This window comes from Humulus lupulus, unplaced genomic scaffold (genome assembly GCF_963169125.1).
Source record: "Humulus lupulus unplaced genomic scaffold, drHumLupu1.1 SCAFFOLD_29, whole genome shotgun sequence".
NCBI classification, from domain to species: Eukaryota; Viridiplantae; Streptophyta; class Magnoliopsida; order Rosales; family Cannabaceae; genus Humulus; species Humulus lupulus.
The window spans coordinates 87,528-159,616 of record NW_026908861.1 but is presented as its reverse complement, the minus strand read 5'-3'; the positions used below and the strand labels follow the sequence as shown (position 1 = coordinate 159,616).

The following is a 72,089-nucleotide window of genomic DNA, read 5'->3' as shown; positions in this document are numbered from 1 at the left end:
GACAACTCTAGCACATGCCCTATTTACTCGAATTTACAATAGGTTCGAAGGTCATTGCTTTCTTGAAAATACTAGGGAAGAATGGCAAAAACATAATAGGCTCAATTTAAGGGAAAAGCTTTATGCTGAGTTATTGGAGGAACGCCATCAAGATATAGTCAACATGTTTGTGAAGGAAACACTTTCTCGTAAAAAGGTACTCATTGTTCTTGACGATCTATCTGATGTAGAGCAATTTGAGTATTTAGTTGGAGATCCTAATTGGTTAAGGCATGGAAGTAGAGTAATTATAACAACTAGAAATAAGCAAATGCTTAATAATATTGGGGTTGATTGGATCTACATGGCAGAGCAACTAGATGATGATGAAGCTCTTCAACTCTTTAGTTTGAAAGCATTCCAAAGAGATTCTCCACCAAAGAAATACATGGAGTGGTCGAAATAAGTAGTGAATTATGTCGCAAGCATGCCCTTGGCTCTAAAAGTTTTAGGTTCTCACTTGAATTCAAAGAGCAAAGAAGAGTGGAGAAATGCATTAAACAAGTTGAAACTGTTTCTCGATCGAAAGATTCAGGGTATATTGAGAATAAGTTTTGATGATGGACTTGATGATCATGAACGAGATGTGTTTCTTGACATTGCCTGTTTTTTTAAAGGAAATAGAATAGCGTTTGTGGAAGACATTTTGGGTGGTTGTGGATTTAAGGATACCAAAAGAAATCTCATTAATAACTCTCTCATTAGTATCACACATGAGAATAAGGTAGGGATGCATAGTTTGGTGCAACAAATGGGGTGGGAAATTGCTCGTCAACAAAATCCTAAAGAGCCTGAAAAGCGCAATAGGTTGTGGATTACTAGTGAAGTATGTCGTGTTTTGCTACATTATTTAGTAAGTACTAATTAATGATTTATTCTATTATTATATATTGTTAGTGTTGTTGATGTAAGAGTAAATATATATATATATATGAGAATTCTCCTATAGTGTTTCACTTTAAGCTCTACCGGTGGGGCTCTCAGTGTTCTCGACTCGTGAACAGTTTTCGGCGCAATTTTGTTTTATGATCGTGTATATTGTAGCTATTTAGAGCGTCCTGCAAATTTTCAGAAAATTCCGAATAGTTTACAGTACCGAAAACTAAGTTCAAATATGTTGTTGCATGCGTGATTAATTTTTTTTATGCGCTTGGAAAACAACATGTTTTGAACCTAGTTTTTGGTACTGTAAACTATTCAGAATTGTCTGAAAATTTACAGGATGCTCTAAACAACTACAATATATACAGTCATTAAAAAAATCTCGTTGAAAACTGTTTACGGGTCGAGAAACACTAAGAGCTCCACCGGTAGGGCTTAAAGTGAAGCCCTATAGGAGAATTGTCATACATATATATATATATATTACAAATTTTTAAGTTGTGTAATCTGCTGTCATATTGCTTGTCAATTTTCAGGGTACTTCATCAATTGAAGGATTATCACTTAACACATCTCACATGAAGTATGATATAGACATAAAACCTACCGCTTTCAATGAGATGTACAATCTAAGATTGCTTAGAATTATTGTATGCATGGGGAACTACAAATTAAGTGTTTCTGGAGGTCTTGATTTTCTTCCAGATGCGCTTAGATATCTCGAGTGGGTTCAGTATCCGTTAAAATCCTTGCCATCAAGTTTCATTCCACATAATCTTGTAAACCTCGATATGCCCCTAGGCCAGGTTGAGCATCTTTGGAATGGACTACAGGTATATGTAGTGTAAATGATATATTTTGTTAATAAATAATGTTTAGGTATAATAATTACAAGAACATATATTTTTTTTCATTAATTTCTTTTTTTTCCCTACAGCATGTGGAGAGCTTACAGTATGTGTGTCTTTGTTTCTCAAAGAAGCTATCTAATATACCAAATTTGAGTGGGGCTAATCTTAAGTGTGCAGATTTTGAAGGTTATACAAGTTTGGTTGAGGTTCCTTCATTGAGGTTTCAACAAATTAATGAAAAAAATTCTAGTAAGATAATTAGGAACCAAATTACATCAAATATCTGGAGCAAAAGAGAAGACTTGTTAAGATATGGGCCATTTCAGGGTCTCAAAGTCCGTGACTACTCTTTGAATCTTAATGGATGTTCTAATTTCAAAACTCTTTCCCATTTGTCTGGAGATATTGAATATATATATTTACGCTCGACTGCAATAGAAGAACTTCACCATTCAATTTGGAGTCTTGGACATCTAGCTTTATTGGATCTCAACAATTGTAAAAGCCTCAAGAACCTACCAGAAGACATTTGTAAGTTGGAGTGCATGAAGGATCTAAACCTAGGTGGGTGCGTGTGTATCAACATGTTTCCAAAGCTTCCGAAGAATATAGTGAGAGTAGATTTGAGTGGAACAGCAATAAAACAAGTCCCATCATCATCATTCGATTATTGTACAAGTCTTGAGGTTTTGTGTCTGAAAGATTGCACAAGGCTTGAATATGTTTCAACAGCTATTAGCAAGTTAAAATTGCTCAATTATCTTGACCTTTCTTATTGTTCCAAATTAAAGTGCTTCCCAAACATCACGGAGCCTATGGAACATTTGGTGCATCTTTATTTGAATGGTTCGGGGATTGAGGAGATACAATACAGGTCGATTAAAACTTTAATTGGGCTTCGAATGCTAAATTTGAGGCAATGCATAAATCTTAAATCTCTTCCAATAGGTATTTTTTGTACAAGCCACCTTGAGGTTCTCTACCTACCAGAGCGTTTAGAATTGGAGAGTTCAAGATTTCGGAAAATTGAGTATGAATGCTACCGTGATGCTTATAACACAGCTAAAAATTCAATCTTAAATCAAGTATGTTCGCACCAACTTTCATTTTAAATTATTTGACTAGATTTCTTAATTGAAATTCTCTTGTTTATGTTGTATGCAGCAGGAAACAGCTTACTCTGAAAAGGGTTCTATCGTTTTGGCGATAAAATACCATCTTGGTTCATACAACAGTCTGAAGGATCATCTATAGGCTTTAAGTTTTCATCAAATTGGCTGGAAATCGACTCAATAACGCTAGCTTTATGTATGGTGGTTAACTTTGAGGAGTTGTATATTCATGAGACGAGCCACATCATTCGTTGTGAATGCCATTTCATCAAATGTGATAACACAATTCGGAAATGGGTGGTTGTGTTTCCTAAACAGGAGAAATTCGCACGTCGCAAAATTTCAAACATCTTGTTGATATGGTTTTTGAATGAGACATTCAGCTTTATTCATGACACAGTTGAGGTATCATTTCACTTCTCCATTTTAGATGAAGAAGGGAAACAACATCGTGTTGGCCTAGTAAAAAAGTGTGGAATCCATGTGTTGAATAGCCAATGTGCAAATACTGAGAAAATTCCTCGCAACTACTTCCCATTACTGCGTTTCATAAAAAAGGTAATTCATAAACTTCCTTCCTTAACATTGCTGCACCTTTAATTAATCGTGTTTATTTTAGACCGTTTATAATTAACATACATTATTGATTGATGCTCATATAACACTATCATGATTGATAGATTATTCTTGTGATCTCCTTAATAGTGATGCATACGGGACAGGAAATTAATGGGGAGTGCTCCCGTCCCCGTCCCCATTTATATTTTTAATCCACGTCTCCGCCCTCCCCATTTATTCCCCATCGGGGGCAAGGTGGGAAATCCCCACGGCTAATAGGGGTGAGTCCCCGCGGGACCCGTCCTAATGGGGAAAATGTGCATATTGACTTATATGTAAATGAAAGAAAATAATAAAAAAAAAAATTTGGGAAAACTATGAAACTACTGACTTTGATTAAGAATTTTTGCTCTAGGGAATAAATGTGCCCATGGGGAAACCTTCTGAACTCATTTTAATTGCACGGGGGAGTACGATAGAATATTTTGGACAAGGGCTCGAGGGAAGGATATCATGGACACAAAACGAATGCATTTAAGTTAATGATTTTATATATTGAATTAAATCTGTTTACGAATAAGGAACTGCTGTGCTGTGTTGATTATGTTCTAATAAAAGAACTAGAACTACCAACTTTGATTGATCTTCTTCTCTCAAGCTGAAATAGAAACTCTGCAGTCTCGGCTTTAGTCTTCTTGGAAGAGACATGACCATCTTTTAGATCTTCTGGCCCAACTGTAAATGCCCAATGTTAACAGAAAAGTCAACAACTGCAACCAGTTTATATAAAGATAAACCAGTTTATATAAAGGGTTCCAGAGTAATTCTTACCCTTATCTGGCAATGTGGACATCTGTAACTATGTCAAAAAATTAAAATTAAGGAATGCATCAGCCTATAGATGTCAAAAAACAACTATGCGGAAGTCTTGAGTTTTCATGGTAGAATTATCTCAACATTGTGTAACTCATTTTCATGAACAAATGCTTAACCAAAAAAATATGTCTCTCTAATCATAACATCTGAACAACAATAACACACCCTCCTTTCTGATGAGATGGAAAACTTTTAAGCTTTTTGTTCATTATCAGCCGCATTAAATGAGTGGACAGCAGATGCAAGTCAAATTGCAATCAAGAAGTAGCCAACGCTGGGGAAGTAGTTCATGGTCGTTCTTTTTGTTGCCATCAAAATCCATAAATTTTCAGTACCTAGCTGATAAAGTGAGAGTGTCAACACAAAGAAGCATCACTATTTCAAGATTGTCAGATAAAGCTTGAGGTGATGACTTCTGTAGCTGGCAAACCAACAAAAGCCCAAGAATACGGAGTCGAGAGATTTCCAAGGCTAAGGACCACTCCTCCTATCTTGCAAAAAACACAGAGGCAGATATACATTTAAGTGAAAGGCTACACATATATTATAATATAATATGAAGCAGATAAATGGCCAAAAGAAAAGAAAACTTCCTCTTTTTATTAGCAAATCTGGGATTCACGCAAGCTGTATTATTTAACTAATGCTTGAATCACTCCTTTTATCATGGCTTGTATAGGGAAATTAGGATAATAATCTGAAACACAATAACAGACAAGACATGAGGAAAGTAAAAAATATCTCCAAAAAGTATCTTTTGTTGTGATGAACGAATGAAAGGAAAAATGCTCTGTATTATTTCATTGATTGAGGAAGAATTACGCATGCTTTATATACAAGATGGTTGAGTAAAATCAACCGAACAAACTAACAGAAAGTTAGTTAATAAGAAACTAACTAACTAATGCTTAACTACTAACAGACTTGCTATACAGAGCTTAGAGAAAGCTTAGCACTAGGTACCCTTAACATCTTTCACTTTCCCCAAAGAAAAATCCTTTTTGCTGTAAAAAGGTCATAGTATTTTAACACAACCTTTCTGTTCTTAAACCAAACAACAGCACATACAGAGATAGTTGTAGACAAAGCAATATGAACAACAGAAAGGATGCTTGTCTCAAAGATATTAAAAACCATAAACCCATAATAATATTTCACAAAATGTACACTAACAGTAAAAATAACAATTATATATACAGAGCAAGAAAAACATCTGATGGTTGGATTGGATATGATCATTAGGAATGAACAACCCCAATTGAAGCTAATCATTTTTCTTTTGTATAGATCAAGACAAAAAAGAAAATCTCTTGCTGGAACACAATTAAAATTTTATAAACTAGTCATTATTATATTCCATTTGACATTTCAATGCCTAGATACATGAACACATTCAATCAAATGCCTAGATGCATGAACACATTCAAGCACAAATCAATAAAGACCACGTACCTGAAAAATGAGCCATTTTGAATAACTTCAGAGGAAACACAAAGTTAGCTGTGAAAACTCAAGCTCCCATTTCCCCAAGTAAGCCATTCTCACAAGTCATTCCAGTTAAAGCCCGTTCTTTCTGACATATAACCAGATACTGGATGCTGCTATTGTTAAGATGAAAAGCTATGAAAGGAGTTATCTTCCAGGTCCAATGTTTGGTCCATATTCTTTTATAAATATAATACTACAAAAATTGTACCAAGGTATATAAATTTCAAGGTGATAAGAAAAATATGTAATGAATTTGATATTCACTTGCTGTTTGGAGCATGAAATTTATTACAATGAATAACTCATTTTTCTTTGCTTTGTATGTTTTTTTTAAAAAAAATTGAAATAATAAGCATTAAGTTACCAATTTTTTTTAATAAAAAAAGAAGTGATAATAACACAACCAAGATATTTAACTTAATTATTAATGTATACATTGATGTATAAAGGTATCAATATATAATGGACATGCATTAATTAAGTTACATTAATAGCAATTAGAAGTGTGATGGAATATATGGAGGTAGTTATATATATATATATATATGAACGACTTATTAATCGTTTTATTCATAGATGTGTATTAATAATTATGATGATATGATAACATATTGACTTGATATAACAAGTCACCAACACGTAGAAATTTTTTTTCTACATTAATTTTGAATTTTCATATATAATGCTTAAATAAGAATTTTTTTTAATTATTTAATTTAATAAATATGTGACCGCCATAACCATTAAGAGTGCCCCTTATATATATATATAAATTCCAATTTATGTGAATTTCTCACGATGATGTAGTGTTCTTTTAGGAAGCCTTAAATGTTATTTTCATGGGTGGAGTCACACACACATCAATCAATGGGGGCTCACTATCCCTAATTATGTCTTCACTTAAATTTCCCCTGTAATATATACTTTGAGTGATTCTTATATAGAATAGATATTTATATAATGTATCTTAATGGCCCAAATTGAGAAAAGTAGATGGCTAACTAAGAGGTCTAGATAATTCTTACATATTATATTCCTCAAAAAAAAAAAAAAAAGCCTTACATATTATAAAGGAAGGTTGGACAAAATATACATTTTTTTTCTTAATATATATCATTTTATAAAATGATAATGTTTTTATAAAATCTCATTTCATAAAATAATTTTGATACACATGTGGAATTCACTCGATACTTTATCTAAAAAGTTAATTTATGAATAATTATAAAAAGAAAATTATTTTAAAAATAACATTAAAAGAAAAACGAATATTTTCATTAATTTATTATAAGATATACTAGTATGTTGTTGGATATAACTTTTGCCCCAACACAAAAAGTAAGAGATCTATCTTGAAGAGTAGATCATAAATTAATATATAAAAAGGGTTTTTTTTTGTTATATTATTATATTGAATAAGTTGATATCATAAATATATTTTTTGGTCATCAATCAAGTAACTCGATGATCATAACTCTTCTATATAAAAAATGTGTAGATAATCAAAACTCTTAGTATTAACGGTTTATTTCGTTAAGTTTAACATAATATTTTAAATATTTAATAAAAGATACCATTAAAACTAATTAAAAATAGATATTTATTAATTATATTGATATAAATTCAAATATTATAATAAAAATTTAAATTTAAATTTAAATGTTAGAAAATATCATTATGGTTTAGGATGTTTTACTAAAATGTCATCATATTATAAATTCAGATTTGTATTGAACTTCTTTAAGGAAGCAGATGAAGCACTACTGTGAGGAGTTTGAATCTGTGGAGACACATTAGGGGTAGTGCTGGAGGCATCTGAAGTAGATAATGACTGAGATGGTGCTAAGGGGAGGCCATTAGAGCGTGAATTTGAGGAAGCAGAAACATGATGTTGATGCAGCTCAGGTACAACAGCAGGATGTAAAATATCATGAGTATTATTCTTATCAAAATGAGTAAAAAATTGAGCTGTTGGAACAGAAGTGTAGTCATGAGAAGGTACCTGTGAAGAATTGTTGTTGGAGAATGCAAGGAAATAAGACTCATTGAACACCACATTTCGAGCAACAAAGATTCTGCCAGTATTGTTTTCACAGAGATAACCCTTGTGTTTGGGAGAGTAACCAAGAAAGATGCATTCCTCAGATATGTATTCCAGCTTGTGATGGGAGTAAGGCCTCAAATGAGGGAAGCAAGCACAGCCAAAAGGTTTCTGAATTGTGTAATCAGGTTGTTGCTGAAACAGGCATTCATATGGACTTATGTTGCCAATAACTGGAGTTGGCATCCTGTTTATAGAGTAAATAGCACATTGAAAGGCATGCCACCAATAGCTCATGTCAAGACCTGAATGAGCAAGCAATGTTAAGCCAGTTTCTGTTACATGTCTGTGTTTCCTTTCCACTCTCCCATTTTGCTCATGAGTATGTGGACAAGATAGTTGAAATTTGATTCCTTGATCAATGAGAAACTTCTCAAAGGGTCTATATTCACCTCCTTCATCAGCTTGCACTCTCTTAATTGGCAAGTTAAATTGCTTCTTGTTATCCAATAAATTAGCATTTGTGACGAGGCGAATAATCTCTTGACACGTGGCTGACACCTGGAGCGTCTGCTAGAATATCGACCAGAAGGCACACCAGAAGCAGGACAGGCCTGTTTTTACCACGACCAGACTGGTCGGTGGTTCCGCTGGCAAAGCAACATTTATGGAAAGATCTTATGTATCCCGAATTTATTTCATGCAATCTTCTGAATATCCCATGATTCAGGGGATAATATCTGTAACAATATTGGGCAACCCTCCATGAGCCTATAAAAAGCAGGAGATGGCTCATGGGAAGGGACTTTTGGAACCCGGGAAATCATAGAAATATAGAAATTATCTGTGAAAACTAGTATTGTTTATGAGGAGTGTTGAAACTCATTGAGCCCAAGTTCTCTGATCACACTTTTGTTCCCATATCAATATCATTCTAAGTGGACGTAGGTCATTACCAGATTCTGGGGCCGAACCACTATAAATTACTGTGTTTTCTTTACTTTTGTCATTACGTTATTATCTATACATATTCGTCTATATCATTCATATTTTGACTCCGTGTCAGTTGGCTAAATCGAGGGTCAACATTCTGGTGCTTTCATTGAGAGGACGACTCATCATTGTTGATAAAACTAATGGCGAAAGCAGGGAAGAAAGCTGCTCAGACCGCCGCCGCTGCACCGTCGAATCCGCCACCTCCTCCTCCCCCTGCAAGCATGGCGGAAGATGAGCCGCAACTAGATTTTGAAGAGGAGGAAATGGACGATGCGACTTTGAGGAGCACCTTGGGCACGTTGCAGGAAGAGCTGGCTAGTCTGAGAGCCAATCAAGAGACTGCCGCAGAAGCTATGGCAAGGCAGCAGCAGGAACTTGATCGTCAGAGGGCGGAGTTAAGCGAGAGACAAGCGGAGGTGGATCGCCGCCAGACTGAGGCTATGGCAGCCCTTGAAGCGGCCTTGCTGTTGGCCAGAAATCAGGCCGCGCCTGCCTCGCAGCCTAATCAGCCTGAAACTGGGCCACCCCAGGGAGGTCCCAATCCTAGCCCACCGGTCCATCCTTCAAGTCCGCAAAGGCCTGAACAGCCCCAGATGCCCCATGACGACGTCCCACTGGACCCCGAGGCAGATCCACCATCCCACGCTGCTCGAGGTAATCCCCCGCAGCAAAGGCAGAATAGGGCCGAGCGACAGCCTCGTAGTCCTAGACGCCGCGAGAATGATGGGCCACACCAAGCGAACAGGGGTCACTACCCTCCTGATAACAGGAGAGACTCGGAGTTAGGCTCTGCAGTCCGTGGATCCCAACAGCATGATAATGCACGGGGACATCGCGACCAGCGCAGGCCACCCTCTAACGCTCGGGGTGTTTCTGCCAGAGACGGGAATAGAGGGAACAACCAGTCTTACCATAGCCAGTCAAAGTTCAAAGATGGCCACGGCTACAACGAGGCTGACTCAGGTAAGAACAATGCTGATGGGAGGAATGGAAATAAAGGGAAGAGCAGGAGCCAAATACCTCAAGATGATCAGCCAAATAGACAAGATGCTGGGGGGCAACCCCGACAAAATAATGTCTTCAACCGGCTCGGAGGTAGCGAGCAACGTAGAAGAGAGGAAGATCTAAGAGACATACTCAATGATCGTCGAGAGAAGCATGGTGAGAGCATCCCCCCAGCAGCAGAAACCGTAGCTATTCCTACTGCCTTGCAAGCCCAGATAGACGCACTAAATCAGGCTGTGCAACAATTGGTCGGAGGAAGGACCTCTTATATTGACCACGATAGAAGAAAAGGCACTCCATTTATCCAAAGAATAGCCAACGCAGAGACTCCCAGCAAGTTCAAGATGCCCACGCTCCCGAACTTTGATGGATACGGAGATCCCGTCTCGCATGTGAATAAGTTTGAAATCCAGATGGACATTCAGAAGGTGTCCGAAGACGCTCGGTGCAGGATCTTTCCTGCAACACTTTCTGAAGCCGCGCAGGAATGGTTCTTTAAGTTCCCACCTGCAAGCATAGTTTCCTGGGAAATGTTCGTAAGGGAGTTCTACGGACAGTTCTACGCAGGTCGTGTCCACCCGACCGAAGCAAACCAACTGGTTGAGATCCGCCAGCAAGATGGAGAATCACTAAAAGATTACATCCAGCGCTTTATGCGAGCGGCAGCCGGAGCAAAGACAGTCGGGGACGAAGGAAAAATGATGGCTATAACCGCGGGAGTGAGGCGCCGTTCGCCCTTATGGAAAAGTCTTCATAAGGATGGGGTCAGAACCACCCAGGAATTCTTAGACCGAGCTGATCGGTATATCAAACTCGAAGAAGCCATTGCCGATGATGGAAAATCCTCGAACAAGGGCAAGAAGGCTGCCGAACCCGCCAAAGCCGCCAATGGCACCAAACCAAATGGCAACGGCAAGGGCAACGGAAACGGCAACGGTAATGGCAAGAATGGTGGGAAACGGCAACACAATGAGCCTTCCACCTCCGACAATAAACGAGCCAAGGGTAATCGTTATGAACCTAGGTTCACTAACTACACTGCCCTCGTTGAGTCTCGAGGAGAGGTTTACCAGGCCACAAGCTCTAGTGTGCCCTACAAGAAGCCTGGGCCCATTCGAAAAGACATTTCGAAAAGAGACACTACCAAATTCTGTCGTTACCATAACGACTATGGACATGACACTAATGAATGCAACCAGCTAAAAGATGAAATCGAGTTCCTCATTAGACAAGGACACTTGAGAAGGTACGTACGGGCCTCGGGAACTTCCCAACGAGAAGCTCCAGGTGGCAACGAGCAGACGTCCACACGCCAACGCTCGCCACCATTACAGCCTGCCCCCGTAGCCGGAACACTTTTAACCATCTGTGGAGGCCCACACCTCGCTGGAAATAGTGGAAAGGCTAGAGAACGATATGCTCGAACTCTGCGCCACGACCAGGACATCGAGATGATGACTGTGGAGGACCGAGCGCCGAAAAAGGCCCGCTCAGATGAGTGCGGGATAACCTTCTCTGAGGACGATGTCCAACACGTCCGGTTCCCACATTCCGATCCGCTGGTCGTGGATATCCAAATGGGCAATATGATGGTAAAAAGAGTACTGGTCGATACAGGGAGTTCAGTGAATATCCTGTATAAATCAACGCTGGAACGCATGAAGCTGTCCGTGAAGGACTTGGAGCCCTGCAATCAAACCATATACGGCTTCTCTGGAGAAGGACTCGCACCAGCCGGAATGATCAAACTCCTAGTAACAACGGGTACAGCGCCTGCCTCAAGGACATTACTCACCACTTTTGTAGTGGTCGATTGTCCTTCAGCGTATAACGCCGTTATTGGAAGACCCATACTGGTTGAACTAAGGGCAATCATCTCCATGTGGCATCTAGCCATGAAATTCCCAACGGACGCAGGAGTAGGATGCGTTTTGGGAAACCAAAGGGAGGCCAGGGAGTGCTATAACGCCTCGATCACAAAGGCAAAAATTGGAGCATCGAGGAGCGCTACTCCAGAACGATTACAGATGACGGAAGACAGACAAACCCAATCAGGTGGAAAAGTCACCAAATAGGGTGTTGCCCAAAGTGAGGATATAGATTTGGATCCTCGCTTTGGGGATTTTGAAGAAAATGTTGGACCCGTCAAGGACCTGGAGGAGGTCCATCTCGATGAAAAAGACCCGACTCGAATCGTAAGGATTGGGAAGAATTTAGAACCTACCGCGAAACAGGCGCTGGTGGAATTCTTGCAAGAGAACCAGGGAGTTTTCGCCTGGTCACATAAAGACATGGTCGGAATAGACCCTGCGGTGATCAGCCATGTCTAGAACATAAACAAAGTCTTTCCACCGGTGCAACAAAAAAGAAGGCTGCTCGATAAAGACAGATCAAGAGCCTTGAAAGAAGAAGTCGAAAGACTTAAAGAAAATGGGTTCATCAGGGTGGCGTTTTATCCATCATGGGTCTCCAATCCGGTGTTGGTCCCCAAGCCTAACGGCAAATGGCGGACCTGTGTGGATTTTACAGACCTCAATAAGGCCTGCCCAAAAGACTGCTTCCCACTCCCGAGGATCGACCAGCTAGTCGATGCAACCGCTGGGCATGAGACCCTTTCGTTCATGGATGCGTATTCAGGCTACAATCAGATCAGCATGCATCCCCCTGATGAGGATCATACCAGCTTTCGGACCGATACGGGCTTATATTGTTACAAAGTAATGCCCTTTGGACTGAAAAACGCAGGTGCAACTTACCAATGATTGGTCAACCACATGTTCAAGGAGCTGATCGGAGTAAGCATGGAAGTATATGTGGATGACATGCTGGTAAAGTCCAAGAAGGCTGAAGGACATGTGAAGGATTTGCAAAGGTGCTTTGATGTGTTAAACAAGTACCATATGAAGTTGAACCCCCTCAAATGTTCCTTTGGAGTCGGGTCAGGAAAGTTTTTGGGATTTATAGTGAATTCAAGGGGAATCGAGGCCAACCCCGACAAGATAAAAGCCCTGATCGATATGAAGTCGCCAGAAAAGATCAAGGATGTCCAAAGCCTGACCGGAAGGATAGCTGCCCTTAGTAGATTCATCTCAAATTCAACTGACAAGTGTGTTCCATTCTTCAATCTACTTAGGGGAAATAAAAAGTTTGAATGGACGGAAGACTGCGAGCAAGCATTCCAGACAATAAAGGCTCATATGTCGCAACCTCCTATCCTATCAAAACCAATGGAAGGAGAGACTTTGTATATTTATCTGGCGATTACCGAAGTTGCTGCTAGTGCGGTACTGATACGGGAAGAAGAAGGCGTGCAGAAAGCTGTTTACTACGTCAGCAAAAGGCTGGTCGGTGCAGAATTAAAATACCCACCGATCGAAAGATTAGCATATTGCCTAATTCTAGCCTCTCGAAAGTTGCGACCGTACTTCCAAGCCCATCCTATCACGGTTTTGACCGACCAGCCCCTTCGGCAGGTCCTCCAAAAACCTGAGGCGGCTGGACGACTGTTAAAATGGGCGGTCGAATTGGGACAGTTCGACGTGACTTATTCACCGCGAGCAGCAATAAAAGGGCAAGCCTTAGCCGATTTTATTGCGGAGTTCACCGAACTCCCCAGCAACGAGTTGTGCGAAAAACCTGAGGCGCCCATGCCTCAAGACAAGACTCCTTCGTGGAAACTATTCACAGATGGATCATCTAATGAATCTCACGCTGGAGCGGGAGTGATACTGATAACGCCCGATGGGCATCGATTTCACTGCGCAATCAGGTTTGATTTCGCAGCGTCAAACAATGAAGCGGAATACGAAGCACTCCTCGCTGGACTGAAAATGGCCAGGGAGATGAACATAAAAGCACTCGATATTTTCAGCGACTCTCAGCTGGTCGTGAATCAAGTCCTGGGAGAATATCAAGCGCGAGGGTTAAAAATGATGGCCTACCTCAATAAAACAAAAGATTTGCTAGCACAGTTTACAAAATACACCCTCCAGCAAATTCCGCGAGACCAAAATTCGAATGCAGACGCCTTGGCCAAACTTGCAAGTGCCAAAGATGCTGACACTGTGAACATAGTCCCAGTAGAGAGATTAAGTGAACCAAGCATTGATGCGGCCGAAGCCAGCATGGAAATTCGAGTAGAAGATACATGGATGGCACCTTACCTGGAGTATCTGACAAATGGGACATTGCCAGTAGATAGAAACAAAGCCAGAACTCTACAAAGACAAGCTGCTAGGTACATACTGCTCGACGGTGTTATGTACCGAAGAGGATATTCAATGCCACTGCTCAGGTGCATTACATCAGAAAAAGCTAAGGAACTCATGAAAGAGGTGCATGAAGGCTTCTGCGGAGATCACGCTGGGGGGCAGAGTTTGGCGAAAAAAATTCTTCGACAGGGCTATTTTTGGCCAACGATGAACGAGGATTCAATGGAGTACGTACGAAGGTGTGATAAATGTCAGAGGTTCTCCAAAATCCCACGAGCAGCTCCAAACGAGCTAAAGCAGATGCAAAGCCCGTGGCCTTTCGCAATATGGGGAATAGATTTAATTGGATCACTACCGACAGGAAAAGGAGGAGTGAAGTACGCAGTTGTGGCAGTCGATTACTTTACAAAATGGGTCGAAGCTGAACCACTCGCAACCATAACGACCAAGAAAGTTCTCGACTTTGTCATCAAGAACATTGTGTGCCGGTATGGTTTGCCCAGAAAGATAGTTTCAGACAACGGAACCCAATTTGACAGCGACCTGTTCACCGATTTCTGCGAAAGACATGGGGTAATCAAGAGCTTTTCTTCCGTCGCACACCCCCAAGCGAATGGGCAAGTCGAAGCTGTAAAAAAAACCCTCAAGGACACCCTGAAGAAAAGACTTGAAGAAGCGAAAGGAGCATGGCCAGAACAACTACCGGAAGTCCTCTGGTCATATAGAACATCTCATCGAACAGCCACAGGGCGTACCCCATTTTCCTTAGCCTATGGGTATGAGGCCATGATACCCGTCGAGATAGATCCCCCCTCACATCGGCGTTTAACGTATGATCAAGAGAAAAACAGCCAGCTAATACTGGAGTCCTTAGACTCAATTGATGAGATACGAGAAAAGTCTCAACTCCGAGTTGCTGCTTATCAACAAAAAGTCGCCCGGTACTTTAACTCCAAAGTTAAAGAAAGAAGATTCAACGTTGGAGACTTGGTGTTACGACGAGTCTTCTTGAATACCCGCGACCCCACTGCTGGCGTGCTCGGACCTAACTGGGAAGGACCTTACCAGATTGAAGAAGTCCTTCACCCAGGCACCTACAAACTTGCACGCTTAAACGGAGATCTCGTTCCACGTTACTGGAATGGAGAACACCTGCGCAAGTATTATCAATAAACATCCCTTCTTAAAGGACTGGCTTGTTCAAATTTTCCCATTAATTTTTACAAGTTTTGTAAAGAGGGTTAGCCACGGTGTATGGCTAACTGCTCGTATATGTAAGATTCTGTTTCAGAATCATTCGTAAAGACATGATTAGTCCATTTTTAATACGAAATTATAAGGGACTGCGCTCAGCCAGTCGTTCTTGCCAACCTTTGTGAATTTACATTTACAAGTATTTGTTCATTACGTGTGTTGTTTTGCTGTATTACAAGTATCATTTTTCCGCACGAACAGGAATGTTCGGACAGGCCATGGTCAAGGCAAGTGATCAAGGACCTAATAGCTCCTCGATCACTTGGGGGGCATATAAGGCACATCGATAGCAAAGCATACTCTCAAGGTATGTAAACACATGAACAAAATGAGTGAAAGCATGCTTCAAGTACTTAGAGTATTTTTTCAAAATATATGATGCCAAAAGTACTATGCTAAGTTCGGTCATACGGACAAACGTTATAATAAGTAAAAATATTATAACACCAAGAGTCAAGCTTTTACACCGCAAGCATTGCTGCTTGGATGTAATTGTTCAAACAAAAAGATTTACTGCCCGTGCAGCAAAGTTTAAAAAGAAATTATTGTCTTTACATTGCCACCCGTGGGTCGCGTGTTTAAAAAAGAAAGAAGAACAGCTAAATAAATTAAGAGGCATGGGGGACAGGAGGATCCTGGGCAACAACCTGGTCAGTCTCTTCCTCGATGGTTTCTTCATCCAAACCAACGACGCTTGGGGTTGCAGGAGTCGCAGCTCTCGCCTCCTCTTCAGCCAGTTGAGCAGCGCACCGAGCCAACTCCGCAACTCTGACCTCCTCTGAAAGGTAGCTAAAGTCAGCACCCTGATTGTGTTTCCAAAAGTTATAGAAACATCGGAGTGTCGCCCTCTTATACTTTTCCAGATTCTTGGAGTTGTCAAGCTCCGACTGCTGCACCTTGCCCTCGAGAGTGGCAATAGTCTCGTCCTTAGACTTGACTACCCCCTCCAGATGCTTGATCTCGCGGAGATGAGTTTTATTGTACGACCGGTACTCTTCCCTCAGCTTAACTGCTGCATCTTTAGCAGCTTCAGCTGCCGACAGTTTGGTCACCGCTGCATCCCGCTCTCGGACCACCGTCCCCAACTCCTTAGCATGTTTGGCTTCAGCAGCTGAAAGCTCCTCAGCCGCCTTCACCTGATGTTTCTCGAGAACTTTAGCCTCAATCTGCTCAAAGTAGGCCTGGGCTCGGGTACGAGCAGTAATGGCAGAAAGTAAGGCCTGTAAACGAAAGAAAAAGAAGTCAAGACTTATCACGAGAACTAAAAAAACAAAGAAACAAAGAAATACTTACGCTGGAGATCTCGTTCAGAGTCCTGTTCAGGATCTGATCGACTGGTAGCTCTACAGCTTGGATCATGGCAGCCCCAACACGCTCACCTCTGCCAATCCGTTCAATTCGATCCTTAGCGGATCGAATGGTATGGCTCACGAGCCTGGCCTCATGAGCCTCTTCGCGAGAAAGATGCTCCCTAGCAGGCGCAGGTGGAGGATTGGACCGAGCAGGGGTGTTTTGTTGTTCAGAAGGAGCTGGAGGAGGGGTAGGAGTTCGCCCAGTTGGCGCAGGACTTTGCCCGGTTGGAGTGCCCTGAGGAAGGTCTTCTGGTCGACTCTTCTTGGCTGAAGGGCCTCGACTGGTTTCACCAGTTCGTTTCTTTGACCTCCGTTGAAGTTGAGGGACTTCCTCTTCCTCTTCGGCCTGGTACATGTCAAAGATATTGGGAGTCGACATATCTGCATGAAAATAAACACAAGAGGTTAATAAGGGAAGAAAAAGGTGAAAAAAAGTAATACAACAGAAAGAAGATAATAAAGTGAATACCCGAGCTACAACTACTGGTCGCTATACTATTGACTCTATTAATCATATACTCATTTTCTGGCATGAAGAAGTTTGGCCCTAGATTTGGAGCATATGTAAAGTTACCATCCCCGTCAAACATGTGACAGGGGATTGGCAGACCATTTAAAAGCGAAATAACGTTACCATTGTCATCAGAAGACTCTTCCAAGTCAACAACTGGTTCTTTGGCCTTTTCTTTCCCCTTGCCTTGGGGAGCAGAAGGCCTTTCTGCAGAAGGGCTGCCCGTGGGTTCCCTGATCGTAACTCCTATTGGCCTCCTCCTTGGAGAGGGCACAGGAAGTTGCTGCTCGGGAACCCCCCCGGCAGTGGGTTCGTCCGTTTCGGACCCTCTATTGTCATGGCGAGGAGCCAGAAGGCCAGACGACCTCAAATTCTTTTCTTGTGTCAAGGTCTTGACACATTTGGTAGCGGCAGACATCTTGGCCAGAGTGTCAGACCTCGACACCATATCTGGTGTTGGGGTCGGGCGCAACCAGGGGCCTGAAAAGCAAGTCGAGCTTGAGAAATGACGAAAGGAAATACTCTATGATAAAGTATCGACCAAGGCAAAGACAAAATTGTACCTCCTCTCGCGAAAGCCAAGTTGTTGCTGGATATATCCGGAGTAAAGAAGTACTCCTTGTTGTAATGTCCCACGTTTGATATGTGGGTGGTGCCACTCAAAAACGTCCGGCCAGTTTCCTGATGACAGAAGTGAAAAAAGCCTGTCCCATTGTGTTGAGGATTGGACTTAAGGTCAAAGAGGTAATTAACCTCATGAGGTGAAGGTTCTGGCCATTTGTTAAGTTTGTACAGGACATAGAGTGCAGCCAACATCCTATATCCATTAGGGGTTATTTGAAAGGGAGCGACGCCGAAATAATTGGCCACCCCCACAAAGAAAGGGTGAAGAGGGAGATAAGCCCCCGCTTCAATGTGATACCGGGACCAGGCGCTGTTTGCCCCTCCTGGACGGTTAGCCCTCTGCTCCGCAGTAGGACGTGTAATGGTTACCCCCGTTAGGGGGTATTTTCTGAAGCAGTTCGCGACCATCCGAAGGGTCATCGAACTGGCTGGAGGAGTGTACCACTCGACATCAGGCGGATTGCGATGACGAGGACGAGCCCTAGTTTGGATATTGGGGTCAGGAGTAAGATTCTCTCGACCACTGGTCGAGGGAGCCCCCGCCTGCGAATCAGGCTGGGCAGAAGGAGAAGGGTTACTTTCAGATTCGGGCCTTTTCTTGCCAGAGGATTTTGAACGGGCCATTGAAGGAGAAGGGTGCGGTCTGGAAGAGGCTCGTGAGAAGGGTATCTGGTGGATGCGATCGGCTAGTTGTTCTTCTCCCTCGAGCAGTTGGGCAAGGAGGTCGTCGTCGATGGGTCTCTCACCTCCCCACAAATCTGGCATTAAAATCTGCAAACAGAAGAATGGGGAGGCGAGGTCAGAGGGATCTAGGAGATTCTTAAAGTAATGCTGGTCGAAGTATAAAAGCTAAGCTTTTATATAACAGCATTCTAACTAAGTCTCTCTGCGCAAACAGTTTAAAAAACGGACCAAAAGGGTGAAAGTGAAAAGTTTTCTTGAAAAGCTTTTTCGACTCCCCTCACAACGGGAAGAAATTATTTCCAACTGGTTTAAAAAATCGAAATGCTACTTCGATCCTACGTCCTAAAAAGCGCTAATCCTGGGTTTTAAACCTACTCATAAGCCTACGTTGCCTACAAAGACATCTTATCTACAGGCGTTCAAAAAAAAAAAAAAAAAAAACCAGAAACCAAGAGATTCGAACAGTACACCATTTAAGAGCATGCACCACAAAAGGTTAGAAGCATGGAGTTTCAGAGTAACTTACCAAGGAAAGTGGTCGTGAAGATGGAAGTGAAAGTTTCGGGAGTCAATGAGCCCACCGTCTGATCCTACAGCACAAAGGAAGGTTCGCCGGAGAGAGTAAAGCTCTGGTTTTTTAGGGTTTTCGACAGAGAGGTGGCGTGCGTAAAAAGGAAAGAAGTGGTTCAAGTAACCTTATATAAGTTTGTCTTTGGTATTCAAAAGGCGTGATCATTAGTTTTCCATTTTCGAAGTATGGGGAAGCGTAATGGCCGTCAAAATTATTTCTGGGAAACTGAAAAGCCTTGATTAGACAGGAGTGGTTTGCTTTTTTCAAGAACGCACGAAGGGCTCTGACACGTCAGGAGGGGTTACCGAAGGGTCGTTCGCTCAAAGTTTATTTACTGTTCGTGGTAAATAAACTTTGGGGGGCAAATGTTATCCAATAAATTAGCATTTGTGACGAGGCGAATAATCTCTTGACACGTGGCTGACACCTGGAGCGTCTGCTAGAATATCGACCAGAAGGCACACCAGAAGCAGGACAGGCCTGTTTTTACCACGATCAGACTGGTCGGTGGTTCCGCTGGCAAAGCAACATTTATGGAAAGATCTTATGTATCCCGAATTTATTTCATGCAATCTTCTGAATATCCCATGATTCAGGGGATAATATCTGTAACAATATTGGGCAACCCTCCATGAGCCTATAAAAAGCAGGAGATGGCTCATGGGAAGGGACTTTTGGAACCCGGGAAATCATAGAAATATAGAAATTATCTGTGAAAACTAGTATTGTTTATGAGGAGTGTTGAAACTCATTGAGCCCAAGTTCTCTGATCACACTTTTGTTCCCATATCAATATCATTCTAAGTGGACGTAGGTCATTACCAGATTCTGGGGCCGAACCACTATAAATTACTGTGTTTTCTTTACTTTTGTCATTACGTTATTATCTATACATATTCGTCTATATCATTCATATTTTGACTCCGTGTCAGTTGGCTAAATCGAGGGTCAACACTTCTAAACTAAACTTTTAAATCTGATGAATATTTCAAAAGCCTGAGATTTTAAGGTTAGTGGAAAAATCCAAGAAAATCTGCTATAATCATCAAGAAATAGAATGTAGTACTTATAGTTGTCTTTGGACACAACATGGGAGGGTCCCCAAAGATCAGTGTGAATGAGCTCAAGAGGTTGAGAGGCTCTACTGGATGACAAAGAAAAGGGAAGTTTGTGGCTTTTTCCTAATTGACAGGAATTACAAAACTTCAGATTTTTCAGAGAGTGAGATATATTGGATGTGGACAGTATTTTGCTTAAAGTTGCAGGAGCTGGATGTCCTAATTTGCAGTGCCACAGGTTTATGTCATTATGCAAAGTAGTGTTAAAAACAGTAGGAGATAAAGAATCAATGTGAGAAGAAAAGTCATCTTTATTGATTGACAAATGATTACAAGTAGGAACTACAGTAGCAGTGATTTTACAACAGACATTACAATTGTTATTGCAGGAAGATGTTACTGAGGTGGCAAGATGACATTCTAGTGAGTGGTGGGACGACTTTGAGTTTTCATCTCCTAACAGGTACAGATCATTCTTGAGCTTCCCTTTGAGTAGGACAGCACCAGTTTGTTTGTCCTTAACAAAACAACAAGATTTATGAAATTCAAGGAAGTCATCATTATCTCTAGTTAATTTGGAAACACTAACGAGATTTTTTGTAATTGAGGGAACATGTAAAACAGATTGAAGTTTTAAAGGCTTGGATGTTAAAGAAGGGAGAGTGGCTTTACCAACATGAGAGATAAGCAATTTATTACCATCTCCTACAGCAACAGATTCTTGTCCATTGTAAGGAGTGGGTGAATCAAGATTTTCCATAGCAAAAGCAACATGATTTGTTGCCCCAATGTCCACATACCAGCCTGCATCATCACCAAAATCTGGGAGAGTTTGAGTGACATGAACTTGAGGATCAAAAGCAGAATTCTGTTCTGTCAGGTTCACTTGTGGTTGAGAGGAGGTCTGCTTTGGTGTCACCCAGTTTTTGTCGAATCTGTAATGGCAAATTGGTGCAGTGTGGCCATATTTCATGCATAATTGACACAGAGGTCTGTTGTTGGTAGGAGGGCGACCATAGTTGCGAGGAGGTAATCTTGATTGGTTCTCTGCATTAGTGCCTCTGCCAGAGGCAAAAGGGTGACGATAAGGAACATTTCTTGAACCAAAGGTAAGATTGGCAGCGATCTTTGTGGAAAGATCCATCAGAGACGTGTGTCTTTCAAGTTGAGACTCATGAGACATGAGAAGGGCTTGAACTTCTTCAAGCGTGAGAGCATCGCTTCGAGAGGTAATACCAGAAACCACAGGGTCAAACTCCGGTCCCAAGCCATTAAGCAAGTGAAGAATCAAGTCAAGATTAGTAACGGAGTGACCATCAATAGCTAAAGAATCACAAATTGACTTGATCTTGTCAACATAGTCAGAGATGCTAAGGTTACCTTTATGAATGTTGGATAATTGACCTTTGAGCTGGAGTAACCTTGCTTTGGACTGACTGGAAAATTTTTGCTCGAGGGCTTGCCAAACAGCATAGGACGAATTGTAGTTAGAAACTGTTCCAAGAAACGCTTCAGTCATGGAGGATCGAAGCCACGATAGTAACAACTGATCTTGCTTTCGCCATTGAAGATACGCAGGATTGTTGTCACCATTGACGAGCTTTTGTGGAGGACTAATATTGCTGAACAATATTTCATCAAGGTCATGACCAATGACCGTGGGAACAACTTAGGATTTCCAAGCAAGAAAATTAGCTCGATCGAGCTTGATGGTGAGAAAATATGTCAGGGAATTCAAGAAAGGATTCCATTGGGAAAGTGCAGCAGCATGTGGTGGAGCCTGAGGCCGAGGATCAGTGACACCAACTGGAGACGAGTTGTCGCCGGAGGAAGCCATGGACGTGAGTCAGAATGGCTGTGATACCATGAATGAGTAAACAGAAAACAGAGTAGAAGAAAAGAAAACAGAGCAAAGAGAAAGAAAGCCTCAGAATCAAGAATGCTTCTTAATCATTCTGAGGAGAGAAACGTTTTATTTATAGTGATTAGTAATACAATTACACAAACAATAATTCTGTTATAACAGAATTAGTTAGAAAGAAATTAAACTGAAATGTAAGCCTAACCAACAAAGTCTAACTAACTTTTTATTGGCTATCAAAGATGTTTTACTAAAATGTCATCATATTATAAATTCAGATTTGTATTGAACTTCTTTTTCCATTTTTTTTATTATTTATTGAAAGGGACAAATTTGTGCTTTGGTATGTATATATATTCCATTGTATAAGTTACAAAGGTGTTCAAATGTGATATTTGACTGAGGTACTGCTGTTGAGAAACTCCATAGGTAGAACTACCCAAAGCACGACAATAGTATCATATTAAGATTTCAAAGTGTTGATTATGATGAGTAATGAATGAATTTACGTCCATCTATATATAGCTATATATATTTATAGAAAAAAATATAATAAACTATTTATAATTATATTAATTAATAAAAAGAGAGTAAATTTGTCATTTTTTTTTTGTATAGTTAGCCCTCCTTAGAATTTTCGTACAAGGTATTAAAAAAAATGTGATATTTGACTAAGGAAACACGTGAATTCATTACCTGTCACTTTTGACTAGTTCTGTCACTTTTGAATGTTGAATTTATTTTCTGAAATATTTGATCACTAGTTCAATCTTTATTCTCTCCTATTTAATGACCTCATAAAATAAAATAAACAAAATATAGAAAGCTCCCAATTTCACCACATACAAATAAATGAAGGTTATTGAAATTTAATCTTTTGCACAATATTATAAAGGCTTGAGAGAGGTGCTAAGTCAATTAGATTTTGAGTTTTTCGTTATCTCAGTTTGGTTCATTTGGAGTGAATGAAATCATCTTACTCATAGTTGTGATTTTTAAAGTCCTCAAATAGCAATCACACGATTTTAAACATTATTTGTGGAATATACATATGTTTGAAAGTTAAAAGCTTTCAATGTTTCCAAATATTTGGTTATTAGAAAGATCAAGAATCACTGTTGTGCTATCAAGTGAAGTGATCGCACCTGATTCCACTTCATGTGGCTTGTGGCTTGTATGATGAAAGGTTCCATCGATCAACAAGACCTTGTTTGAAGGTGAGAAGAACTTGTCTTTCACTTTACTGCCCTTGATGAGAAACTGTAGATGCATGCGTAGTACAACCCAAAACAGCATGAGTAGAACTGGCTAGCAAGATCATTAGCGCTACAAGTGTCATATTGAGAATCTGAAGTGATTATTATTATAAGCAATGAATCACTAAATTTAATTACATTCATCCAACTCTATATTTATAGTAGAAAAATCATTGTCTATTTTTGGTTCTCCTTGATTCACTGCCCACCACACGCTCTACAGTGTGTTATTTGGTCCACTTATTAGCAGGAAAATTCAACGTATATTTGATCCCAAAAGTGAGATAAATCGTGCATTGTGTAGTGGGTAAATTGGTTTCAAATATGAGATAAGTGTGCCATGAGTCAATATATGATTCGAGGACACATTCTAATCTGGGCCACGTGTTGAATGACTTATTAATCGTTCTATTCATAGATGTATATTAATAATTATGATGATGTGATAACATAGTGACTTGATATAACAAGTCACCAACAAGTAGAAATTTTTTTTTATATTAATTTTGAATTTTCATATATAATGCTTAAATAAGAATTTTTTAATTCTTTAATTTAATAAATATGTGACCGTCATATAATCAAGTAACATTTCAAAAAATTTAAAAGTTAATTTATGAATAATTATAAAAGAAATTTATTTTAAAAATAACATTAAAAGAAAAAAATATATTTTCATTACTTTATTATAAGATATACTAGTATGTTGTTGGATATAACTTTTGCCCCAACACAAAAAGTAAGAGAACTATCTTGAAGAGTACATCATAAATTAATATATAAAAAGGGTATTTTTTGTTATATTATTATATTAAATAAGTTGATATCATAAATATATTTTTTGTCATCAAGTAACTTGATGACCATAACTCTTCTATATAAAAAATGCGTATATAAAAATTCTATGTTTTAACAGTTTGTTTCGTTAAGTTTAACAGAATATTCTAAATATTTAATAGAATATAGTACTAAAATTAATTAAAAATAAATATTTATTAATTATATTAATATAAATTCAAATATTATAATAAAAATTAAACTTTAAATTCAAATGTTAAAAACTATCATTATTATAGTAATATATAATATAAATCTAGATATTTAATAATTATATTAATATAAATTTAAATGTTATATAATATTATTATAATAATAATATATAATCTTATTTTTTTACTAATTATATTAATGTGAATTTAAATATTATAAAATATTATTATGATAATAATATTGAATACATAATCTTAATTTTTATTAAAAAAATTATCATTTAAGTTTAAAAAGATTATCATATTATATATATATTTTAAAAATTATAAATAATATTTAGTTTAATTTTTCATTTATGTCATTCTTATATATATTGTTTATTTATTTGAAATTTATATGATAATTATGAAAATTCAATAATAATAATTAATAAATTATAAAAATAAAACTAAGCAAACGTACATTGTTTGTTTATTGTATTTAGTATATATATATATATATATACTTTTAAGTCATTGATATAAAAAAAATGAAGAAAATCAATCGATCATATAAGTTTATAAAATGAAAGAACAAATTAAGTATCAAATAAACTAATTAAATATGATTTTGGATATTTTATTAGTCATTATAAAACTATATATTAGTTATTATTGGACCAATCAATAAAATATGAAAAGATATAATCAAAAGTGATTATTGCATGTAGATGCATGTAGAAGCCAGCCATTTATTTTATATTAGAAGCAACAAAATAAAGGAAAATATGAAATAAAAAAATTAAAAAATATAAAATTTTAAATTAAAAATAATTAAGTGAGAATCACTGCCCACTAGCTTGCTCTAGCTGATCACTCATTTCTCTCCACACAGATCTAGCTAATTAGATCCCTTTGTTAACATAAGAAAAATGCTTTATAAATTGAACCTAATTGTTATTATTCCAAACTAATATTTTAGTTGCTGTTTACAGTTTAATTCCATTTATCGATCTAAATGTTACTAACAATTAATGTAAACAATATGTTTATGGAATTTTTATGATCAGATAGGTATATGCTTTTCAATTAGATAAATAGTAATTTATATAAATATAGTGATTCATGTATACATATAAATATTTGATCCATGCTAATAATCCAAATCCAATTAATTATATTTATACAAGTGGGGTTATATATACTAATACTAGTGGTGTTGTATATCTATGCCGGGTGTTAGACCAACAAATGTTAAACATTCACAATATAGTTGTCAATTCACATGCACTCCTCTCTCTATAAATATATCTTTATATTTATATCCATGATTATAGTTTGCTTCAATTTTTATTTTATTTATAAAAAAAGATATTTGTACTATAGTTGATACAATAGCTAGCTTATATTAATTAGGATTGGAAGACGAGTAAGATTCACGTTAGGTAAGGTGGATTAAAGGTTTTCGAATGAGGCAATCTATACTTAGTTTGTTAAAAAGGAAATGGAACAAATGATGGAAATTATTATGGATTGATGACAAAAATTAAGAATTCTATTTTTACAATAATTAAAATAATAATTTTTTTATTTCGTTCCTATTATACCAAACAAATCTAAAAAAAGATCAAATCTATCGTACTTAATCCATCCTTACTTTTTTCAATCATTCTTACCAAACAAAGCGTTAGGGCTCTAAATTAAAAAATCCACCTTTTAAAAAAAATACTATCATTATTTTTTTTTAAATAAAAGCTCCAAAATAATAAAAAAAAAACCATTTCAGATGTAATATTTTATAACAATATCAAATTTTTTTGTTGATCCCCTACAAAATCAGGCTTTGTAAAGAATAACCATATGACCAAAGTATTTGAATTCAGTCTAGACATGATCAAATAAATAATAGTATATAATAATAGAAAAATATGTATATATTCTTATGAATAAATTATGAGAGTAAATATATTAAACAAAATAAATTTGAGATATATAATTATAACACAATTCATCTTGATGTGAAAACATGGGATAATTTTTCGTACATATTTTTTTAAATTGCTCTAATTTTAATATTTTGATAGTTTAGCTTTAAGATAAGTTTACATAAATATTGGAAAAATAAACATAGTTTCTATGTTTATGGGAAAAAATAATTATACATAAATATGCTAAGTTTTGAATTTTTTTAAAAATATGGTAATTCCATATAATATAAAAAATAAATTACCATAGTCATAAATACACAAAACTCTCTCTCACTTTCGTTTCTCTTCCTCACGGTATATCTCTCTTTTTTCTCCTTTCTTACTCTCTCCTCCCCCATTTGATTCTCTCATCTCAACTCTCTACCAGCGATGGTACTTTCGCCCCTGCCCCCGACGACGACGACGCACCTCCGCCCCTGCTCCTAACGGCAACGTACCTCCCCCTCTGGTTCTTCTTCTTCAGATCTAGTTTTATTTTTATTTTCTTTGTTGTTCTTCTTCTTTTTCACATCTGGTGTTGCCATTTCAAATATGATTTTGCACTTCATATTTATTTATTTTTTCTTCTAAACGTAACTGTAACCGGTTACAGCCACGATCTGTTATGATTTATGAGTTTTTTTTTTCTTTTCAGATCTGTTTAAGTAACCGGGTACAATGGTGTCTGATTCTTTTTATTCATATATGGTTTTTTTTTTAGATCTAGTTGTAACCTGTTACAATAACGATTAATTTATATTTGTTTGTTAGATCTGATTTTGTTTTCACACCTAACTAAGTAACCAGGTATCATGACGATTGTTTTTTTTTAGATATGAATCTGTAACCGGTTATGGTTATGACCAGTTTAACTTTTATGTTTGTGATCCTATTTGTTTCCAAGTCTGGCAAAGTAACCGGTTACCATCGCAACTGAGTTTTTTTTTCATATCTATTTTATTTTTCAGACCTAGCTGTAACCAGTTACCTTCACGATCAATTTAATTTATTTTTTTCAAATCAAATTATTTTTTCCAAATCTCACTAAGTAACCAATTACAATTTAGTCAATATTTTGATAATGGTACATTACTAAAAAACTCAAAATTATTTTTATAGTTGTAACTAGTTACTACAACACCACTTAAAAAATAAAATTGATTTTTATTGTTATAACCAGTTGCCACACATCACTAAAAAAAATTGACAGTGGCACAAGATTACTATCACAAAAAAAAAAAATTAAAATTATTTTGATAGTGGTAATCAGTTACTGCGGATAAAATGTTGATTGAAAAAGATAAAAAAAAAATGGAAGAAAAGAAGAAGAAATATGAATAAAAAATATGGTAATGAATGTCTCAGATTTTTTTCTTTAAAGAATTATGTAAAATACTATTTTCTAAAATATGAATGATAAAAAATAATACAAATAGATTAAAATTATAAAAATAATCTCAAAACATACAAAAACTAACTACTAAAAATGTATAAAAGATCAAATATGGTATACAAATAAAATTTTACAAATATATGGGAAAAGAACTCCCATAAAAATGTAAACAAAAAAATATGCCATAAAAAACTTAAGGAAAAAAATAAAGGGGATTTTTAAAAATTATGGCTTTTTAGCCATCAATGTGCAAAAATATGGGAGTTAAACTTTCTTTAATTTTATGGGAAAATTTAATTAACAAAAACTTAGTTTATGGGAAAACTAATCCCATATTGGAAATCAAAATTAATCAAAATAAATGAGCAAAATGAAGGGTATTATGGTAATTAACATAGCCAAAACTCCTTTAGCCAAGTCCATCTTCTCTTTCATTTTGCCCTAGCCGCCTCACCATCTCCACCATAGCCAAAACTCCTCCACTCGACTGCCTCACCATCTCCACCATCATCTCTGGCCACCCACCCTCACCACCTGCCAAGAACACCCCAACCGCACCTCCGAGAAACCCAGCCACTCCTCCACTCGGCTGCCTCACCATCTCCACCATCATCTCCGGCCACCCCTTTACCACCTACCAAGAACACCCCAGCCGCACCTCCGTGAAACCCAGCCACCTTCACCACCTTAGGTGAGCACCTCCATGAAACTCAACCAAGAACACCCCAGCCGCACCATCGACGAACACAAACTCAATCCGCGCATCTCTGCGCGATTCCATTCGCGAGCCCCCAAATCCAAAACGACGGGGATAGGCTGAGGTGAGGGATGTGCTGATGGTGGTCAGAGGCGAGGAAGAAGGGTGGCGCTTGGGCTGTGTGCGATTTGTGGTGCTCGGAGCTGTGCAAAACAACAGGGATGCTGGGTTTGCGACGGGGTTTTGTGTGCAAGGGATGGGGGTTTCTGGTGGTGGTCGGAGGTTGGTTCGTGGTCAGATATGGTTTTTTTTTGTCTTATGATCTGTGGTAACTGGTTACCTTCACGTTGTTTATTTGTATATTTTAGGAGGTAATTGGTTACCTTCACATTCTGATGTGTGTGTATATTTCTGGGTTCTATATGATAACTGGTTACCTAGGTTACTAAATCATACTTACTCTTCTTTTTTTTCCTTCAAATGTGATGTTTTTTTTTTCATTTCTAATATGAGTGACTCGTCACCCTCTTATGATAACTGGTTACCCCTCTTATGGCAGTAAGTTACTAATCTCACTGTAACTGGTTACCCCTCCTGATACATGTTATTTAACCTCCAAGACTATTTTTTACATAAATGTGAAAAAACAAACAAGTAACTGGTTACCCCTCTAGATAAATGTTATTTAAGCTAGCTGTAGGATTTTTTTTACATAACTTTGAAAAATTAATTAAGTAACTGGTTACCTTACCCAGGTTTTGAAAAAAAAACGTGCAACCTAAAAAAAAGGAAAAAAAATGTTTACAATAACTAAAAAAAATAATAAACACAATTCATATTACAAAAAAAAAAAATTAAAACAACTATGGAAAAATTTAATATAAAAATAGTTATATAAAATTAATATAAAAAAATAATCAAATAAGCTAAAAAAATAATCAAATTACAAATATACCCTTCCAAATTCATAAAACTTGATTAAGAGTGAAAATATGGCATAAACAAACTTTTATACAAAAATATGGAAAACTAAACCCATATAAGTGAAATTAAAAAAAAAAGCCATAGATTAACTTTTCTTGAAAAAAAGCCATATTTTTGCACAATCTATTAAAATTCCCATATAACATGTGTAATTTCATCTTAGCTTTACCCACCTTACTTAAGAGCCCACTTTGTGTGAAAGTACAGAATTGGTATGGGCTATTGGCAGGCAAAGCCGAAGACTATGGACCCCCAACTGAATAAGGGTCACAATTTTTTTTAAATAGCACTATTTATTTAGAAAAATATCACTTTTATATTTACTAAAATAAAAAATAATTTGTATTGGAGATCTGAAATTTTACTTCAGCATGGCTCTCCCATTTTCCCATTTGATTTTGACCTGACCATTGCACTAAGGAGGCTTGGAAGAATATTTGTGAATTGTTTTTTAGCGAAAGATTTTTGGCTCGTTCAGCTAAAAATCAAGCAAACAGAAAACAAATGAAGTATGTAACAACACAAGGCACAAAATCGTTGGCAGCTAAGCGTCACGAATATGTAAGTGAAGATGTTAATTTAATTTTATAAAATAACACATTCTAAAAATTTTGTTTACATTTTTATAGGAGAACCCATATGCGCATGTTGTTGATGCTTGGAGGGATGCTCATATGAAAAAATCGACAAAATCTTTTGTCAATGAGGTAGCTCAACAAGATTATGTAAGTTAATAGTATTGTTTTTTTGTTTCTAACGTTTCTAATTTTTTTTATAATGTTATCTTTATACAGGAAAAAAATGGTGACAGAGGTTCAGAGGTCACAGCTTGAGAGGCAGAGTCAACAACAGAGTGAGGGATCTCTTAATGTATCTGGCGTTGATTCGTCCCCGGTCGATCAATACGAGATACTAAGTAAAGTATTCGGGGAGAGATCTGACTACCAAAGAGGAGTGGGTTATAGGGTGAAAGGGAAGGCAAGAAAGACAATCTCCAGCTCTACAGATCAAAGTCAGTCCCAAGCAAATACTGCTGCTACGCCTAATGAAGATATGGCTACTATGGCTTTGATGATGAAGGCAATACGTGAGACGATTCAGAAGGTGGTACCTGAGCAATCCAGTAATCTGTATGACCCATGGTTTGACAGTTTTCAGCAGAGGTATTTGCCACCACAATCTGAAGTTGATTCGTCTTCTCAGAGTAAAACCGCCCATCCTGACCTTCATACACCGCCACAGCAGCAGTACGAGTCTCCTTCACAGTATCCGCCACAGTAGCAGTACCAGCCTCCTCCACCGTATCTGCCACATGTGTCGTCGCAACAACCTCCTCAATATCCAAACCAATACATTTTTGGACGCTCTTCCCAGTCTACTCCACTATATTTTAGCCTTACCGATTTTCAAGGAGGATCGATGCAACATCCGCTACCTAATGTTAGGTATGGGGAGGTTGGAGGTTCGTCGCAGCAGCCATATGTGAGATATGGTGAGTTTGGGGGCGGGTCGCAGCCACAGCCTCGAGATCAGTTTGGGGACCTCACGCTCGGACGATCTTCACAGCAGTCTTATATTCCTTCACTGCCATAGCCGTCGCCCTCACAACCACACCAAAGTGTTGAAGACGAGGACAATTTCAATATTAATCTTAATGATTTTATTTAGTTATTAGTTTATGTATTTTGATTAAATTAATACTGCATTTATTTTTAATGATAATAGCGATATTAGCTAGTTTGATAAATATTAAAACTATTTACATTAATTTTAATGTTAGTTATGTTTAAATTAATTAAATGATTATTTTGTTAGATTTTATTATGAATTATTTTTAAAAATAATTTAATATAATAAATATTAATTTATTTCAAATTTTTTTTAAATTATATTTTAAAAACATTAATAGCGACGGACCCTGCAGCTAATAATAATGCATCTGGCACAGTTATTAGCGGCGGGACCCGCTACTAATATCTGCCGCTAATAATATACTATTAGCGGCGGGTGTGTCAGTCCGCTGCTACTAATCATTAATAACGACAAATAATTTGAGGCAGGTCATTAGCGGCGAACCGCTGCCGCTAATACGTATCAACGGCGAATCTAACAACTATTAGCGGCGGAGGACCCCGCCGCTAACGACCTCAATTCTTGTAGTGAATTGTGTATCAAGAACAATTAGAAGAAGAGTTACAAACCTAGAGATATCTGAATTACAAATGCTCTCAAAACGAGAAAACTTTTCTCTCTAGTTCGATCTACTAAGATCTTAACAAAATGGGTGTATATAGCTCTAATAAAAAGGTCAGCCATATCAGCAAAACACACCAGAGCTTATTTGCTTAATATAAACTCAGATATGACGAGACATTCAAAATGCATGTTAAGACATCTGAAAGTTCAGACCTTATTAATGTGAGGCAACACTTCTCAATAATCTCCACCTTTGCTTCTTATTAATAGTGAATCCGGCTAATGCACCCTTTTATCACTTGTGATTAATCAGGTTTAAGTTTTAGCAAGTCCAAAGTCTCTTGGAACTTTATAACTAAAATAACTTTAGCAAATTTCTCTGCTGGATTTGTTTCAATATCAATCTTCTCCGCTTCAATCAACTCCTTGGAGATGATATCCCTTATAAAATGAAGTCTAACATCCACATGTTTCATCCTCTCATAAAACATGCTATTCTTAGACAAATGAATAGCACTTTGGGAGTCACAAAATACAACAGTCTTACCTTGCTCAAATCCAAGTTCACTAGCCAACCGTTTAAGCCAAGGTCCAAAACTGGTTTGGACACTTCTGCTATGGGACAAAGTATTAAACATGTATTCAAAGTTAGTCTTGACCTTACCAGGTATGAGTACTATACCATTGGTACTTATCTTCCTAATAAAGATAGGTATGTCCCTGATAACACCTCTATTGATGGTTGGGCTGGTTTGAGATATGATTATGGAAATTTCTATGCCTCAAAGACATTTTATGATCCTCTTAAGATGAGAAGGATTTTGTGGGGTTGGGCCAATGAGTCTGATACTAGGGATGATGATGTAGCTAAAGGATGGGCTGGAACCCAGGTATATATATAGATATTTACATATTGAATCTCACTAGATATAAGAGTTAATTTATACTTTTTTATCTTGTGCCATTAATATATATTTTTTCTTTTCACTAGTTAATCCCAAGGACAGTGTGGCTTGATATCCTAATGGAAAACAATTGTTACAATAGCCTATTGAAGAGATTGAAACCTTAAGAGATCAAAAGGTTGAAATAAACACTCTGAAACTTCAGAAAGGAGATGTTTTTTAAATCAAAGGAATAATTGCGGCCCATGTATGACAAAAATCATTGTTATTATTATTTCATAATTTTTTGAAAATTTGAAAGTTTTTTCTCTATCGGCAAAATGACTTATTTTTTTTAAAATTATTTTGCATTCTAACCTAGTTTTAAAAATTCTTTGCAAAATGATCTCTCATGATTTAGATATAGCTAGTCGAAAAATTTAGACAAGGTCAAATTTTAGACAAGCCATTTTGCAAAAAATTAAAAAAAATAGGTCAAAGTGCAAAATCATAAAAAAAAATCATTTTCACAAATTTCTCATTAATTATATATATTTGTTTGTTACAGGCTGATGTAGATGTTGTATTTTCATTCCCAAGTTTGGCCAAAGCTGAGAAATTAGACTTAAGTTGGGATAATGTAGAAGATCTCTGTGCACAAAAAGGATCACAAGTTGAAGGTGGTATTGGACCATTTGGACTACTTACATTAGCTTCTGAAAACCTAGAGGAATATACTCCTGTGTTCTTCAGAATATTTAGAGGACCAGAAAACAATGTAGTTCTTATGTGCTCTGATGCATCAAGGTTTGTTTTTCAAATCACATTTATTATTAATTATAATAATTATGCATATAATTATTTTAATATTTGTTTTGGTTGATTTTGGTATGCAGCTCTTCTTTATCACCTGGCTTATATAAGCCATCATTTGCTGGATTTGTAGATGTTGATATAACTGATAATAAACTTTCTCTTATAAGTTTGGTAAGTTACTAGTTACACCAATATATTTTAGTGAGATTGTTTTAATTAGCTTAATTTTAATACATTAGTTAGGGTTTCTTTGCAAAATAATGACCTATTTTTTAAAGTCATTTTGCACTTTAGCCTAATTTTAATAATTTTTTGCATCTAATAAAAAAATTTAGACAACTGGTTGAATTTTAGACAGATGTCATTTTACAAAAAATTTATCAGAAGTAGGTCAGAGTGCAAAATCACTTAAAAAATAAGCTATTTTCACCAATTTCTCTATAATTGTTGTATATTTTTGAATTGTGTGTATGCAGGTTGATCATTCTGTTGTTGAAAGCTTTGGAGAAAAGGGAAAAACATGTATCACATCCGGAGTTTATCCAAGTTTGGCAATTGGAAATGATGCACATTTGTATGTGTTTAACAATGGAAGTGAGACTGTGACTATAGAGAATCTTCATGCATGGAGTATGAAACGATCAATAGTCATGAACTAAAATTTAGAAATAAGTATTTTATTAGAAAATTTAGTTTCAGTCTTACTTTTTTTCTTTTTCGGATTTTAGCAGTTTCAGATGTTTATTTCTATTTTTTTAGCTTTAGATTTACTATTGGTTTTTGGTGAATTTCTATCCATTAATAATGGCTAGCTTTAGTTAATAAACAGTTTGATTTCATTTTCTCAAATATATTTCGTTACACAATAATTAGCAAATTTCGTTAAATAAAAAAATGAATATTAATTAACAATTTTAAAATTTTAAGTAAAAATAAAAGAGACTAACTAAATTTGGGTACTACATGCAACGTTTTGAACAAAAGCCTTTCATCTATTCAATGAATCATTGAAAAGTATATAACAATGAAGATACAAAACTAGTTCCTAATCTTAAGCCATTCTATTATTTATATATATATATATATATATTACATTAGATGACACCAACTGAGTCAATTAACTCAGCCAACTATGACAACTTCTTTTTATAAATTTTATGAACAATGAAGAGCAATATTTAGCTAATCAATGACCATTCTCTCGACCATGATAAACATCTACATATTTCATCTTTTAATAAAATATGCTATTCTTAGACAAATGAATAGCACTTTAGAAGTCACAAAATACAACAGTCTTACCTTGCTCAAATCCAAGTTCACTAGCTAACCGTTTAAGCCAAATTATTTCTTTTTACAACTTCAATTAAGGCAATGATTAATATCTTTTAAAGCATATGCATTGAATAATATTTTATAAAATATTTAATTGAAATGAATTTTTTTACATATATTTTGATGGTTTATTATTATTATTCATATTATATAAATTTAAGAAAATTTCCAAACCCATCTGCTCGTTCACAAATTTCTCTAAAGAGGAATGTGTCAGTAGTGTAATAACTTTCACTGTGTCAAGTTCAAATGGTATAAATATATATATATATATATATATTTATATATGCCTAGTCTATACACTTTTGATCTCATTGATCTGAATTTATCTTTAAAGTTCAAGGTACACATTTAGCCAAATCAACGTAAAAAAAACTCAACTAACAAAATGATACATTTATTTATTTCTTACATAAGTGTTTTACTAGAAAGAAAAAAAAAAAAGAAATACAAAAGAGAATATATATAGCTTGGCAAATTCAAATGATCACATAAATCTGAAAGAAAATTTACTGAACAATCACTAAATCTTTATTCTTCTTTTCTAGTTCTCGGGAACAGTTCTCCAAAAATAAATCTGTGACAACAAAGATGAAATACATTAATATTTCATCAATTAATTATATTTTAAGAAAATACAAAAGAATTAGGATCATTATTTGAATAATAAGTGGAATACAGTAAATTTAACTAGTTAGTTGAATCATTATGTACATATTTTATAATAAAAAAAAGAAAACAAAAGTACTAACCATTTAGCATTGAAGTATCTCTTCAATTTAGAAACTCTAATGCTAATCATCACATAAAGCCAATCTCCAAATGTATTCAAGCACCTCGAAGATAGGCAAGTCTCCAATAAGAATGAGTAGTTTCGGTACAAAGCTCCACAAACTCCAATAAAACCAAAAGCAAATCCAACTTCAAGTCCAATGTAAAACCATAACATGTCAAACCGTTCTTGAGCTAAGTCTGAATGAGGATTATCCTTGAAAGCTATATGATCACCAGGGCATTCAGATAGAGGAGCTCCACATAATCCATCATTTTCAACATATGAAGAAGAATTAAAGCTTTGTAATTGAATACCAGTGGGGATTCTTCCCGACAAATGATTATATGACAGGTTCAAATATTCCAAAAATGATAATTCTCCCAAGCCAATAGGAATTTTTCCAGTAAAATTGTTATGAGACAGATCTAGTGATTCTAGTTTGCTCAAATTCCCAATTTTCTGAGGTATGGCTCCATTCAAATTATTCCGTGACAAGTTCAATTGAACTAGTTCCAAAAGATTTGTTAGCTCCATAGGAATCTCTCCAGTCAATCTATTACTTGAAAAGTCAATCACTCTCAACAAACCCAAAATATCTTCATATTCATACTCCTTTCCTTTCCAAGTTACCAATGCCTTCATGTCATATAACAATGTAGTACTACTGGAATCACTTTCCCAGGATATGCCAATTTGAACTTTCTTTGCAAATTGAAGTAGAAAAGATGGTATAGCTCCATATATATTGTCAATTATAGAATATATATTGTCAACCATAGAAGTGAAGTTATTTATACACGATGGTATAGCTCCATATATATTGTTTCGGGAAATGTCTAATATCCGAATTCCTTGAAGATGGCATAGACACGATGGAATTCTCTCCAACATCAAGAAATACCAATTGAGTGCAATTCTTCATGGATGATGGTAAAGTTCCCGACAAATTATTATTTCTCAAAATAAGAGTGTGAATTTTATAAAGAGAAGCAATTGAGTTCGGGATCACTCCAGACAATCTATTATTGTTCAAATTGAGAATTTTCAAATTTTGTAGACGAAACCAACAATCTGGAAGGCTTCCAAATATTTGGTTATTAGAAAGATCTAGAATCCGCACTGTCCCATTAAATGAATTGCAAAAGAGAGGGTCAAATTCTAAGAGAGTGTTATTTGAAAGATTCAACTCATTCGCTTTGAAAAGAGAATTTAGAGGGACATGGCCATGGAATTGGTTGGAGCTTAAATCCACAAAAGCAAACTTATTAGATTCCAATAGAATGTCTGGGAAGGTGTTGTTGATAAGATTGAAAGATAAATTCAAATATTCTAAATTGGAAGTTAGATTGAGAAACCATTGATCAGGAATGACATCAGATATTCCAGAACTAGATAAATCAATATATGAAATATTTGACTGTGTCTGAAGCCAAAAAGGAAATTGTGGTCCTATCATGCAAGATCTCAAATTGATATGTTGGAGTTGAAAAGGAGAAACCCATGTGATATTCATTTTCAAAGTTAAAGAGTTGGAAGATAAGTCAAGGTGTTTCAATTTGGAGAGTTTCTCAAGGTGTGTTTCAGAGACAAATCCAATGAAAGAATTCTTGGAAATGTCTAATAACTCAAGACTAGAGAGCTTGCCGATACTCTCTGGTAAAGTATCACTGAACTTATTGTCTGATACATCCAACTCTCTCAAGTGCAAAAATCTTGACAAATCTCTGGGCAGTGGTCCAATTAGACTACTCTGAAACAAATTAAGAATTTCTAACGACCTGTTATTGCAATCAAGGAGGCTTTCCAAGATATCAATGATGGTGGAATTGAATTCATTATAGGACAAATGTAATTCTTGAAGCCTGCAAAGACTCCCTATAGATTTCGGCACTTCCCCATCAAATCCATTCAAATATAAATGCCTTAGATATTTCAAATTGCCAAAAGAATCTGGAAGATGACTGCCTTTGATATTGAAATTATTATAATACAGAGAGAGATCAACAAGATTATTGCTCAAATTAAGCAAGCGAGAAACTGTTGTAGAGCCAAATGTACTACCATAGACATCGAGAGTTGTGATAGAATTGGTAGAGTTTGTGATATGAGAAAAAGAGGAATCATCTAGCTCTGGAAATTGACAATAAGATAGCTCTAAGGTTGATAAGGAGGGAGCTGTTTTAAATGAATGAAACCAGTCTTTGGCTTTGCTGAAGTTTGTATCACCCAGTTTAAAGATTCTTAGATAAGAGATATGAGAAAGCCATTTGAAACTATTAGCAGTCAAACCACTAATAGAGTGACTAAGGTCAAGAATACGCAACTTGGTCAGGTTTCCAAGTTCTGAAGGAATATTTCCAGTTATATAATTTCCTGAAAAATCAAGATATTTGAGATTTGTGAAGGCTCCTATAAACTTTGGAATTTTAGTGAAGTTATTGTAACTAAGATTCAAATACTCCAAATATTGGAGCTGGACCAAAGAGGCACTAATTTCACCGGAAATAGGATACAAAATACCATCAATAAAAGAATCAAGATGAAGCATGATAATATGATTGGTCAAGTTATCGCACCTGATTCCTTTCCATGTGCAGCAATCTTTGTTGTTGCTTGTCCAAGATTGTAAGAGGTTATGAGGATCTTCAAGGCCTTGTTTGAAGGTGAGAAGAGCTTGTCTCTCTGTTTCGATACAGTAGTTTTGAACTTGATGAGAAACCCCAGATGCATGCGTAGTACTACCCAAAACAACATGACTAGTAGTGCTGGCTAGCAAGAGCAGAAGCATTACAATCATCATATTGAGAATTCAAAGTGATTAATAGTTATATTATAAGCAATGACTGAATGCCTCACATTGATCTAACTATACATATATATATATATAGAGAGAAAATAAATAAATAAATACAAATTTATATTTGTATCTCTCCTTATATTTATCACTGCCCACCCACACACATTAAATGACAACGTGTTATTTGGTTTAGAAATTTTACAAAGGAAGATTCAACGATTATTTAAGGCTTGAAAGTAATATGTGATTGATTGAAGCTTGAAATTTAAAAATTCGATTAATCTTTTTTTTCAATTATTTCTGATGTTTACAATTATTTTAAATTCTTTTCCGAACTCCAAAATATTGATTAAAGAAAATTGTTATTAGTATTCAAAATTATATGTGAAGTTTCTTATATATATTTTTTGTTATATAACAAATTCAAAGAGTAATTTTTTTTAATAAAATATATAAGCCGATCAAGTATTCAGATAAAATACAAAGCCAAACTAGTATTTTTATTTATTATAAAGACAACATAAGACATGGTTATATTACCTAATTATATATATTATTTAAGAAATAAATATATATATATATTTGATTTTATATGTGTATAAGTCAATCCCTTATATATATATATATTTTTTAGAAAAAAAATTTTAGAACCTAAAATGGTAGGTTCGGGTTCAAACGGGGAAGACTACAAGTAAGATATAGGGTTTCCATATATTATAAATTGGGGGTTTCCAAGTACAGCAAGTGTTAAAAGGATTAGTATATTATAAACTCATTACTATTTTAAAACTGTGCAACTTTTATCAACTGTCCAATGGAAAGGCAGAAGATAACAGCCGTAAATTTGCGGGCGTTTCGTACGCCCGCACCAAAGCCATCCCCTATATTTATATATGCCTAGTCTATACACTTTTGATCTCATTGATTATCTTTAAAGTTCAAGGTACACATTTAGCCAAATCAACGTCAAAAAAACTCAACTAACAAAATGATACATTTATTTATTTCTTACATAAGTGTTTTACTAGAAAGAAAAAAAAAAGAAATACAAAAGAGAATATATATAGCTTGGCAAATTCAAATGATCACATAAATATGAAAGAAAATTTACTGAACAATCACTAAATTTTTATTCTTTCTTTTCTAGTTCTCCAAGATGAGATCTCCAAAAATAAATCTGTGACAACAAAGATGAAATACATTAATATTTCATCAATTAATTATATTTTAAGAAAATACAAAAGAATTAGGATCATTATTTGAATAATAAGTGGAATCCAGTAAATTTAACTAGTTAGTTGAATCATTATGTACATATTTTACAATAAAAAAAAGAAAACAAAATTACTAACCATTTAGCATTGAAGTATCTCTTCAATTTAGAAACTCTAACTCTTATCATCACATAAAGCTAATCTTCAAATTTATTCAAGCATCGAAAATAAGCAAGTCTCCGATAAAAATTTAGTAACGAAGCTCCACAAATTCCAATAAAACCAAGAGCAAATCCAAATTCAAGACCAATGAAAAACCATGACATATCAAACCATTCTTGATCAAGTTCATTGTAGAATTTATTGTCATGATTTCTAGAAGTTGAATGATCTCCAGGGCATCCAGTCAAAAGAGGAAGTCCACATAATCCAAAATTTTCAACATATGAAGAAGCATTGAAACTTTGCAATTGAGTACCTGTGGGGATCTTTCCTGACAAATGATTAAATGATAGATTCAAGTATGCCAAGAAAGATAATTCTGCCAAGCCCGTATGAATTTTTCCACTAAAATTGTTATGAGACAAATCTAGTGATTCTAGTCGACTTAAATTCCCAATGTTCTGAGGTATGACTCCACCCAAACTATTTCTTGACAAGTTCAGCTGATTTAGTCTCACAAGATAAGTCAACTCCATAGGAATTTCTCCAATCAATTTATTACTTGAAAGGTCAATGACTCTAAATAAATCCAAATTTTGTATATGCTCATATCCCTTTTCTTTCCATATTACCGACGTGTCAAATGATCCAATTGTATAAATCCTGATTTTAACATCCTAAATTATTTCAAAATTAAAAAAAAAAATTGCGGGAGATCCCCTGTTACTACATTATAAATCCACATGTGAAAAATAAAATAAAATTGCAACATGACTTAAAATATTAAACGTATTTATAGATAATGATGAAAAACAATCACTTCAAAAGTGATACCTATACATAAATATATAACATGTATACATATTTTAAAAATTTATAATAATTATATATATAATCAAATTTTTATTCTCAAATAATTATATATAAATTATTTTTAGTTAGATTTAACATTTTTTAATTATTTTATAAAACCGTCAATTTTAAAATCATTTAAATAAAGTAAATAAATAAATTTTTTTTAGTAAAGTCATGTAAATAAGGTAAATAAATTAAAACAATTAAATAAATAATAAATGAGTCATAATAATTTATCATTATATATATATTAAAATTTCATATTAAAGTATTTAAATTGTTGTATCATTTCCAAAACTATAACAAAAAATTATGCTGATATTGATTTTAAATATTGACTTATTATATGTTTGTATGGTACTTCAACATGTTATACATACGGATCCCAATTTAATTACCATTAAAATTGAGGCACTACATAAAATTCATTTAGCCAGAGGTATTGAAAATGATTTGACCAACAGAAGGGTATATTTAATTATTTATTTTATATAACATATTTTACCATAAAGGTATCTTTCACTCAAGGAAAAACAGAAATACAAGTTAAAATCGTGCTGTAAATTAAATTGTACTAGCTGAAAACAATCAATACCAACAAATTTATATAAATATGTAACTATATATTTTGTGAACAAGTACACTTCATCTTCATTCTTCTCTTCTTGAGTCCTCTCATTCAACAAAAGTATATAGACAGCACCACAGATTTCCAAGACTTGATCTCCATATGAAGTATCTAAATATGTTGTCATAAGTATCAATTTTATTGGCAGAAAAGATTTAACTAGTAATTTAGAGAAACAACAATCATTATTAACAGATCTAGTAAAACAAAAATACTAACCTTTTAGCTTTGAAGGCATCTCTTCAATTTAGAAATTCTAATGCTAATCATCACATAAAGCCAATCTCCAAATGTATTCAAGCACCTCGAAGATAGGCAAGTCTCCAATAAGAATGAGTAGTTTCGGTACAAAGCTCCACAAACTCCAATAAAACCAAAAGCAAATCCAACTTCAAGTCCAATGTAAAACCATGACATGTCAAACCGTTCTTGATCTAAGTCTGAATGAGGATTATCCTTGAAAGCTATATGATCACCAGGGCATTCAGAGAGAGGAGCTCCACATAGTCCATCATTTTCAACATATGAATAAGCATTGAAGCTTTGTAATTGAGTACCAGTAGGGATTCTTCCTGACAAATGATTATATGACAGGTTCAAATATTCCAAAAATGATAATTCTCCCAAGCCAATAGGAATTTTTCCAGTAAAATTGTTATGAGACAGATCTAGTGATTCGAGTTTGCTCAAGTTCTCAATTTTCTGAGGTATGGCTCCACTCAAATTATTCCAAAACAAGTTCAATTGAACTAGTCCCAAAAGATTTGTCAGCTCCCTAGGAATCTCTCCAGTCAATCTATTACTTGAAAAGTCAATCACTCTCAACAAACCCAAAATCTCTTGATATTCATACTCCTTTCCTTTCCAAGTTACCAATGCCTTCATGTCATATGACGTTACATAACTACTACTGGAGTCACTGTGCCAGGGTATGTCAATTTGAACATGCTTTTCAAAAAAGTCATCTTCCTTAATTATCTCAACCATAGAAGTGAAGTTATTTATACATGATGGTATAGCTCCATATATATTGTTTCGGGAAATGTCTAATATCCGAATTTGTTGAAGATGGCATAGACTCAATGGAATTGTTCCATGAAAATGATTAGACTTGAGATGCAAGATAACCAAACCTGTTAGTGTTTCCCCAATCCACATTGGTATAGTTCCTTCCAAGTTGTTCTCTCCAACATCAAGAAATACCAATTGAGTGCAATTCTTTATCGATGATGGTAAAGTTCCCGACAAGTTATTATTTCTCAAAATAAGTGTGTGAATTTTATAAAGAGAAGCAATTGAGTTCGGGATCACTCCAGACAATCTATTATTGTTCAAATAGAGAACTTCCAAATTTTGTAGACGAAACCAACAATCTGGAAGGCTTCCAAATATTTGGTTATTAGAAAGATCTAGAAACTGCACTGTCCCATTAAATGAGGTGCAAAAGAGAGGGTCAAATTCTATGAGAGTATTATTTGAAAGATTCAACTCATTCACTTTGAAAAGAGAATTTAGAGGGACATGGCCATGGAATTGGTTGGAGCTTAAATCCACCGAAGCAAAGTTAATAGCAGATTCCAATAGAATGTCTGGCAGGGTGCTGTTGATAAGATTGGAAGATAAATTCAAATCTTCTAAATTGGAAGTCATATTGAAAAACCATTCAGGAATGACATCAGATATTCCAGAACTAGATAAATCAATTTGTGAAATATTTGACTGTGTTTGAAGCCAAGAAGGAAACTGTGGTCCTATCATGCAAGATCTCAAATTGATATATTGGAGTTGAAAAGGAGGAACCCATGTGGTATTCATTTTCAAAGTTAAAGAGTTGGAAGATAAGTCAAGGTGTTTCAATTTGGAGAGTTTCTCAAGGTGTGTTTCAGAGACAAATCCAATGAAAGAATTATTGGAAATGTCTAATAACTCAAGACTAGTGAGCTTGCCGATACTCTCTGGTAAAGTGTCACTGAACTTATTGTCTGATACATACAACTCTCTCAAGTGCAAAAATCTTGACAAATCTCTAGGCAGTGGTCCAATTAGTCTATTCTGAGACAAATTAAGAATTTCTAACGAGTTGTTATTGCAATCAAGGAGGCTTTCCAAGATATCAATGATGGTGGAATTGAATTCATTATAAGACAAATCTAATTCTTGAAGCTCGCAAAGATTCGCCATCGATTTCGGTACTTTCCCTTCAAATTCATTGGATTGCAAGAAACAACGCCTAAGGGATTTCAAATTTGCAAAAGAATCTGGAAGATGATTGCCTTTGATATTGAAATTATTATCAAACAGAGAGAGATCAACAAGATTATTGCTCAAATTAAGCAAGCGAGAAACTGTTGTAGACCCAAATGTACTACCAGAGACATCGAGAGTTGTGATAGAATTGGTAGAGTTTGTGATATGAGAAAAAGAGGAATCATCTAGCTCTGGAAATTCACAATCATGTAGGTGTAAGGTTGATAAGGAGGGAGCTGTTTTAAATGAATGAAACCAGTCTTTGGCTTTGCTGAAGTTTGTATCACCCAGTTTAAAGATTCTTAGATAAGAGATATGAGAAAGCCATTTGAAACTATTAGCAGTCAAACCACTAATAGAGTGACTAAGGTCAAGAATACGCAACTTGGTCAGGTTTCCAAGTTCTGAAGGAATATTTCCAGTTATATAATTTCCTGAAAAATCAAGATATTTGAGATTTGTGAAGGCTCCTATAAACTTTGGAATTTTAGTGAAGTTATTGTAACTAAGATTCAAATACTCCAAATATTGGAGCTGGACCAAAGAGGCACTAATTTCACCGGAAATAGGATACAAAATACCATCAATAAAAGAATCAAGATGAAGCATGATAATATGATTGGTCAAGTTATCGCACCTGATTCCTTTCCATGTGCAGCAATCTTTGTTGTTGCTTGTCCAAGATTGTAAGAGGTTATGAGGATCTTCAAGGCCTTGTTTGAAGGTGAGAAGAGCTTGTCTCTCTGTTTCGATACAGTAGTTTTGAACTTGATGAGAAACCCCAGATGCATGCGTAGTACTACCCAAAACAACATGACTAGTAGTGCTGGCTAGCAAGAGCAGAAGCATTACAATCATCATATTGAGAATTCAAAGTGATTAATAGTTATATTATAAGCAATGACTGAATGCCTCACATTGATCTAACTATACATATATATATATAGAGAGAAAATAAATAAATAAATACAAATTTATATTTGTATCTCTCCTTATATTTATCACTGCCCACCCACACACATTAAATGACAACGTGTTATTTGGTTTAGAAATTTTACAAAGGAAGATTCAACGATTATTTAAGGCTTGAAAGTAATGTGTGATTGATTGAAGCTTGAAATTTAAAAATTCGATTAATCTTTTTTTTCAATTATTTCTGATGTTTACAATTATTTTAAATTCTTTTCCGAACTCCAAAATATTGATTAAAGAAAATTGTTATTAGTATTCAAAATTATATGTGAAGTTTCTTATATATATTTTTTGTTATATAACAAATTCAAAGAGTAATTTTTTTTAATAAATTAACTAAAACATCTTGTAATTTTAGCTATGAACATATATTTATTTTCTAGATATAAGTGTCTTTTTCTTTTAAGATAAGTTATATTCCAATATTCAAAATTATGAAACAAATAAAAGTATTAAACTTCCAGCGTGTTGCTTGGTTTTAAGAGGGTAAGCTGCTTCACCTCTCATTTTCTTCTATTTATTTTGGAAAAAAATATATATCATTTTAGATAATATCCCAAACTTCTAGCGTGTTGCTTGGGTTTCAAAATAAGTCAACATCATTTACATTAAATTTTAATTACAAATAAAATAATTTCACATTAATTAAGATGGTTTAGGATGTTTTTATGACTTAACAAGTCATTTATTCATTTAAAAAAAAATAAAAATAAAGTGACAATAAGGAAAAATCAAATATTAAGCTACATATATAACTAAGGTTTTAGTTTCTTATGTATCAGTTTATTGGATAATATAATAATTTCAATTACAAGTAAAATAATTTTACATTAAGATGGTGTAGGATGTTTTACTAAAATGTCATCATATTATAAATTTAGATCTGTATTGAACTTTTTTCCCTTTTCTTTTTTATTATTTATTGAAAGGGACAAATTTGTGCTTTAATATATATATTCCATTGTCAACCGTGTTCTACTAAAAATAAATCCCACTATATTTATATATATATAAGTTATTAAGTAGTTTGAAGTAGTCACACTTCAATTATTTAATATTTCAGCGTGTTGCTTGGTGTCAAGGCAAGTCAATATCTTTTACATTATATATGGTGAGTATATTTTTGTCTATTATTTATTTAAAAAAAAGGTTATTTAAAAAAAATTATATATATATTTTTTTGTCTCTATTATTGTTACGACTAAAATAACATTTAGTCACAAAACTTTTATTACACTAAACCAATTTTGGTGCTTGAAGTTAGGAAGGACAATATTCAAATCAATTCAATTACACTGAATCAATCAAATTCAATAAAATGACAAAAAAATGGATATCCAATTACAATTGGAATGGATTTGAATAAATAGATTGGATTAAATTTGAATAAATGGATTGGATAGGGATGTAAACGGGGCGGGGCGAGGTTGGGAATGACTCCCCCATCCCCACCCTTCCTCGAGGTCGGGGTCCCATGGGGTACCTGTTTAAAAAATGATTATTTTTTTTCTAAAATTGATAAAATAAATTAAGATAGTTAATACTTTTTAATATAAAATAATTAAAAAAATAATAAATTATACCAACAAGAAATATATGTTTTAATATAAATTATTTTATTATATATTTTTAGTAATATTTATATTAAAAAATAAATTATTATAAAATTACAATGTAAACAGGGTGAGTTTGGGACGGGGGTCATGTCCCCCACGGGGACCCTATCCCGCGGATTAAGTTGACATCCCTAGATCGGATGTCGGATGACATTGTCAAAATCTAATTAAAAACTGATCCAATCCAATTACATATAATATATATTAACAAATCTAAAATTGTTTTTATTTCATTAAACACTACAAGAAAAATATTTTTTAGCGGCAACAATATTAGCGATGACATAAAGTCGCCCCTGATATTTCAAATATTATCGACGACAACGAAAATTCCCTGCTAATAATATATTATCAGGTATTTTTTGTAATTTACTATATTATTAGCGGCGATATGTCGCCCCTACTAAATTAAAAAAAAAAACCTAGATTAACGCGTGAATTTTCCCATCAATTTTTTCACTTGATTATTAGCGGCGACTTTTTCACCCGACGCTACCCGGCCGCCCGACGCTGCCACCTCGACGACACCCTGGAGTCGCCACCTCGACATCGCCTCGGATCGAGCTGCTACCCCACCCCACGCGGGTATGTGTGTTTTTTTAGAGGGCGAAAACATACTACTAATAAGAGTGAGTGGGTAAATTGACTAATTATTTACTATAATGAATAACAAAAGTAATAAGAGGGTAAATTGACTAATTTACTTATGGTTTTCAATTTACTTATTTATCCCATCTATTAAATATGATCTAATAGTGTGGCTCATTCACATCCTAAATTAGCTCTCTCAATAAGAACATTTCCAATAGAGTGTCAAATTAGTGATGCATTGCTAAAATATAGCTCACTTTATAAAAGAGTTGCTCCAATAGTGTGCCAAAAGATGTGCTAAATTTGGCACATGCTAAAAGTTGGGCAAAATTGAACACACAATATATTATTTTGTATCATCATAAATGATATACTTTTTTATTTAATGTCATTTTTATTATTTTCGTATTATTTTTATCTATCAGTATTAAATGCTATACTTTTAATCTTATTATTTTATTATTATCTTATACTGTTAACAATAAAATATAAAGAAAAATTATTACTTTTTTGTATATTTTCAATATATATCAAATGAATATTAATGAAAGATTAATTTTTACATCATTTTTTTTACAATTATACATTGTAGCATAATATTAAAAATTGTGCTAAATATATCTCATATTGATTTTTTGTGTTAAATATTGCACAATATTTACATCTTCAGTTAAAAATAGTGTAAAAGATGAACATGTATAATGATCTGGGTATCACAGTACAGTTATAACTTCTATATTATGGCATGCCAATTATCAATAATCTTTGCCGGGCCTTTTTATTTTATTTTATTTAATTTTAACTACATATATATATATATATTTATAGAAAAAAGCAAATAACTAACAAAAAACAAAATCATTGTCTATTTGTGGTTCTCCTTGACTGATCACGCCCACCACGCACCAAACAACGCACCAATTTTGGTTCACTCACATGAGTGAGAAAATTCAAAAAAGGAAGATTAATTCAACGTTCATTTAATGCTTGAAAATAAAATAATGTGATGCCTTCAATTTTCACCTATTTCTCTTAATAAATTGATTCAATTCAGCTGTCAAAAGTTGTATCTCTAATTATATTAATATATTTGGCTTTTTTTTTTTAACCAATTCTAATTATATTAATTAATAATGTGATGCCTTCAATTTTCACCTATTTCTCTTAATAAATTTTTGTTTGTTGTTTCAGTTAATTAATATTATAATATAAGTATATTAAAATATTAGTTTCAAATTAGTAATCTTTATAAAAATTTGTGAGTTAGTATCCAATCTTTTTTTGGTGAGAAAAATGCCCACTCTACTAAAGTTGTTAACTGTTGACTGAGTAATGTAATTGGTTTATTCATAATATTTTTTAAAATGTTATTTAAATTGATTTTAAAAAATAAAAAATTAATTAAAATACATTTAAAATTTAACAAAAGAAAATATATATTCAAACCAATTCAATATAGAAATAATAAAAAGTCTTCAAATAATTAAAAACTAAATATATATTTTCTTTTTCTTGATGGTTCTTCATCTTCTAGGCATTTTAGCTTCTTCAAGTGCTTGGCATAAAAAAAAGGCAGAAGAATCAAGAGCAGAAGAAAAGGCAGTACTTCGAAGACTTCAACTATATATAGTTAAATTTTGATACACAATGAGCATTACATTTTTTTATTTGTTATTTTGATACTAATTAATACAATTTTTTAATCAAAATCTTTTTTACTTTTTATTTAATCATTTAAAGTAAGTTAATTTTGCACTTTGTGTAATGGAATAAAATTACAAAATTTGGGCCAAGTATAATATTGACTCATTTTTTTTTAATGTCAAATTGGATATAAAATTTATCCCATCCATTAAATATGATCTAATAGTGTGGCTCATTTTCACTTGCTAAATTAGCTCTCTCAATAAAAGTATTTTCAATGGAGTGTCAAATTAGTGATGCATTGCTAAAATATAACTCACTTTACTAAATTTGACACATGCTAAAAGTTGGGCCAAATTAGACACAATATATTATGGTGCATATTTTGCATAACCATAAATATTACACTTTTTATTTAATGTCATTTTTATTATTTTAGTATTATCTTTATCTACTAGCATTAAATATTATACTTTTAATTTAATTATTTTATTATTATCTTATACTATATCAACAAGGGTTTATACCTTTTTGGACCCTGTGTTTTGTCTTATTACCTGTTTAGACCTTATATTTTGACAAATTATTTTTTTGATCCTATGTTTTGTAAAATAGTTAAAATAGAACCATAAACTCAATTTTGATGAAGAAAAAATTGAATATAACAATACAGTTTTTAAGCATAATGATTTTATTTTTGTTCTGAATTGTTAGTTTGGTAAATTATTTGTGATTTTAGTTGAGAAAACATTAACCAAAATCGAGTTTAGGGTTCTATTTTAACTATTTTACAAAACATATGGTCCAAAAAGTAATTTATCAAAACACAGAGTCCAAACAGGTAATGAAACAAAACACATGATCCAAAAAGGTATAAACTCTATCAACAATAATATAGAAAGACAATTTTTTTTTTATATTTTCAATATATATCAAATGAGCATTAAAGATTATTTTTTACATCATTTTTTACAATTGTGCATTGTAGCATAAAATTAAAAATTATATTAAATATATCTCAAGTTAATTTTTTGTGTCAAATATTGCACAATATTTACATTTCCCTTAAAATAATATCATTTTTTAATGTAAAAACAATTAACCAAATTAGATGTATGGTAGCTATCGTTGGAAATTTTGTAAACAGGAGTCAAATGTAATATTTGACTTAGACATGGAAAACATGTGAATTTATTAAATGTCACCCACTGTTGACTAAGTTTGTCACATTTGAATATTGAATTTATTTTCTGAAATTTAATCACTAGCTCAACCAGCTTTTTCTGCCATTATCTGCCTCTCTTATCCTAAAGGACCACAACACATAAATAAAATGCCCAATTTCAATTTTTAATTTAAAAAAAATAAAAAAATCCAAACAAATGGGTCTGTTCCTAGTTATGGAAGCATCAACCTCATATCCCTTCGCTATAAACCTACAGCTTTTAAATAAGGGATTTTGCTCGTTTAATATCCTATGTTTTGACAAGATACCTGTTGAGTCTAGTGTATATCATGGTTAGTTGATGTTTTAGGCAGTCTTTTATGTTATTTTTATTTCATTTAGTGTGGTTTTACGCTTTTGTTTGTTTTACAGTTTTAGTGAATAAAAAGGAAAATTTGAATACTTGGAGGAAATTTGTTCAAAAAGAGAAGAAAAACCCAAGTTTCGGTGTTGTTTTCAATAAAGGATGGATCTCGGCATGATTTGACGAAATTGGTGATTTTTCAGGTTTAAAAATGCATGACTTGAAAAATTCCTTAAGGGCCGCGACTTGAGCAATTTAGAGCTGCGGCCAGCCTCTTCACAAAATCTTTGTTTTGGAGTCGAGACTTGGGCCGCGTCATGGCTAAGGAGGGTCGTGGACAGAGCTAAATCCCATAAATTAAAGGCACGGGCCGCGGCCTAGAGGTGCAAATTCTCATAAATTAAGGACATGGGCCGCAGCATGGTGCAAGTAGAGCCGCGACTTGCCTCTTTTAAAAATGAAAAGAAAATTAGGTTTTATAAGAGGAGAAAATGAAAAACATAAAAAAGATAGAGAGAGGAATAGGAGATAGTTTTGGCCACTGAAAAGCTTGGAGAACACTCAAGGAGGATTCTCAATTGTTTGTTATTCATCTATTTATTTATGTTGTTCTTGAATTCATTTGTGATTAGAATGACAATTATGAACTAATTTTCTGTTTAGGGCTGTTAATTGAATCACTTGAATCTTTATTATGAACTTATGCAATTATCATTTCTTCTTCATCTTCTTTTCAATTCCTTACAATTTGTGCTTGTTGATTGATTATTGATTGGCCATCTATAGTCATTATCTTTATGTTTTTGAATCAAAATCTGAGAAGTGCGATTTGAATTTTCCTTGATTGTTCAAGACAAAATTATATATGAGAACAAATACAATAAATCAAAACAAAAGCATAAACGCAAAACACCAAGATTACTTAGCTCATTACACAAAAGCAATGTGTTTTTGCTATCAGCATCCAAAACAAGGCAAAGCGGGAAAATTCAAAGTGGAAAATTCAACGTACATTTAAGGCTTAAAAAAATTTAATGCCTACATCTAATTATTAAAGTTGAAAAGTCAAAATTTTGTAAGAAAAAAAAACTAATGTGTTACAAAGTTTGAAGATACAAATTTGTAACTGATTTCGCAATTCTAAAATATATTATATTTGGACACACACATGTGTTCAATTTTGAAACTATCAATAATATATTATAAGGTGTGACAAATTACATTTGTATGAAAAATCACATTTATTACATTATTTAATATAACATTATATTATATGAAATAATATAACAGTTTACAAAATGTTTAAATATAATTATTTGAATAATTAGGATAAATTTGTGATGTGAATACTTATGGGGGATAGAGAATGGGTATTGTTACAATTATTTAACGGAATATTCTTATATTAACAGTAGATACAAGAAAATGGACTCTTTACTTACACCTATATGTGTAAGTAAAATTTAGTTACGTGTAAGTAAAACTATTTACTTACACATAAAATAAGTGTAGAGATGTGTAAGTAATATTGTGTAGGTAAAAGTTTTGCTTACACATAATTATATGAGTAGCTAAAGGCTTACATAATTATAAGATGATGTGGCAATGACGTAATTGATTACGTGTCAATGAAATTCTTGTGACGTGGAGATGACATGTCAATGATGTGGTCGGTGACATGGCTAAGGATGTGGCGATGACATGTCAATGATGTGGTCGGTGACATGGCTAAGGATGTGGCGATGACATGTCATTGCCATGTGTCAAAACAAAACAGTGACACGTGTGAGAATTTCATGTGTAAGTAAATATTTATTATGTGTATAGAAAATGTAAATTATGTGTAAGTAAAACATAAATATATGTTGACAAAATACTTTCATATGTAAATAAAACTTAAATTATGTGTAAGTAATAAGATATGTAAGTAAAAAAAATGTGTAAGTAAAAGATGTTTAAATTTTATTGAATTTAATATTGAAATAATTTTGAAATAGATCAAAATAACTAACAATATCTTATTATTGTTTAAAAAAGCTAACAATATTTTTTTATAAAATGGCTCATCCGATTAATCTCTAAAACACTACATATAAGAGTAATTTATAGAATACAAACTAATAATAAGCCATCAAGGGAACCAGTAGAATACAAAGACTAAGGGTCTGTTTGTTATAGTAGTTTAGGTGAGTGGGAATGGTAAAGTGGTTAACAATACTTTGTTTGGTATACTTTTTAGATTAATTAAAATTGGGAAAGTAAACTCCGGTCTTTCTTTTATAGGGTAAAGTAAAAACATTATGAAGAGTGGGTTTTGAATGCTTAGGAATCCAATTCTCTCTTTCTCCTTCTCTCATCACCTTTTCAAAGGTGAGAACTTTTTTTTTCTTCTTCATCAACGATTCCATCTGTTTCAAAAAAAAAAATTCTCATCTTTTTTTTGCTCAACAACATTTGTGGCTTCTATTCCTCAAGATCTGGTTGATTTAAAAAAAAATCAGCATATTTAGGTGAGTTGATTTCTTTTTTTTTTTCTTTCTAAATCTGTGAAATTTGTAGAGAATATATATATATATGGTATATGTTTGATTTTTTTTTCTGGCGATCTGTGATTTTTTTTCAAGAAATACAAAATTTGTTAAGACTATATATATACATATATATACTCATATGTACAGTGGTGTGGAGTTTTCTTTCTCCCGTTTGCCATTCTTCTCGCCGACGTCCATCTCTTTCCTCGTCGTCGGCGTCGTAGCTATTCGATCTCACTTGGAACTGAACCACGCTAAGAATCTGATCTGAGAGGGTTTTTCTCTTTTCAGTCCTTAAAATCTTCAATGAAGCATTATGCCATGAACTTGTGACCAGGAAACAGAGAGTGTTCCTTTAATTCATTTGCTTGATGATTATCATTACCAAAGCAATGAAGCATTATGAGTTGCTAATTATTGTTGCTGTTAATGTTATTAATTAATAAGGCATAAGCATAAAAGGAAAAGTGAGATAAAGAGCATTATTAGTAGATAGTAGCAGTTAGCACTCATTTATATTCTATCATTATATTAACTTAATTATACTTAACATCCATTGAAAGGCAAATGCAATGACTTTGTCTATCTTTGATACAAAATAGGGGTTATTATATAAATATACATATTGTTATTATTTATCTGTTCAATATTTATTGTGGATTTATATGCATACAAGGTGTTTGTTCAAATATTTCACATAAATTTTTTATTATAACTATTAAAACTAATGATGATAAAACAAAAAATATTAATTGAATGAATTTTTAATTTATTTTATTTTATCTACACAAATAAGATATTGCCAATCAATCACTCCTTTTAGCATATTGTGTGTAGTGTAGATTTTATCCAATCTTTCAATCAAAACAGGCACATGCATATTGCCCAATAAAAATCACACACACACACATATATATATATGAGTTAGTGTGTGAGCATTGTATTAGGCTTTTCTTCTATATATAGGCTTTTTTACAAGTATTTTGATTCTTCTATAGATCCATTGATTGATGTATTGACTGATACAGTAAAGCAATTTACTACCTTGCAAGCTAAAAATGGTGAGAACATGAAAAGACTTGCTGATTGTTTTCAATTTGAGGCTGATGGTGCTGCTAGAAGGATGTCACTTTTTGATGAACTTAAAAAGGTTGATGGGCTAACAAATGAAAAACGAGTTACTTGTGGAAGAATTCTTGTCCAAAATCAAGCTAATACTGACTACTTCTTCAATTTAGATGAAGAATTCAAGCTTGGATTTCTTTTGGGGCTGCTAGAATGATTCTGAACAAGCTGACTATGGGCTACGTATATGAAATTTTTTGTGTAGCATTTTGTCATATTCATTTTGAATTACTTTGCGAAATGAATGGTGTGTTAGCTAGGACACTTTTTGTATAGCACTTTATCATACTTGCACATGCTTTAGAAACTACTTTGCCAAATGAATGACGGCCTAGCTAGGAAATATTTTGTGATTCATTTTGTTATATGTATGGTTTGGGTGAACTATATGTTATAAAGTACCTTTATGAATGACGTTTGGTAGGTTGTTATGAAATATCACAAGTTATTATTTTGTTTATATATATATATAAATATATATATACTTTGGGTGTAGTCTTATATCATCAACTGTATAATATCAGTGTTTACAGTAACTAACTTTATATAAATAAACATGGAATACGACTTTTATAAAAATAAAAAGTTATCATTAGATTAAATAATGTATTTTATAATATTGTAAAAATAAAATTTAATCTTACTATTATATTGTAATGACCCACTAATCTAGACTAATTGGACCATTATCGAAACTATACATAAAACTTATATTTTTACGAAAATACCATAATTTATTGAGTAACTTAAAAATAAGAGTTATTTACAAATAAACAGAATACTAAGAAGGATTTTGGGATCCCATTGTCTTTAAAACAAAACAAGATTTAAAATAAAAGACATTACATAATAATGCGGAAAATACACATAAAAACCATAAAAACATAAAAGGAGACTATATCCTCGAATCGAATAACGCTCGGCCCCTTGACTCCATTCATCATCGATACACATTCTCCAAGCGTCACAAATCTTTCCGCCTCTAAACTTATTTTCCTGCACATAAACAGAAAGGAGTGAGCCTAATGCCCAGTAAGGAAAATCTAACACAAAGTCACATACATAATTTCATAAGAAAACATAAAGACTTAACATAATACATATAACATACACTTATTATAATGGCCATTATTACTTGGGGTCCCATAGACTAAACAAGCATATGCCCATGGGATTAGTGGGGTCCTACTAGCTAAGTAGGTCATATGCCCATAACCCATTTGGGGTCTTGTTAGTCATATGGGTCATATGCCCAAGCCTACAAGCATACACATATACATATCATAACACTTTTAATAACATAAAACATATAGATAACATAATCACATAACATGTTGATTCTAGCCTATTTCCTTACCAAAGTTACCGAGATTATGGACTGAGTTGGGATTGTTGGAACACTCCTAAAACCATAAGAAAGAGTAAGTCTAAAGAAAGGAGATGAAATGAAAGAGATGGAAAGACTAAACCATAGAAAACATACTTACCGACTTATATGCTTAAAAGCTTGGATTCCCTAACCAAAATAAGAATAAGGTTAGGGGACTGAGTAGAAGGTTTTGAGAAAGGAAATAACATAAAAATACAGAAAAGAACTAGAGTTTTGGGTTTACCTCAAAGATTGCAAGATCAATCTAACATCCACCGAAATACTATAGCACTCACTTACTTCCCAAAGTGTTTGATAAGCTTATGATGTTTAAGCTTATAGTTTTTCCCCAAACCAAGTGTTTACACTCTTACACTCACTTAACACTAGCAGCCTCTGAACTTAGAGCAAATGGTGAATAATGGCTGGGTACTAGGTCCTATTTATAGAGTTTGGGAATGAAAATATCTTGATTTTACTTGAATAAAAATAATGGCTTTTTAGGTGAAAATCATTTGAATAATCGTTCAGCAGAGGCTGAAGACTCGTTCAGAAGATGCTGGACTGTTGAAGGAGTTTGAATGGCTGAAGGGAAAAGAATTCAAATGTATTTGAATTCATGCTGGTGGAGGCGATATATCGCCCCCTATAGGCGATATATCGCCTGGACCTTTGTTCCCGAGGCGACCGTGCATCGATTCGTGTTTTCCGTATCTACGTGCTGCGATATATCGCCCCCTATAGCTGCGATATATCGGCATACGCTGAATATTTAAACACGAATTTACACATTTTTAGCTGAGTTTGAATGGAGTAAACAGCCTTGACTAAGCCCTCAACGTGCTCAAAGCTGCTGACTGACCCTATACATTCAAACTTTTACCCTTATTTAATTTAATCCTCAAAAATACTAAATCCTTAATTACCATTCAAAACATGTGCTTAAAATCCTATTGGTTGATGTCTAAACCTTATAATATAATAATATAATCCTTAATATCAGACACATTAATCAAACCTTAGGTTATACTTAATATTCTTAAACTATAGGTTAAACTTAGAAAATCTATAAGTACTACTATGAGTGTCCAAATAACTCCCGGTCTGAACCAAAAATCCAAAGTAACAATGATAACACTAAACATACTATAATACTACTAAACAATTAGCTAAGTAAAGTTCTTGGACTCTACAATTCTCCCCTACTAAAAAGAATTTCGTCCTCGAAATTTACTTACCAAATAATTCCGGATACCGGCTCTGCATGTCCTCTTCCAACTCCCACGTTGCCTCGCGTTCAGAACTATTGCTCCATAGGACTTTAACTATAGGAAAGCTCTTGGACCGTAACTGCTTCATCCCCCTATCTAGGATGCTAACCGGTCGTTCCTCGTAACTTAAGTCCTTCTGGAGTGCTATGGTGTCGTACTTGAGGACGTGAGATGGGTCTGACACATACTTGCGTAACATCGAGATGTGGAAGACGTTGTGACTATCGGCTAGTGCTGGCGGTAGGGCTAGTCTATACGCAACTGGTCCCACTTTGTCCAATATCTCAAAAGGGCCTAAGAATCGGGGACTGAGCTTGCCTTTCTTCCCGAACCGCTTGACACCCTTCATAGGAGATATCTTCAGGAAGACTTGATCTCCAACTTGGAACTCCACATCGCGTTGCTTGGTATCCGCATAGCTCTTCTGACGGCTTTGAGCAGCAAGCATACGCTGTCTAATAAGCGTTACTGCTTCTTGAGCTTGCCTAACAGCTTCGGGCCCTAGAAGCTGCCTTTCTCCTGCCTCGTCCCAGTGCAACGGTGATCGGCACCTTCTTCCATATAGCAACTCATAAGGTGACATCTCGATCGTCGACTGGTAGCTGTTGTTGTACGAGAACTCGATCAGCGGTAAGTACTTGTTCCACGATCCTCCGAAGTCGAGTACACAAGCGCGTAGCATATCTTCTAAAATCTGAATCGTACGCTCGGACTGCCCATCTGTCTGAGGATGGAAAGCTGTACTAAGACTTAACTTAGTACCCATGGCTTGCTGTAAGCTTCTCCAAAATCTTGACGTAAACACTGATCCTCTATCTGATACTATCGTCTTGGGGATTCCATGCAATCGTACAATCTCTTGGATGTAGATGTCTGCATATTGGTCTGCCGTATAAGAAGTCTTAACAGGCAGAAAATGAGCCGACTTGGTTAGTCTATCTATGACTATCCAAGCAGAATCATGCTGCTTATTTGTCTTTGGCAGACCCGTCACGAAGTCCATGGCTATATCGTCCCACTTCCACTCCGGTATGCTAAGCGGTTGCAATAATCCTGCAGGCCGCTGATGCTCCGCCTTCACTTGCTGGCATACCAGACACTTAGATACATACTCCGCTATGTCCTTCTTCATCCCTGGCCACCAATAGACTGCCTTGATGTCATGAGTCATCTTGGTAGACCCTGGATGAACCGAGTATGGGGTGTTGTGTGCTTCTTCTAGGATCGTCTTCTTAATACTTTGATCGTCTGGCACGCATACCCGATCCTTATATCTCAATAAACCTTGACTGGATATTGAGAAATCTGTAGTCTTGCCTTCTCTGACTGCATCCATGTGCGTTGCTAGTGAATCATCATGTCTCTGACCATTCCGTATGTCTTCTAGCAGATTCGATTGGATAGACAAGTTAGCCAACTTGCCTACAACCACTTCTATTCCGGCACTGATAAGCTCCTGTTGCAGTGGTTTTTCTATTCCGGATAAGGCTGCTAAGTTCCCATAACTTTTTCGGCTAAGTGCATCGGCAACTACGTTTGCCTTCCCCGGGTGGTATAGGATTTCGCAGTCGTAATCCTTTACTAATTCCAACCACCGGCGCTGCCTCATGTTAAGCTCCTTCTGAGTAAAGAAGTATTTTAAACTTTTGTGGTCCGTATAAATCTCGCACCGTTCTCCGTAAAGATAATGGCGCCAGATTTTTAACGCAAAGACCACCGCTGCCAACTCCATATCGTGAGTTGGATAGCGTTGTTCATACTCCTTTAACTGACGTGAGGCGTAGGCTATTACCTTGTCATTTTGCATCAGTACGCATCCCATTCCTAACTTTGATGCATCACAGTAGACAACGAACTTGTTGTTGGGTGTTGGGACACTAAGTACTGATGTTGAGCAAAGCTTATCCTTAAGCAACTGGAAGCTTTCCTCACACTTATCATTCCAGTTAAACTTTTGTTGCTTCCGGGTCAGGTTGGTGAGTGGAGTGGCTATTTTAGAAAAGCCCTCTACAAACTTTCTATAGTAACCTGCTAGCCCTAAGAAGCTTCTTACTTCCGACGCGTTCTTTGGTCTAGGCCAATCTTTCACGGCCTCTACCTTCGATGGATCTACTGCAACTCCGTCTTTCGATATGATGTGCCCGAGGAACGCCATTTGTGAGAGCCAAAACTCGCATTTCTTGAACTTCGCGTAGAGTTGGTGCTCCTTCAATCGCGTCAAAATCATCCTCAAGTGTTCCTCGTGCTCCACTTCATCCTTGGAGTAAATTAAAATGTCGTCGATGAACACAACGAAGAATTTATCCATGTAGTCCTTGAAGACCCTATTCATTAAGTCCATAAACGCGGCTGGCGCGTTAGTAAGACCAAAAGACATAACCAAGAACTCGTAATGTCCATAACGAGTCCTAAAGGCTGTCTTAGGGATATCTTCTCCCTTTACCTTGAGCTGATGATACCCGGACCGTAGATCGATCTTAGAGAATACAGTCGCGCCTCGGAGTTGATCAAACAAATCATCAATCCGAGGTAGCGGGTATTTGTTCTTAATCGTTACTTTATTCAGCTCACGGTAGTCTATGCACATGCGCATACTTCCGTCCTTCTTTTTCACGAATAGTACCGGAGCTCCCCATGGTGAATGGCTTGGCCTAATGAAACCCAAGTCTAGGAGTTCTTGTAGCTGTGTCTTTAACTCCTTGAGTTCCGTAGGTGCCATCCGGTATGGTGCCTTAGAGATAGGCTCTGTGCCGGGTACTAATTCTATCGTGAAGTCTATTTCTCTAGTTGGCGGCAATCCTGGCAAGTCATCGGGGAAAACTTCTGGAAATTCTTGTATAACTCGAACATCTCCAACTTTGAGTGATGTCTCCTTCTCCACATTCGTGATGTTGGCTAAGAACGCTTGGCATCCTTTCTCCATCATTCTCTGAGCTTTGAGAGATGACACTAGCGGTGTGCGTAGTCCTGAAGCTTGTCCCATGAAGCACAGTTTCTGGCCGTCAGGAGTATCGAATGTCACCTTTTTGCGTCTGCAATCAATCGTTGCGCCATGCCGTGCTAACCAATCCATGCCTAGTATGACGTCGAAGTCTTTGATCACCAGCTCTATCAGGTCTCCTTCTAGTTCCTTGTCCTCAATCTTGATTGGTACGCCTCGTATAATTCGTGATGATAGAACTACTTTGCCCGAAGGCAACTCGGTTGCAAACCTAGTTCTAAATCTTTCACTAGGTTTGTCTAGTTTATCTATCATTCCTAACGAAATATACGAATGGGTGGCTCCCGAATCAAATAATACATGACATAATTTATTGAGGATGGAAACCTGACCTGTGACCACCTTGTTGCTAGCATCCGCCTCTCCTTGGGTTAAAGCAAAAACCCGAGCAGGAACCATCTTTTCGTCCTTCTTTCCTTCCGGCTTTTGCTGAGGACAGTCTCTTTTACGATGCCCTTCTTGACCACAGTTGAAACACTCCTTGGTGTTGGCACGGCATTCTCCGGGGTGCTTCTTCTGACATTTGGCACATGGCGGGTATTCCACGTAGCCCGACCTATTTCCCCCATTACTTGGTCGTGCCCTTTTATTGTTGTCGGCTTGCTTGTTGTTAGGATGCCTTCTCTTCTGTCCGTTACCGTTGTTGTTGGACTGATTGTTGCTGGACTGATTATTGTTCCAACTGGCCTGAGGTTGGCTCTGCTGCCTAGGTTCCGGCTTGCTGGCTTCTTCTTTGCTCACGTTGGCTTGCAACCTTTCTACTTCAATTGCCGTCTCAAGAACGTCGGCATATGAAGTGTTTCCCGGGTTTGCTAGTTTAACCCCCATCTCGATCTTCGGGCGAAGTCCTCTAACAAACTTGTTCACCCTTAGATAGTCGGTTGGAACCAACTCTGCTGCGAACTTGGCTAAGCGATCAAACTGACGAGCATATTCCGCCACTGTTAAATTCCCTTGCTTCAGATTGGTGAACTCCTCAACTCTCGTAGCAAGCACTGCTGAATTGTAGTACTTCTTGTGGAAGAGCTCCACAAATCGGGTCCACGTCATAGTGGCAGCATCGTGGGATTGCTGGACCAAATCCCACCATATCCTGGCATCTTTCTTGAGTAAAGATGAGACGCAGGATATGCGGTCAGCATTATTGAGGTTCATGTGGGCTAGGATCGGCTCCACATTCCTTAGCCATTCTTCTGCTTCAAAGGGGTCCGTAGTCCCTTCGAAGTTCGGAGCGTGCTGCTTGCGGAACCTTTCGTACACTGGCTCCATGTGCTGAACAGGATAAGGAGCGTAGTTCGTCATAGGCCATCCCCCATACGGACCAACTTGTTGGGGTGCTGGGGCCATTGGCTGTGGCTGCGGCTGCGGCTGAGGCTGAGATTGAGCTTGTTGGCGTTGTTGCTGCAGAAGTTCCTCAACTTGTTGTCGCAGTCTGGCAATCTCTGCAATGTTGTCAGCTGGCTGTGCCGACGCGTTGCGGCGAGCAGTAACACGCACTCTCCTTCGGCGAACGGTAGGGACCGCATTGGTCGCTGGAACATCGTTGGAAGCGTTCCCGTTGGTGCGAGCAGATCTTCGGAGAGACATCGTAGCAGAGTTCTAACAGTTAAAAGAAACATGTTAGAACTTTTTCCTAATAGGCTCTAAGGCAAAAACTTATTCTAAAACAAACATATCTCGGACCTATTTATTATGACTTTTTATGAAAAATTATATAGGTCTTTATTTATTATTAGAGTGGGTTTCTATACTTAGAAAAAAAAGTCATATTTATTTTCTAAGTGTGTTTCTAATCATCCTATATGACTTAATTCTCAAGCTCGAAACTTATCTTTGTTCCAAAGTTAACCATATTGAGGGAGGGCTGGGATCAGTAAAATCGTTCCCACTACTAAGGCCCCCTAACTCTCAACAAGGAAACCAGGTTCATTGATTCGTATCCACCCTCACCGAACTCAGTCATTATTCATTTTATTTAGTATTTATTATGATTGTGAAAAAAAATTCAAACTCACACATGATATTCAAATAGCATGTTTATTCATTTGGAAAACAATTTCACTTATTACAATCATAACATAAAAGTAAATAAAACAAATAAAAACTACTAATCTAAAAATCGGGATCTTCTACATCCGATCCGTCATCTAACATATCATCATCTATAGCCTCATAGTCATCATTATCATGAGCATCAAAATGCCCTCTAGGAAGGTTTGTGAGAATCCTATTCTTTTGCTCCTTGGTGAATTGAAATTCAAATTTTGCGGTGAACCTAACTAAGAGGAAATAGTATCTCATTGCTAATGGTGATTCATCCTCATCATTCATTTCTTCCCATATTTCTTCTAAGGCTGCTATGACAGGATGGAAATCTTTAAACAACCTAATCACTAATACATATTGTTCTGTTGATCTTAGCATTATTTGTTTAGCCTCTTAAAGGCCACCTATTGCTTGGTGAAACAAAAGCAACCTTCGTGTAATCCTTTCTAAGGCTCCTACGGTGTTTCTTGGCTCCCTTATTCTTTTTAAGGCCTTAATGGCTCGGATATCTTGGTAGGTTAAAGCTCCATTCATTTTTAACTGAAACATAAACACTAAAGTTGTTAGCTATACACATAGACAAAGTAACTTGTAACTTGTAACTTAAACACTTACTTGGCGGTCCGATTCGGAGCTTTGAGCATGTGTATCGAGGAGAACTTCATGCGAAGGAACCGTTTGCTCTGATACCAACTGTAATGACCCACTAATCTAGACTAATTGGACCATTATCGAAACTATACATAAAACTTACATTTTTACGAAAATACCATAATTTATTGAGTAACTTAAAAATAAGAGTTATTTACAAATAAACAGAATACTAAGAAGGATTTTGGGATCCCATTGTCTTTAAAACAAAACAAGATTTAAAATAAAAGACATTACATAATAATGCGGAAAATACACATAAAAACCATAAAAACATAAAAGGAGACTATATCCTCGAATCGAATAACGCTCGGCCCCTTGACTCCATTCATCATCGATACACATTCTCCAAGCGTCACAAATCTTTCCGCCTCTAAACTTATTTTCCTGCACATAAACAGAAAGGAGTGAGCCTAATGCCCAGTAAGGAAAATCTAACACAAAGTCACATACATAATTTCATAAGAAAACATAAAGACTTAACATAATACATATAACATACACTTATTATAATGGCCATTATTACTTGGGGTCCCATAGACTAAACAAGCATATGCCCATGGGATTAGTGGGGTCCTACTAGCTAAGTAGGTCATATGCCCATAACCCATTTAGGGTCTTGTTAGTCATATGGGTCATATGCCCAAGCCTACAAGCATACACATATACATATCATAACACTTTTAATAACATAAAACATATAGATAACATAATCACATAACATGTTGATTCTAGCCTATTTCCTTACCAAAGTTACCGAGATTATGGACTGAGTTGGGATTGTTGGAACACTCCTAAAACCATAAGAAAGAGTAAGTCTAAAGAAAGGAGATGAAATGAAAGAGATGGAAAGACTAAACCATAGAAAACATACTTACCGACTTATATGCTTAAAAGCTTGGATTCCCTAACCAAAATAAGAATAAGGTTAGGGGACTGAGTAGAAGGTTTTGAGAAAGGAAATAACATAAAAATACAGAAAAGAACTAGAGTTTTGGGTTTACCTCAAAGATTGCAAGATCAATCTAACATCCACCGAAATACTATAGCACTCACTTACTTCCCAAAGTGTTTGATAAGCTTATGATGTTTAAGCTTATAGTTTTTCCCCAAACCAAGTGTTTACACTCTTACACTCACTTAACACTAGCAGCCTCTGAACTTAGAGCAAATGGTGAATAATGGCTGGGTACTAGGTCCTATTTATAGAGTTTGGGAATGAAAATATCTTGATTTTACTTGAATAAAAATAATGGCTTTTTAGGTGAAAATCATTTGAATAATCGTTCAGCAGAGGCTGAAGACTCGTTCAGAAGATGCTGGACTGTTGAAGGAGTTTGAATGGCTGAAGGGAAAAGAATTCAAATGTATTTTAATTCATGCTGGTGGAGGCGATATATCGCCCCCTATAGGCGATATATCGCCTGGACCTTTGTTCCCGAGGCGACCGTGCATCGATTCGTGTTTTCCGTATCTACGTGCTGCGATATATCGCCCCCTATAGCTGCGATATATCGGCATACGCTGAATATTTAAACACGAATTTACACATTTTTAGCTGAGTTTGAATGGAGTAAACAGCCTTGACTAAGCCCTCAACGTGCTCAAAGCTGCTGACTGACCCTATACATTCAAACTTTTACCCTTATTTAATTTAATCCTCAAAAATACTAAATCCTTAATTACCATTCAAAACATGTGCTTAAAATCCTATTGGTTGATGTCTAAACCTTATAATATAATAATATAATCCTTAATATCAGACACATTAATCAAACCTTAGGTTATACTTAATATTCTTAAACTATAGGTTAAACTTAGAAAATCTATAAGTACTACTATGAGTGTCCAAATAACTCCCGGTCTGAACCAAAAATCCAAAGTAACAATGATAACACTAAACATACTATAATACTACTAAACAATTAGCTAAGTAAAGTTCTTGGACTCTACACATATATAACTAAGGTTTTAGTTTCTTATGTATCCGTTTATTGGATAATATAATAATTTCAATTACAAGTAAAATAATTTTACATTCAGATGGTTTAGGATGTTTTACTAAAATGTCATCATATTATAAATTTAGATCTGTATTGAACTTTTTTCCCATTCTTTTTTATTATTTATTGAAAGGGACAAATTTGTGCTTTAATATATATTTATGTATATATATATATTCCATTGTCAACCGTGTTCTACTAAAAATAAATCCCACTATATTTATATGTATAAGTTATTAAGTAGTTTGAAGTAGTCACACTTCAATTATTTAATATTTAAGCGTGTTGCTTGGTGTCAAGGCAAGTCAATATCTTTTACATTATATGTGGTGAGTATATTTTTGTCTATTATTTATTTAGAAAAAAGATTATTTTAAAAAAATTATATATATTTTTTTGTCTCTATTATTGTTACAACTAAAATAACATTTAGTCACAAAACTTTTATTACACTAAACCAATTTTGGTGCTTGAAGTTAGGATGGACAACATTCAAATCAATTCAATTACACTGAACCAATCAAATTCAATCAAATGACAAAAAAATGGATATCCAATTACAATTGGAATGGATTTGAATAAATAGATTGGATTAAATTTGAATAAATGGATTGGATATGGATGTAAACGGGGCGGGGCGAGGTTGGGAATGACTCCCCCATCCCCACCCTTCCTCGAGGTCGGGGTCCCATGGGGTACCTGTTTAAAAAATGATTATTATTTTTTTCTAAAATTGATAAAATAAATTAAGATAGTTAATACTTTTTAATATAAAATAATTAAAAAAATAATAAATTATACCAACAAGAAATATATGTTTTAATATAAATTATTTTATTATATATTTTTAGTAATATTTATATTAAAAAATAAATTATTATAAAATTACAATGTAAACGGGGTGAGTTTGGGACGGGGGTCATGTCCCCCACGGGGACCCTATCCCGCGGATTAAGTTGACATCCCTAGATCGGATGCCGGATGACATTGTCAAAATCCAATTAAAAACTTATCCAATCCAATTACATATAATATATATTAACAAATCTAAAATTGTTTTTATTTCATTAAACACTACAAGAAAAATATTTTTTAGCGGCAACAATATTAGCGATGACATAAAGTCGCCCCTGATATTTCAAATATTATCGACGACAACGAAAATTCCCTGCTAATAATATATTATCAGATATTTTTTGTAATTTACTATATTATTAGCAGCGATATGTCGCCCCTAATAAATTAAAAAAAAATACCTAGATTAACGTGTGAATTTTCCCATCAATTTTTTCACTTGATTATTAGCGGCGACTTTTTTACCCGACGCTACCCGGCCGCCCGACGCTGCCACCTCGACGACACCCTGGAGTCGCCACCTCGACATCGCCTCAGATCGAGCTGCTACCCCACCCCACGCGAGTATGTGTGTTTTTTTAGAGGGCGAAAACATACTACTAATAAGAGTGAGTGGGTAAATTGACTAATTATTTACTATAATGAATAACAAAAGTAATAAGAGGGTAAATTGACTAATTTACTTATGGTTTTCAATTTACTTATTTATCCCATCTATTAAATATGATCTAATAGTGTGGCTCATTCACATCCTAAATTAGCTCTCTCAATAAGAGCATTTCCAATAGAGTGTCAAATTAGTGATGCATTGCTAAAATATAGCTCACTTTATAAAAGAGTTGCTCCAATAGTGTGCCAAAAGATGTGCTAAATTTGGCACATGCTAAAAGTTGGGCAAAATTGAACACACAATATATTATTTTGCATCACCATAAATGATATACTTTTTTATTTAATGTCATTTTTATTATTTTCGTATTATTTTTATCTATCAATATTAAATGCTATACTTTTAATCTTATTATTTTATTATTATCTTATACTGTCAACAATAAAATATAAAGAAAAATTATTACTTTTTGTATATTTTCAATATATATCAAATGAATATTAATGAAAAATTAATTTTTACATAATTTTTTTTATAATTATGCATTGTTGCATATTATTAAAAATTGTGCTAAATATATCTCATATTGATTTTTTTTATGTTAAATATTGCACAATATTTACATCTTCGGTTAGAAATGGTGTAAAAGATGAACATGTATATAATGATCTGGACACAGCCGGCTATGTGGCTGTGCAGGCTGGGCTATTGCCCAGGGCCCAATAAACTAAAGGGCCTAATTTATTTACCTGCCTTTTTCAGTTTTTTTTTTATTAAAATAAATGAAATCAAACGTGTTCCCACTTTTAAAGGAAAGATTCCATTTCTAAAGACTGTTTCTATTCTCAATCCCACTTTTAATGTTAAATTGTTAATTCATAAATATTTAGTCAAACCCTCAAACGGTCAGTTGCTTTCATCATATATATATAATATTATATTATATATTAAAAATCAAGAGTAAAATTCATGAATAGAAAGGGATAGCATTGATCGCGATTGAAAATGATATTTTGGAGACTGTAAAATATGAAGAGTTGGTTGATGAATTTGCTTCAAAAAGTGTGCGAAGGATGACACTTTTTAAGTAGAATGTTGATATTAGCTTAAAGTTTGTAATGGAAAAATAACAATTTTAATAAAATAGTTTGAATTTTTGGTGCTTAATTTTGTAAAATATATAATCGTAACAATAATATTTGAAAATATTATTAGTTTTTAGTTAAAAAAATTTTATTTGTTAAGGGCCAAATTTTTAGATTAGAACAGGGCCTCCAAAATATTTAAGACGGCCCTGGATCTGGATATCACAGTACAGTTATAACTTCTATATTATGGCATGCCAATTATCAATAATCTTTGCTAGGCCTTTTTTTTTAATTATTATTTTAGTATTATCTTTATCTACTAGCATTAAATATTACACTTTTAATTTAATTATTTTATTATTATCTTATACTATATCAACAAGGGTTTATACCTTTTGGACCCTGTATTTTGTCTCATTACCTGTTTGGACCCTGTGTTTTGACAAATTATTTTTTGGATCCTATGTTTTGTAAAATAGTTAAAATAGAACCCTAAACTCAATTTTGATGAAGAAAAAATTGAATATAACAATACAGTTTTTAAGCATAATGATTTTATTTTTGTTCTGAATTGTTAGTTTGGTAAATTATTTGTGATTTTAGTTGAGAAAACATTGACCAAAATCGAGTATAGGGTTCTATTTTAACTATTTTACAAAACATATGGTCCAAAAAGTAATTTATTAAGACACAGGGTCCAAACAGGTAATGAAACAAAACACATGGTCCAAAAATGTATAAACTCTATCAACAATAATATAGAAAGACAATTTTTTTTATTTTTTTTTATTTTCAATATATATCAAATGAGCATTAAAGATTAATTTTTACATCATTTTTTACAATTGTGCATTTTAGTATAAAATTAAAAATTATATTAAATATATATCATATTAATTTTTTTGTGTCAAATATTGCACAATATTTACATTTCCCTTAAAATAATATCATTTTTTAATGTAAAAACAATTAACCAAATTAGATGTATGGTAGCTATCATTGGAAATTGTAAACAGGAGTCAAATGTAATATTTGACTTAGACATGGAAAACATGTGAATTTATTAAATGTCACCCACTATTGACTAAGTTTGTCACCTTTGAATATTGAGTTTATTTTCTGAAATTTAATCACTAGCTCAACCAGCTTTATCTGCCATTATCTGCCTCTCTTATCCTAAAGGACCACAACACATAAATAAAATGCCCAATTTCAATTTTTAATTTAAAAAAAAAATAAAAAAAATCCAAACAAATAGGTCTGTTCCTAGTTATGAAAGCATCAACCTCATATCCATTCGCTATAAACCTACAGCTTTTAAATAAGAGATTTTCCTCGTTTAATATCCTATGTTTTGACAAGATACCTGTTGAGTCTAGTGTATATCATGGTTAGTTGATGTTTTAGGTAGTCTTTTATGTTATTTTTATTTCATTTAGTGTAGTTTTACGCTTTTGTTTGTTTTACAGTTTTAGTGAATAAAAAGGAAAATTTGAATACTTGGAGGAAATTGGTTCAAAAAGAGAAGAAAAACCCAAGTTTCGGTGTTGTTTTTAATAAAGGATGGATCTCGGCATGATTTGACGAAATTGGTGATTTTTCAGGTTTAAAAATGCATGACTTGAAAATTTCCTTAAGGGCCGCGACTTGAGCAATTTAGAGCCGCGGCCAGCCTCTTCACAGAATCTTTGTTTTGGAGTCGAGACTTGGGCCGCGTCATGGCTAAGGAGGGTCGTGAACAGAGCTAAATCCCAGAAATTAAAGGCACGGGCCGCGGCCTAGAGGTGCAAATTCTCATAAATTAAGGACATGGGCCGCAGCATGGTGCAAGTAGAGCCGCGACTTGCCTCTTTTAAAAAAAAAAAAAAATTAGGTTTTATAAGAGGAGAAAATGAAAAACAGAAAAAAGATAGAGAGAGGAATAGGATATAGTTTTGGCGACTGAAAAGCTTGGAGAACACTCAAGGAGGATTCTCAATTGTTTGTTATTCATCTATTTCTTTTTGCTGTTCTTGAATTCATTTGTGATTAGAATGACAATTACGAACTAATTTTCTGTTTAGGGCTGTTAATTGAATCACTTGAATCTTTATTATGAACTTATGCAATTATCATTTCTTCTTCATCTTCTTTTCAATTCCTTACAATTTGTGCTTGTTGATTGATTATTGATTGGCCATCTATAGTCATTATCTTTATGTTTTTGAATCAAAATCTGAGAAGTGCGATTTGAATTTTCCTTGATTGTTCAAGACAAAATTATAGATGAAAACAAATACAATAAATCAAAACAAAAGCATAAACACAAAACACCAAGATTACTTAGTTCATTAGACAAAAGCAATGTGTTTTTGCTATCAGCATCCAAAACAAGGCAAAGCGGGAAAATTCAAAGTAGAAAATTCAACGTACATTTAAGGCTTAAAAAAATTTAATGCCTACATATAATTATTAAAGTTGAAAAGTCAAAATTTTGTAAGAAAAAAAAACTAATGTGTTACAAAGTTTGAAGATACAAATTTGTAACTGATTTCGCAACTCTAAAATATGTTATATTTGGACACACACATGTGTTCAATTTTGTAACTATCAATAATATATTATAATGTATGACAAATCACATTTCCATGAAAAATCACATTTATCACATTATATTATATGAAATAATATAACAATTTACAAAATGTTTAAATATAATTATTTGAATAATTAGGATAAATTTGTGATGTGAATACTTATGGGGGATAGAGAATGGGTATTGTTACAATTATTTAACGGAATATTTTTATATTAACAGTAGATACAAGAAAATGGACTCTTTACTTACACCTATATGTGTAAGTAAAATTTAGTTATGTGTAAGTAAAACTATTTACTTACACATAAAATAAGTGTAGAGATGTGTAAGTAATATTGTGTAGGTAAAAGTTTTGCGTACACATAATTATATGAGTAGCTAAAGGTTTACATAATTATAAGATGATGTGGCAATGACGTAATTGATTATGTGTCAATGAAATTCTTGTGACGTGGAGATGACATGTCAATGATATGGTCAGTGACATGGCTAAGGATGTGGCGATGACATGTCATTGCCATGTGTCAAAACAAAACAGTGACACGTGTGAGAATTTCATGTGTAAGTAAATATTTATTATGTGTACAGAAAATGTAAATTATGTGTAAGTAAAACATAAATTATATGTTGACAAAATACTTTCATATGTAAATAAAACTTAAATTATGTGTAAGTAATAAGATATGTAAGTAAAAAAAATGTGTAAGTAAAAGATTTTTATGTGTAAGAGTATTTAAATTTTATTGAATTTAATATTGAAATAATTTTGAAATAGATTAAAATAACTAACAATATCTTATTATTGTTTAAAAAAGCTAACAATATTTTTTTATAAAATGGCTCATCCGATTAATCTCTAAAACACTACATATAAGAGTAATTTATAGAATACAAACTAATAATAAGCCATCAAGGTAACCAATAGAATACAAAGACTAAGGGCCTGTTTGTTATAGTAGTTTATGTGAGTGAGAATGGTAAAGTGGTTAACAATACTTTGTTTGGTACACTTTTTAGATTTTTTAAAATTGGGAAAGTAAACTCCGGTCTTTCTTTTATAGGGTAAAGTAAAAACATTATGAAGAGTGGGTTTTAAATGCTTAGGAATCCAATTCTCTCTTTCTCCTTCTCTCATCACCTTTTCAAATGTGAGAACTTTTTTTTTCTTCTTCATCAACGATTCCATCTGTTTCAAAAAAAAAAATTCTCATCTTTTTTTTGCTCAACAACATTTGTGGCTTCTATTCCTTAGGCTTCTATTCCTCAAGATCTGGTTGATTTTAAAAAAGAATCAGCATATTTAGGTGAGTTGATTTCTTTTTTTTTTTCTTTCTAAATCTGTGAAATTTGTAGAGAATATATATATATGGTATACGTTTGAATTTTTTTTTCTGGCGATCTGTGATTTTTTTTCAAGAAATACAAAATTTGTTAAGACTATATATATACATATATATACTCATATTTACAGTGGTGTGGAGTTTTCTTTCTCCCGTTTGCTTTTCTTCTCGCTAGCGTCCATCTCTTTCCTCGTCGTCGGCGTCGTAGCTATTCGATCTCACTTGGAACTGAACCATGGTAAGAATCTGATCTGAGAGGGTTTTTCTCTTTTCAGTCCTTAAAATCTTCAATGAAGCATTATGCCATGAACTTGTGACCAGGAAACAGAGAGTGTTCCTTTAATTCATTTGCTTGATGATTATCATTACCAAAACAATGAAGCATTATGAGCTGCTAATTATTGTGATGTTAATGTTATTAATTAATAAGGCATACGCATAAAAGGAGAAGTGAGATAAAGAGCATTATTAGCAGATAGTAGCAGTTAGCACCCATTTATATTCTATCATTATATTAACTTAATTATAATACTTAACATCCATTGAAAGGCAGATGCAATGACTTTGTCTATCTTTGATACAAAATAGGGGTTATTATATAAATATACATATTGTTATTATTTATCTGTTCAATATTTATTGTGGATTTATATGCATACAAGGTGTTTGTTCAAATATTTCACATAAATTTTTTATTATAACTATTAAAACTAATGATGATAAAACAAAAATTCACTATAGTAAAAACAAAAAATATTAATTGAATGAATTTTTGCTTTATTTTATTTTATCTACACAAATAAGATATTGCCAATCAATCACTCTTTTTAGCATATTGTGTGTAGTGTAGATTTTATCCAATCTTTCAATCAAAATAGGCACATGCATATTGCCCAATAAAAATCACACACACACACACATATATATATATATGAGTTAGTGTGTGAGCATTGTATTAGGCTTTCCTTCTATATATAGGCTTTTTTACAAGTATTTTGATTATTCTATAGATCCATTGATTGATGTACTGACTGATACAATAAAGCAATTTACTACCTTGCAAGCTAAAAATGGTGAGAACATGAAAAGACTTGCTGATTGTTTTCAATTTGAGGCTGATGGTGCTGCTAGAAGGATGTCAGTTTTTGATGAACTTAAAAAGGTTGATGGGCTAACAAATGAACAACGAGTTACTTGTGGAAGAATTCTTGTCCAAAATCAAGCTAATACTGGCTACTTCTTCACTTTAGATGAAGAATTCAAGTTTGGATTTTCTTTTGGGGGCTGCTAGAATGATTCTGAACAAGCTGACTGTGGGCTATGTATATGAAATTTTTTGTGTAGCATTTTGTCATATTCATTTCGAATTACTTTGCGAAATGAATGGTGTGTTAGCTAGGACACTTTTTGTACAGCACTTTATCATACTTGCACATGCTTTAGAAACTACTTTGCCAAATGAATGGCGGCCTAGCTAGGAAATATTTTGTGATTCATTTTGTTATATGTATGGTTTGGGTGAACTATATGTTATAAAGTACCCTTATGAATGACGTTTGGTAGGTTGTTATGAAATATCACAAGTTATTAGTTTGTTTATATATATATAAATATATATATATATACTTTGGGTGTAGTCTTATATCATCAACTGTATAATATCAATGTTTATAGTAACTAACTTTATATAAATAAACATGGAATACGACTTTTATAAAAATAAAAAGTTATCATTAGATTAAATAATGTATTTTATAATATTGTAAAAATAAAATTTAATCTTACTATTATATCTATTATTAATTTTGTACAAATTTTATAAATTTAATTATTTTGTCTAACAAAACATAAAAAAAGCAAAAATCATTAAAAATCAAGGTAACATTCCAGTGCACAGACCAAACACAGAAAACTAATATTCCCAGAAATCAGGACATGATTTCAGTACACAACCAAACACAGTAATGTAGCTTCCCAGACAATCAGATGACCTTGCTCAGCTTTCCCAGCAAAGTGAAAATTTTGAACTCTACATACCAAACGGCCCCTAAGTTCTCTCATATCAAAGTATAGAACACAAATACTAGGTCATTACAATCTCTAAAACACATATACTAAGTG

At 34.4% G+C, this 72,089-nt stretch overlaps 3 protein-coding genes, 1 long non-coding RNA gene and 2 pseudogenes across 4 annotated transcripts; 2 read left to right on the top strand and 4 right to left on the bottom strand.

Moving 5' to 3' along the window:
- LOC133812423 (disease resistance protein RPP2A-like) overlaps positions 1-3,026 on the top strand; it is a 3,142-nt pseudogene extending 116 nt beyond the window's left edge.
- Positions 3,027-3,971: 945 nt separating this feature from the next.
- LOC133812409 (uncharacterized) lies at positions 3,972-6,090 on the bottom strand. The gene is made up of 3 exons (XR_009883867.1): positions 5,771-6,090; positions 4,274-5,015; positions 3,972-4,177 (listed from the first exon to the last, which is right to left on the bottom strand). It is a non-coding gene; the product is annotated as an uncharacterized LOC133812409 (long non-coding RNA).
- Positions 6,091-31,941: 25,851 nt separating this feature from the next.
- Positions 31,942-33,975, top strand: LOC133812422 (beta-fructofuranosidase, insoluble isoenzyme 1-like; annotated as a pseudogene).
- Positions 33,976-34,773: 798 nt separating this feature from the next.
- LOC133812407 (receptor-like protein EIX2) lies at positions 34,774-38,132 on the bottom strand. The gene is given in 3 exon segments (XM_062246306.1): positions 34,774-35,047; positions 35,223-36,031; positions 36,033-38,132. Coding segments are annotated over 3 exon segments (2,823 nt in total). The 5' UTR covers positions 38,046-38,132; the 3' UTR covers positions 34,774-35,046.
- A 1,321-nt stretch (positions 38,133-39,453) lies between these two features.
- On the bottom strand, positions 39,454-39,954 carry LOC133812421 (receptor-like protein 35). The gene has a single exon (XM_062246315.1). The coding sequence runs from the start codon at positions 39,952-39,954 to the stop codon at positions 39,454-39,456; it is 501 nt and encodes a 166-aa protein (XP_062102299.1).
- A 759-nt stretch (positions 39,955-40,713) lies between these two features.
- Positions 40,714-43,939, bottom strand: LOC133812420 (receptor-like protein EIX2). Its single transcript, XM_062246314.1, has 3 exons — positions 43,786-43,939; positions 41,121-43,582; positions 40,714-41,012 (listed from the first exon to the last, which is right to left on the bottom strand). The coding sequence occupies exons 1-2, from the start codon at positions 43,937-43,939 to the stop codon at positions 41,124-41,126; spliced, it is 2,613 nt and encodes an 870-aa protein (XP_062102298.1). The 3' UTR covers positions 40,714-41,012; positions 41,121-41,123.
- Between the last annotated feature and the right edge of the window lie 28,150 nt (positions 43,940-72,089).

Excerpts from the sequence above, each read along its gene's own strand:
- LOC133812420 (XM_062246314.1), bottom strand. The coding sequence starts at position 43,939 with ATGCATCTGGGGTTTCTCATCAAGTTCAAAACTACTGTATCGAAACAG. Across the intron at positions 43,583-43,785 it reads TGCACATGGAAAGGAATCAG|GAAATTATATAACTGGAAAT; the intron begins GTGCGATAACTT and ends TTGATTTTTCAG.
- LOC133812421 (XM_062246315.1), bottom strand. The coding sequence starts at position 39,954 with ATGGAGTTGACTTATCTTGTGAGACTAAATCAGCTGAACTTGTCAAGA.